The sequence below is a fragment of the Cnephaeus nilssonii genome (genome assembly GCF_951640355.1).
Source record: "Cnephaeus nilssonii genome assembly, chromosome: 15".
In the NCBI taxonomy this organism is placed as follows: domain Eukaryota; kingdom Metazoa; phylum Chordata; class Mammalia; order Chiroptera; family Vespertilionidae; genus Cnephaeus; species Cnephaeus nilssonii.
Window position 1 is genome coordinate 37725198 of NC_137086.1, and position 71806 is coordinate 37797003.

The 71806-nt window shown below is 49.3% G+C and overlaps 1 long non-coding RNA gene across 1 annotated transcript; it reads right to left on the minus strand.

Moving 5' to 3' along the window:
• Positions 1-35340: 35340 nt before the first annotated feature.
• LOC307111508 lies at positions 35341-40297 on the minus strand. Its single transcript, XR_013814583.1, has 3 exons — positions 38628-40297; positions 38098-38215; positions 35341-37018 (listed from the first exon to the last, which is right to left on the minus strand). It is a non-coding gene; the product is annotated as an uncharacterized lncRNA (long non-coding RNA).
• Positions 40298-71806: the final 31509 nt, after the last annotated feature.

Genomic DNA, 71806 nt, shown 5'->3' on the forward strand with positions numbered 1-71806 from the left:
AGCCTGGCCCCGGGTCCGGGCGAGGCCGCGGGCCCCTGGATCAGGGTGAAGCAGTGCCCCTGGGTCCAGCCGAGACCAAACCAGAGGGAGTCGGACCTGCATTACCACCATTTGTCCACCATCCAGAGCTGAGGGGTCAGTGCCGACATGTACTCATAGGGAACCGGTGGACATTGATATTGGATCTCAAAAGAACTGTTGGTCCAGAAAGAAACTCACTACAGACTGATTCATTTGCCTGTCAGCATAACTATTATTGCTCGTCGCACATTCAATTCTTATAACTATATCTATAGTGACACATGATTTCGCTCATCTAGGGGAAATGATGAACAACATAGACTGATGAACAAGAACAGAACCAGAAACAAGGAGGCATCGATTGGACTATCGGGCCTCAGAGGGAGGATAGGGGAGGGTGGGGGGAGGGGGGAGAGATCAACCAAAGGTCTTGTGTGCATGCATATGAGCCTAACCAATGCTTAAGTTCAACAGAGGGTTGGGGCATCCAAGGGGAGGGGTGTGGGATGGGAATGGGGGGATGAGGACAAATATGTGACACCTTAATCAATAAAGAAATTTAAAAAAAATAAAATAAAATAAAAAAAAAATAAAAAATGTAAAAAAAAAAAAATAAAATAAAATAAAATAAAAAAAAAAAAAAAAAAAAACAAGGGAGGTTTTCTGAGATCTGCTCTTACTAAAGTAGATCAGTAATGAAAACAGCCAAATCTGAGTATCAAAAGACCTTCCAGTCTACATGATGTATGATCTCTATCGTTCTGAGAAGCAAAAGCATAAAGTAATTTAAAACAATAAGGGAGTGTGTGTGTGTGTGTGTGTGTGTGTGTAAAGGTGACAGTGGATAACTGAGAATTTGTTAATGAATGAATGAGATTCGGATGGGGGATGGAGTGGTGGGGGACATGTGTATGAAAGGCTATGAGCAATGATGTAAAGCAGGCGTCCTCAAACTATGGCCCGCGGGCCACATGCAGGTGTTTTTGCCGTTTTGTTTTTTTACTTCAAAATAAGATATGTGCAGTGTGCATAGGAATTTCTTCATAGTTTTTTTTTTAAACTATAGTCCGGCCCTCCAACGGTCTGAGGGACAGTGAACTGGCCCCCTGTTTAAAAACTTTGAGGACCCCTGATGTAAAGGTTTTAGCCCAGCCGGTGTGGCTCGATTTATGAACCAGGAGTTCATGGTTCAATTCCCGGTTGGGGCATGCGCTCAGGTTGTGGGTTCGATCTCCAGTGTGGGGTGTGTAAGAGGCAGCCGATCAATGACTCTCTCTCATTATTGATGTTTCTCTCTCTCTCTCTCCCTCTCCCTTCCTCTCTGAAATCAATTAAAAAAAATTTTTTTTTTGAAGACAGAAAAGGTTTTACTACCAACCTTTGTAATTATGAAGGTTTCTACACTTGAACTGAGCTCAGAATTGGAAGGTAGAAGGAAACTAGTGAGAAGGAAACCAAAGCCTTGATGGACAAAGTACTGACTTAAGGCCATAGGCTGGATAGTACAGGAACCCGAGTCAGCACCCACATCTTCAGAGCGCCCTTCGAAGTGCCTGTCGATACATCTGGATGTCTAGCATTAACAACTCGCGCTTTAGAATTAGAGCAATGTGCGTTAAAATTCTGGGTTCCTCTCTTACCAAGTGGATAATCTCAGGAATAGCATTTAACATCTCTGAACAGCATTTAACCTCATCTGTAAAATAGAGATAATAATAACAGGACTTTCCTTTTAGGGTTGTTATATCAACTACGCAGATTAATGCATTTAGAGTGCTTAGTAAACATCCGACCCTAGTAAAATTTTATGATGTTTTTGCTGCTACTTAAAAGAATACCAAAGTTGTATAAAAACAATGCAGCAGCCTTAACAGAACAACACCCCACACAGCTTGAGGATTACTTCCTCTGTGAACAGAAAGCATTATATATTCATGCTTTTGAAGAACTTCGAGTGTATTGATTTTTTTAGCTGAAGGCTCTTGATAAACAGCAAATGCAGAGAGGAGCTTTCTCTGAACTCCCCTTTCCTGTCTAAAGACAGATCCCCCAAAAAGAACTCAATTGCTATAAATTTCCTCTCTTCTTCTCCCCAGGATTTTCATCAACATGGGAAGATAGACTGGTCACAGGAGAGGAGACTAGAAGTCCACTCCACACCCAGACAAACTTTGTCACACACTATCATATCTCCCACCTATTCTACAAACCCATTTATCTTTCCGGAAAATTATTTACTCTCCCCTAAGTGATCTATATCCCCCCTGCCCTTCTCCTACCAAGATAGCATATAAGCTTTCAAATCCCATTACTTTTTTTGGGTATTCACTTTTTTTATGCCTCTGCCCATGTAATATTAAAAATAAATTTGTATACCTCTTCTCCTGTTAATCTGCCTGTAGTCAGTTTATCTCATAGACCCAGCTATTGAACCCAGGCGAGTAGAGGGACAGATTCTCCTCTCCTACATTTTATTTGGGACATTAATTCCTTACCTCATATGCCTGTCCTCTGCCAGATGATAAATTTCTTTCCTGATTGATTGATCGATTGATTTTTAGAGAGAGAGAGAAACATTGATTTGTTGTTCCACTTATTTATGCATTCATTGGTTAACTCTTGTATGCGCCCTGACCAGGGATCAAACCCACAGCCTTGGCTTATCAGGACAATGCTCTAAGCAGCTGAGCTACCCGGCCAAGGCCAGATGGTCAATTCCTTGTCACCTTATCTCTTTCTGAATCCCTCAGAGCAAGAAGTCTGATTTACACAAAATAGGTGCTCCCTTGAAACTTGTTGGGGAGCAGAGCCTGGCATGGGAAGATGAATGTAAAGAATTTGTGAGCGTCTCACACCCCATTCTTGGCTAGGGTTGACCTGCCTTCTTCAGGACTCTAGCTCCTGCTTCGATGAAGAGAAGTGTGGACTCCTAGAAGAAAGATTCATTTGATGTGAACCCCAAAAAGGAATTTACTTGCTGAAATGGACCTTCCATGGTCAACCAAGGTCCCAAATTTTATGACCAGCAAGAGTCTAGCAGCATTTGCTGACAGGGCTCCTCATGTACCCTGCACACCTGAAGAACCTCAGACTGAACTCTTAGCTTCCCAGGCTATGCTCCTGCCATCTGAGTCAACCATTATAAGGGAGTTCCTGGTTTTGTCTTTCAACAATGGACTGAGACCTGTCCCTTCCAATCGGAACTGCACAACTATATCCTCATTTGCATCTATACTGACCAATCAGAATGCATGCCACCAAATAATCAGAACTGCACGATTCGGACCAATCAGAGCTATATGAATTTGGAAATCTCATTTGCATAAAATTGGGAATCTGAGCAGGAACTTTCTCCATAAAAGATGGCCTCTCCTTTGCCTCAGGGAGCAAAGTTTTGGTTTCTACTGGAAGCTGCATTTTCCTAGTTTGCAAACTGTTTTACCTGAAAAAGTCTCTCCTTTTCTGCACCTCTTTGGGAATTTGAGTTACAGAAGGCAGCCGCTCCTGAATGGCTAAATGGCCCTTCTAAGAAAAGATCTTTACATTGATAAGCTCCAGAGAAGGTGGTGAACCCAGAAATGCCTGACCAGCTCTGGGCACCAGCTGGCAGACCTGATATACTGGGCTCTTGCTGTCTATCGTCTTCATGCTCAGTACAAGAGCTGCTTTATGAAACCCAGAAGGCTGGGAAGTCTTGGTAAGTCTAGCTTCTTCTTCCCAACTTGCAATTCCCAATTGTGTACTTCCTGCCTCTAGATTTTGTTACCGGAAAGGGACCTGGCCCTTGGTGGGTCTGCCCAGGGCCAGCCAGGAGTGTGTGGGTTCTTGACTTCATGCAGGAAAAATTTCACAGCATGAGTCCAAGTGACAATGAGGAAATGTTTATTAAAGCTGGGGCTGTAAAACAAGAAAGGGCCTAGTATAGAAGAAGCAACTGGGGAGCCTACGCTGGGCTGCCCTAGCTCTCTGGGAAGTCAGAGAAAAGGGGGCTTTGGGAATAGGTTCTGGGGACCAGCCTGGGACGAGCTGCTGCTGCCCGTTGCTCCCCAGGTTGCAAGTCTTGTGGGATCCATTAGAATTTAGTAAGATTTAGGAGATTCATGCTGGAGGGGAGGAGGGGGGGAGGGGGGGTAGTGAGGGAAGAAGAGGGAAAAGGGAATGGCAGGGGCTGCTCCCCAGAGGGAGAGCAGGAGCTGAGTCCTTTGTCTTGAGGTTTTCTCTCTTTTCATCGAAGGCACAGGCAGGAATCTTAGGGGAAATCTCCAGGGCAGTTCTTAGCCGAATATCCATCAGTTCTCTTGTTATGCTGTCTTATGTCAGTCTAATTTAGAGCCACAGGCAATGAACCTAAGATGGCTATAGGGAAGGCAGGAGTTTTTCCTCTCCTGTCTCACCTGTTAGGAAGGCTGGAAAAGTTCAAAAGAGAGGTGCGGGCTGTACCTGCTCCTGATTGGATAGGTCTCGATTTTGCCACATTTATATAAGAGAAAGAAGCCTTCGGAGGGACTGGAAGCTTCCTTGTCTTGATCTTGGTGGTAGTTACCCAGGTACAAAAATTCAGCAGGCTGTATACTTAAGATGTGTGTGTGTGTTTTCTATATCTAAGTTACACCTCAATTAAAAAATACCAGTGGCCAAGCTTACCCCTCTCCAAAGAAAGTCTGGTTTTAAGTAGTATGGGATAAGGCTCTGGCATCAATGCATCTAAAGCTCCCCAATTAGTTCTAATATATAGGCAGCATTGAGAAACACCAGCAGGGGCCTCAGCACATTCTTGTAGGGGCTGGTCAGTCCCCAGCCTTTGGAAGCAGGATTAGCCTCTGGGAACTAGGTGCACTCTAGGGGTTATAGGACAGTTTGTGGGGTAGGGGAGAGAAGCATTACAATTTGTCAACTCCCATCTGTCTCCCTATATCCTTCTAAGACACCCCCCACCCCTTTCCCCACACAAGTCATCTTAGGTTCATTGCCTGTGGCTCTTAAATTAGCCTGACACAAGGGACTCATCAGCTCTGCCTAGACATCTGAACCCCAGTGGCAAGGGCCCCCCACAGTAACAGCCAAAAGTCTAAGGCTTCAGTCCCCAATGCCCCAGCAATAGCACCATCCCAGGGAAAGCCAGGGAGCCAGAAGCGTGTGACTGGCATCTAGACTCACGGCCTGCAAGGCAGGGGGAGGGGGTGCACAATGAGGCAGGTGGTAGGAGTGTGGTAGGCAATTAGACAGACAGGAGCAGAGCAAGGACGATGGGCCGGGTACAGAAGGTCATGGGGGTGGAAAGCCCCAGGTCCTAGCAATGGACTATCAATTGCAGGGTGGGACCTCGCCCCAGGGTGACCTTTCCTCCTCTAACATAGCTAGTCACAAGGTTTGGACGCCCAGACCTTTCCTCCCTTGAGATAACATCTAGGCCTCAGTTGTATTTCAGCTCCAGGCCCAGATAAGCAACAAACCAGACCAGTGACCCCATGGCTGCCCTCAGGACCAGCTGCATTGAAAGATGAGCCCCTGCCCTGGCATTGACCCAACAATCAGTGGAGACCGAGACCCTGAAAAACACCTGGAAAACTGCTGAATGTTCTATAGAGATCTTCCCCAGGGACCTCCCCTAAAATCTCCGCCCTTAAAACCCTAAGGAAGGAGGACCTAGTTCCCTCTCCCTCCCAGGAGCCCACACCACCTCTTTCCCTTTCTCTTTCCCTTCCCCCTCCCCCCACCACCTACACTCCCGCCCCCAAACATGTTACCATTAGCTTCCTCACTCCCAAGCCCCAAGGGCCTTCCTTTACCTCTATAACTTGTTCCTACCTAAGCCCATTTCTTCTAGGAATTACTTCTTCCACCTCTGTGATTTTATAAGTAAATGTTGGAGTCTTGACTCTGAATTCTTTCCTAGCCAGAACTCAAGTACTGAGGTGGCTGAACCCAGGTCCAGTCTGACCCCATGGGCCTAACACCCGGTCTGCTCCTGCTGCCTACAACAGGAGGACACAGACGTTTCTGAGGACCCTGGAGAAGGATGAGCCAGATGATCTTGGCTGGGGAGTCAGAGTCAATGCGGTGTAAAAGGCGTTGTGACTGTGGCCTGGGGAGCCATTAGGATGAGTGTTTATGGCTGTCTTTTTCATTGAGCCTGGCTGGAAGGTTTCAGAAATGGAAGATTCGTTGGCACCAGAAGCCTCACACCAACCAATGTCTCTAAATCAAGCGGCGAAGCAGACAGACTCTGCGTTACTGGACATTAACTTCATGCCTCAACTTGAAAATTCAGGCTTCTTAGAATGAGCTCTGCAATTAGACATTTAAAAATATCTAATGATTGCCAATGAAGAAAGAAAAAAAAAAAGACGTGATATCTCCTCAAGTAGCTGCTAAATGGCAGAAAGAGAGAGTATAGCGTTCATCTGCAGGGCAGCCCACGGCAGGACCCCCATGCCCTCTCTTGAAGGTCAGAGCCACCCTAAACCACTTCCAGCTTTACGGAATAGCTCCCCAAGGTCTCCTAAGCAGTGGGGGTACATCTGAGACATCACCAATACCACGCTCAAAAGATCTCATCTTCACCTCAGACCCCATATATACAAGCCAGACCCTCCTGCCAGTCCCCCTTAGCCCTTATCCTCTTCACATTACCATCTCAGTTCAGCCCTGCCAGTGCCCCTCAACCCCTTGGCATAGTTTCACTTCTCTCATTCTAACTGGGGTTTTTTTTTTCTCTGTTCTTCATTGTCTTCCCTTTTCTTCTCTATTTCAGTCTCCAGTTAAAGTCACTTTGCGCCACCTTCGTGATTTTTGCATATCTTAATACTTAACTTTTTTACTTGGATATTTTTTATTTCTTGACTTCCTTTTAAACACCTAAATAAAGTTGCTTCTAAGAGAAACTCTATATCAATAGAAAAACAGTATTCCCTGCTGTAAAATAGAAACTTATAAAATAGTAAAATACATACAATGAAAACAGAGGTATGGTATTAAGTTCTAACTGGATGCTGTTGGTGACTGAGAGCTGTGAGCCAGAGACCTACCCAGCTGTGGTTGTAGTAGGAGAGGAGGTAGGGGATGCTAAGAGAGGTGCTGAAGACAGACTAGCACCAAACTGAGGCTTTGTCCTTCACATAATCAGAAGTGGCAAGGGAATTGCCTCATCTCCTTGTGTGTGTGTGTGTGCGTGTGCGTGCGTGTGTGTGTGTTTTATTTAGTTTTGTGTTCTTAGATCATTCTGTGTGGCCCAGGAAATCATGGTGTGAAGATTACTCTGGTTTGATCTCTGTACCCTGCCCTTTGTTCTCGCTCCCTCGTTTCTTCAGTTTCCCTGTTTGTCCTCTCATTTCCTCCCATTTCTTCTCTTTCCTCTCGCTTTTTAGTGGAGTAAGCAAATTCTTCTGCTATCTTCAATGTACTAACTGCCCATGAGAAAAAAAGAAAAAGAATTCAAACTTACAAAAGGTGACCTGGTTAGGCGCCTGGCCAGCTCTTTCCCTGCCCCACGTTAAGCCTTACTTCCAGGGACTGGCCTTCTGCCTCCTCTCCAAGCTGGCCTCCTGCTCTTAGAAGCTGGTAGGACTCCTTCCCTGACGTGGTTTTTGGATATAGTGTCAAAAGAGGAACACCAGCCCTGGCCAATTTGCTCAGTGGTCAGAGCGTTGGCCTGTGGCCTGAAGGGTTGCAGGTTTGATTCCAGTCAAGGGCAGGTACCTTGGTTGCAGGCTCCATCCGTGCCCCGCCCCCTCCACCTCAGTCAGGGAGACAACCAATTGATATGTCTCTGTCACATGTCACATCAATGTTTCTCTCTCTGTGTCTCTCCCCCACCCCAATCCACTCCCTCTCTAAAAAAAAAAAAAAAAAAGGAAAAAATATCCTCAGAGGAAGGTTAAAAGAGAGAGAGAGAGAGAGAGAGAGAGAGAGAGAGAGAGAGAGAGAGAGAGAAACACAGTAAGTGGGGATGCAGGGTCCAAGTCAGACACCTTGAGCCAGCTGTCTGCCATCCTGGACACATGGTCCCTCCAGGCAAACCCAGGGGAAAGTAGCTCTGCTTGGATTCACGTGAACACAGAAACCGACTCATCCTGCAGCAGGTCACCACACCACATGGTGGGATGGCTGGCTGGGCCTAGTGGACAAGGTATGATGTTATTAGGTAAAATCACAAGTTCCATAAAAATGTAAAAAATGAACATGTGTGAAAAAATTTATTTTGCTCAAAAGATACGACAGAACCAGGCAGATAGATGTTATAACTGATTCAAAGGAAAAGTCAGAATAGCACAAGTTTACATGGAGTGAAAGGATATTAAGGTGACTTGCAAATGAAGACACAAGTGTGTGTGTTTCTTCCAGCCAACAGGGTGGGGGTAAAAAAGAAGTCAAATCTTGCCCTGGCCAGTGTGGCTCAGTTGGTTGGAGTGTCATCCCATGTACTGGAAGGTTGGAAGGTTGCAAGTTTGATTCCCAGTCAGGGTGCTTATGGGACGTAACTGATTGATGTATCTCTATCAGATCAATTTCTTTTCTCTCTCCCCCCACCTTTTCATCCCTCTCTAAAACAAAAATCAATAAAAAATAAAATAAAAAGACTCCTTAACTTAATGATAATAATACGGAAGTCAAATCTATATCAGATAAGACAGAATTTATATATCTATTAATTACCTACAATTTATGAAGTTGCAAAAAGACAATGGATAGGGCTTGACTCTCATAGCTCTGCAAAGTATGCTAGAGACAACACTGTGGGGGAGGAAAATTTTTCCTCTACCCTTCTAGGTTGTTTTGGCTGGTCTAATAATTAGATTGACATAAAATAGATTAACAGGAGAAAAACAAATTTAATTACTTACATATGGAGCTCCACAAGAATATGAGACCCACAGGAAGTCAGGCAATGGAGGCTTATATGCCATCTGGAGCTAAGGAGAAGTGGGTAGGGGTCTGGGACTTTAAAGGGGATGAAGACAATTTACAGGGGGCTGGGAAGAGCAAATGTTTAGTAAACAAATATTTGCCATATTATGCAGAGACTTTGGGATACAGAGAGGACTTTGATCTCTAGGTTCTGAGGCCTGTCTCTCTCCCCCCCACCCCCCACCCCCGCCCCAAGTCTACCACAACTAACCAATACCCTTTATAGTTATCTCTGGTGAGAGCTATCTTTCTGGTCCTGGTCCTTTCTCTAAATACTTTTGGGGTAAAAGTTTTTCTTGAATCTGCTGGGTCTTGATTGCCTTCAGCTCAAAAGAATCCACGTGCCGAAAATGGAATTTTGGGGGGATGCTTATTCTGAACCCCTTCGATACATATAGATGATTCCGTTTTCCACTGAAACACAACATTGGTTCTACATAAAGTTCTTAACCCAAGGGTGACCCCATTCATTTGACTAATGCTCCCTAACACCAGCTCCTCTGAGTGCACACCACACACTCCGCCTCCCCACCAACCCTGCACCTGGCAGGGGAGGCTGGGAGCGGATGCTGCCTTGACATGAGGTATAAGGAGAGTTGGGGACTTGGGTTCCAGGTGTGACTCATCATTAACTAACAGCAGGAATGGCACGCCTCCAACAAGTCACCTAAACCTCTTCTAGTTGTTAAAATAAGGGCCGACCGGGTGCTCTCTGAGGTTTCTCTAGCTCCAACATTCTAAAATGCCAGGGAACTAAGAAGCTGATGCTCATAAATCTTAAACTAGCTCGAGGATTTATGACAAGTAAGTGGCAACCCACAAGATGACTGATTCATGCCTTACCGTATCAGCCCTGGGGTAAATGTCAAGTAAGGTAACATCTTTAGGGTTCTTCCTCTGTTTGTTTGGTATTCTCCCCCACTCCCTCCCTCCACCCCTTTCTCAGCTTAGGGCCATGGTGAACGCTGTCGTTTTCACTGAGATCTTTTTCACGTGCTTTTCCAGGAAGTGAGTGGCCAAAGAGAGTTGCTCTTCGGGCCAGTCTCTCTTCCCACTCCAGATTCGGTGTTTTCCTCCCGCTGTGGACTCTACACGTGGAGTGTGGAGTTGCCATCCTATGGCAATACCTTTTGCTCGCTACTGACCCCTCCTGGGGGTGGGGGGCGGGGAGGAGGACAGCTAGTGGAGCTGGGAGGCAGCCCGAGATAAACTAGACCTGGACACAACTACTGGGTTATTAAACCCAGGACCTCTTGGAGTATGGACCCTGCCTGAACCTCAGAACACAGATTCAGAGGCTCAAACCTTGGCAGTTTCCTTTCCTCCCAGGAGCCCCAAACCCTTTCACACGGGACTTCTCTTTTGCCTGAATCTCCTTAACATTTTGTCCTGGAAAAACAGAGGGGGCCATGGAGGACATCCAAAAAAAGGCTGAAATGGCTGTGGGGCCAGTTCAGGACACACACCCAGGCGAGCCACGCACCATGCCAGGAATGGCCAGGGCACGTGCCACTTCAGGGGTGCGCCCAGCAGGGCCCAACGGGGTTGCTCTTTAGGTCCCTACCGCCACGGCCCGAGTTGGGCAGGAAAAGGGCTGAGTCACCATGGGGGCGGGGCTGCCCGGGGCAGAATGCCCAAGGAGCAATTAACATAACAACTCTGGGTGGGGGTGGGGTGCTGGGCTGGCCCTGGGGCGCACCCCTGGAAAAAAAAAAAGTTCTGATCCCTAGTCTTTTAGCCTGGGCGTCTCCTGGCCCCGGGAGCAGGAGGAGGAGGAGCCAAACCGGCGAGCTGGGGGAAAGAATCTAGTTTCCAGTCGCATCAGTCCTAAATTCTCCCCGACACTGCCAGAGAAGATGCTAATGAAAGGCCAATTGTGTGGCCCGAGTGTTTTCTTCGGACATCTGCCCAGGGAGCTGGTTAGGAAGCCCAGAAGCAAAGTCACCAGCCCCATTCTAAGGCAATACCTTTTGCTCGCTACTGACCCCTCCTGGCGGGGGGGGAGTGGGGAGGGGGGCCAGCTAGTGGAGCTGGGAGGCAGCCCGAGATAAACTAGACCTGGACACAACTACTGGGTTATTAAACCCAGCACCTCTTGGAGTATGGATCCTGCCTGAACCTCAGAACACAGATTCAGAGGCTCAAACCTTGGCAGTTTTCTTTCCTCCCAGGAGCCCCAAACCCTTTCACACGGGACTTCTTTTTTGCCTGAATCTCCTTAACATTTTGTCCTGGAAAAACAGAGGGGGCCATGGAGGACCTTTAGAAGAACTAAATTAATATAGTCAGGTTTTATCACTGTCACCCTAGCAGCAGAGCAAGGCGTGATTTGGGAGCAAGGCTAGGGTCAGCCAGGCCTTTAACAGTTATTTACTGATGTCCTGCTAGGTGCTGGCTCCAGTAGGCAGCTGCTGCAATAACCCCATTGGAAGATCTGGAGGGGCTGCAGGAGAACAGGGCAGTGGGTGGAGAGAAGAGGCTGGGCCTTCTGAGGGATTGCATGGGCCAGCAGGGACTCCACCATCTACCCGTCTACACCTCTGCTCTGCGCCAAGGGGCGGTTTTTGCTGACAAAGTAAATGCTGTCATCCTTCCAGCAAAATGGGATTCTAAGCAGAAGGACAAGGGTGGGAGAGGAAAGGAAAATGAATTTTGGGTTGAGTACGGTTAAGAGATGGCTTAATTGTAGGGCTGAGAAGAAGGACTTGGGCATCAGTCTGTTCAAAACTCTACCTGGCCACTGCCAGGCTGTGACCTTACACAAGATGCGTTTTCTCCCAGCCTCAGTTTCTTTACTTGTAAAGAGGGCATAGACCTGCTCGTGGTTTTTTGTTTTGTTTTAATAATTAAATAACAAATTGCTAAGTGCCTAGCCATTCAGAAAATAAAAGCTTAAAAATAAAAAATAAAAAAGCCCTGCTGGTGTGACTCCGTGGTTGAGCATTGACCTATGAACCAGGAGGTCATGGTTCGATTCCCCATCAGGGCACATACGTAGGTTGCAGGCTTGATCTCCAGTGGGGGACATACAGGAGGCAGCTGATCAATGGTTCTCCCTCATCATTGATGTTTCTATCTCTCTCTCCCTCTCCCTTCCTCTCTGAAATCAATAAGAACATTTTTTTTAAAAGATGAGTAATAGGCTACATTGATTGTTACTATGAGCCAGACATTGTTCTAAGCACTCTACATAATTTCATTTGAACTTCTCAGTAATACCATAAGGTAAGTGCATTATGATGTCAGCTTTACGATGAAGGAAACAAAGCACAACGAGCTTAAGACACCTGCCTAAGGTCACACAGCTAATAAGTGGTAGAGCCAGAACTCAACAAAACCATGGACTTTGATAATCACACTGATGCCTTCGCAGCGCATACAAGACAAACCATAGAAGAAAGGTACTGGCCTGAGCTATATGTTGAGTTGTCAGGATTTGATGATAGTTGAAACCACGGTTATAGATGGAATCATCCAAAAGAAGCGTATACAAAGAGAGAGGGCAACATCAACATTTATAGTCCAGACAGGGGGAGGGAAGCCCTAAACAAACACTGAGCAGAAACAGCCAGAGAGGTGGGCGGGGGTGAGGCCAAGGGAGGAGGGCAGCTTTCCGGGAGAGGTGGTCGACAGCCGCACACTGAGCAGCAGCTGTGGTTTGGGACGAGTCCAGTAATGGGTCCTTGGAGAGCTTCGCAAGAGCAGTGGTGGGGCAGAGGCCAGGTTGAAGGGAGGATTAGGGACAGACAGAAGATGAGACTTGTATTGTCATGTAAGGAGGGAGAGAGGGTGATAGTTAGAGGTGGGTGCAGAAGAAAAGAAAGGTGGCCCCAGGATTTCTGATGAATGCATTGGGGTGGAGAAAGGCTTCCTCCAGTGGCAGGAAAGGAGGTGCATTCTGAGTGAGAATGCAGGAGGTTGGGGGCTTATGGCCTTTCTTTTCTCTGTGCAATCGGACGTCAGCTGCAAAAGGAGTGTGCAGTGAGAGTTAGGTTGGCGAGCAACGGGGAAAATCTGAAATCAGCACTGCGGTGAAGGGGGTGAACGGTGCCAGGCCAGCCCGGTTGGGTATAGGGCTGCCAAGCAGGGGTAAGCTCCCATGGAGATTGGAGGCCCTGCACTGGGAACGGTCACCTATCACACTGTTTCCCCAGCAGCCTCACCAGGACAGTTCCAGTTTTAGCACGTGAAGTCCAGAATCCCAGGAAGCCACTCTGCTGTAGGCAGTTAGACAGGCATGAGCAGAGCAAGGAGGATGGTTCAGGTACAGAAGGTCATCAAGATGGAAAGCCCCAGATGCCTAGCAACGGACAATCAACTACAGGGTGAGACCTAGCCCCCAGGGGGACTTTTCCTCCCCTAGCCTATCGCTGGTCCTGAGGTTTGGACTCCCAGACCTTCCCTCCCTAGAGATCTAGGCCTCAGTTGTATTTCAGCTCCAGGCCTAGATAAGCAACAAAACCAGCCACAGCTGGCGTCAGAACCAGCTGCATTGAATAATGACCCTGATGCCAGCAATCAGTGGAGACCGAAACCCTGAAAGAACACACCAGGAAAGCTGCTGAATATTCTGCGATCTTTCCCTGGGACCTCCCCTAAAATCTCCACCCTTAAAAGCCTTAGGATGGCCAAAACCGGTTTGACTCAGTGGATAGAGCATTGGCCTGCAGACTGAAAGGTCCCAGGTTCGATTCCGGTCAAGGGCATGTACACTGGTTGCGGGCACATCCCCAGTAGGGGGTGTGCAGGAGGCAGCTGGTCGATGTTTCTCTCTCATCGATGTTTCTAGCTCTCTATCCCTCTCCCTTCCTCTCTGTAAAAAATCAATAAAATATATTTTTAAAAAAAAAGCCTTAGGATGGAGGACCCAGTGCGCTCTACCCTCCAGGGAGCCTGACCTTGCCTTTCCTTTCCGTTCCCCCTCCATTTCCCTCTCCCTTCCCCCTCCCCTGGCACCTTACCATTAGCTTCCTCACTCCCAAGCTCCAAGGACCCTCCCTTTAGCTCTAGAACTTGTTTGCTAAACCCATTTCTTCTAGGAATTACTTCTTCTACCTCTGTGATTTACCAAGTAAGTGTTCCCTTACAGTATGGGGCTTGCTCTGAATTATTTCTGTGAATGTCCCCCACGTCCTGCGTGGTTCAGGGTTCGGGCTCTGGAAGAGGGGCCGCACGAAAATGAAAGAGACAAGACAAGAAATAATTTGGAAATATTGGGGGACCAGGCGGGAGCCCAGCTCAAGAGGAAGGACTCCGACTGGGCTCCGGCCTCGCCATTCTTTTATTCAGTTTGGGATACACCTATAGCCCTCAGGCAGGCAATTTCCAGTAACAGGCTGACTATCTTATCTGTAAAGATTTACATGACTGTCTGGTAGGGAAGTTGCTTCAGCTACCATTGTCTGGACTAAACAATGGGTGCATAGCTCTGACCTTTGCCAGAGCTCAAGGGTCACCAGCCTTCCGGGTTCCTTGTCCACACCTCTCTGCTAGAGAAGACAATGGGCGGCTTCCCGCATCTTTCCTATCCAGAACCCAAGTACCCAGGTTGTTGAACCCAGGTTTGGTCTGACTCCACCGGTCAGACACCTGGTGCCATTTCTGCCGCCTACAACTCAATCCCAGGCAAACCTGGACCACAGTTTGTTCCCCTAGCTCAGGGATGGGAACAGCAAAGGTAGAGTTGAATTGACCCGTGGCTGGGGACTTAGTGGGTAAATATGCTGGCGATAGTGGGAGAGATGGCAAGAGGAGGATGAAGGTAAACTACTGTAAGGATTCTGGGATGACATGAAAGACAGTAATGAAAGGGAAGAGTAGATAGAAGTGGAGAAACAGGACAGATCATGGGACTAGAGTTCCTGATGTGAGCAGAGAGTCAGTTTAAAGGGGGAAAAGATTTTCAAGAGCTGGAGGAAGCAGTGAGGATGCTTTGGGCTGCAAGTAACAAAATCTTCACTCAAAACAGCTTAAGCAAAGTGGAAATGTATTATGTCACTTACTAGGTAGGGCAGGTTTCCGTGTGGCTGATTCAGTGGCTCAACAATACAATCAGAGAATGAAATTCTCTCATACTCAGACTAGAGGCAAAGTAGCCACCTGCAGACATGACAATGTCCAGAGGAAGAAAAAAGACCATCTCTTCTTAGGCGTTTATCTTAGAAGCAAGGATTTCTTTTTTCCAGAGGTCCCCTAATAGACTTCCCTTCCCCTCTTATTGGTCAGGACTGGGTCCCATGCTCATTCTAGAACTAATTGTTGGCAAAACAGGCCAATCAGACTCCCTCTGGAGCATGGGATGGGCCAGCTTCCCTTGAGGATCATGGCTGCATGGGGGACGAAGTAGGACTTGAATAAAATTGAAGTTCTGTTGGGAAGAAAGAAGTGGTTGCTTTTTATTCTTTTTATTCTTGAACACAAAACCAACAGCGTCCATCACAGAGGCTGCCATGGGCAAGTGGGATGTGAACACTATTATGAAAACTAACTTTAGTTTTTTTGTCTGCTCAAATTCTCACTGGCTCTCTTACACCTATGAGACACATTACATATGCAAACCAATAGTGCAGTGAAGTTTTTATCATTTCTTTATAAAAATCCTCTGCTCTGGCCAAGCATATCAACCCCCTGATCCAAGAACACACCCTGTATTTTCCCACTTTCTCGCCTTCCCCAGCCTTTGGAAGATAACACCCTGATCATTGCCACCTTCTAACAACTAGCCAGACCCTACCCATCCACCAGAACCTGGCCCAAACCCAATCGCTTAGTCTTTAACCACATAATATTAGTGGCCCGAAGAACCTTCAAGACCATCCAGTCCAGGATCATCTGTCTCCAGGGATCTCTCTGCGCAGACACAGCTGGAGAATGGGTCCAGTTTTACACTTCTCAGGGGTCCTCTTAGCCCCCAGCACAATTACTGGTACACACAACAGATGTTCACTAAGGACTTATCCACTGACAGATTAATCAATAAATGATCACAGACTGAAGAGTGGGTGGACCCTGCTCTGCTTTTGACCGTGCAGACCAGCTCTCAGGAGAGAGAGCCGAGGAGGTTGGGAGGCGGACTGGGATCCAAGGAGGCACTCCTGGGCAACCCCGGGATGCTGGAGTGGGAAACAAGACTTACAACAAAGCTGAAAGGGATGGAAATGATAAGCCCTCAAAGGAACACATCAAATGAAAAGTTATAACTCTGGCTCACCTTCTTTTTCTTTTTAATTTAATAAATCTTTATTGTTCAGATTATTACAATAGTTTCTCCTTTCTCCCCCTATAGCTAGCTCCCCTCCACCCGGTTCCCACCCCACCCTCTGCCCTCTGGCTCACCTTCTGAGATATACTTTGGTATCATCTTTGCCACCCTGTCACTGGCCTTTTTTTTTTTTTTTTTTTTTTTTAGAAAGAGAGAGAAATGTCGATATGGGAGAGAAACATCGATCGATTGCCTCCCGCATGCACGAGACCAGGGATCGACCCCTCAACCTGGTTATGTGTCCTGACCAGGAATCGAACCCGTCGCCTTTTGGGGTATGGGACAATGCTGCAACCAAGTGAGTCACACCAGCAGGGCAACTGGCCATTTTTACCGCAGCCCTTAAGCTCAGGATCTTTGGTGGGAAGGAAATGAACAGGGGTCCTTGAGAGGACCCACGGAGACCTCCTGGTGAAAGCTGCCTTTCCCTGCCCTGGGAGGGGTAGTGGAGCTGGGCAAGGGGGGTCCTTTTTATTCTTATTCTTGATGGCAGCTGCATCTTTGATTTTCAAAGAGCCTAAAAGTTCTCAAGGATTCTAGATCCATTCTGAGGTTCATGGATGGGTCTGTTTCCAGCGATGAGTGGTCCTGGCTAGTCTTGTTGATTTTGAGAGTTAACCACTGAGCAAACATTCACTGAGGGTCTGCTTATGAAGCCAGACAACCAATGGGTCTGGGCCGCCTGCCAGCACTTGTGTCAATCAAGCAGAGACAGGGTTGAGTCTGTATGGGCGTTTATTCCAATAATGCCGGTAGTATAGGAGAGCAGCAGGTGATCCACGAAAATCTGCTCTACACCCCCCTCCCCAATAAGCCAACTGCTTGTACGGGGTAGAAGGACACAGATTACATGGAGAAGTAGGCAAAAGGAATAAAAAGGGATATTACAGGCATGGGGAAATAGGCAAAAGGAATAAGAATGGGTATAATGGTTACAGATTATAGGCTGGGGGTTGCAAAGGGTGGGTGCCTCCAGGACTCAATTGTTTCAGCAACAAAGTGTTTAATCTTCTCATGATAAATAGGCAGTTCACAAATAAGGAGGATGGACCGCATTTACCAGTTAACTCCCAGGTCCCTTACAACTCGCAGCCAGGTTAGAATGTGCTTTCTTTAATCAGTACAAAACAATCACGGTTAACAGAGCATGATTAATATTTCTTATAACTATAGCTAGTCTCCACTATTCTATTTCTCCCTCCCACCCCTAACATTTATTGGGGGACACTAGAACAAGCCTAAGAGAAAATCCCCTCTGAGGAGTTTACAGTGAAGTCCAGGTCTCAAAGTTAGTGAACACCCGCAAGGATTAGCAAATGTCAGGACGGTAGTGCCCTGGCCCCTGTGGCTCAGTTGGTTGGGCATTGTCCTGTGCACCAAAGGGTTGCCAGCTTGGTTCCTGGTCAGGGCACTTGCTTGGGTTGCAGGCTCAATCCCAGAGGGGCTGTGCAGGAGGCTGCCGATCAATGTTTTGCTCTCACATTGATGTTTCTCTCTCGTTCCTCTCTCTCTAAAAATCAATAAAACAAAAAAAAATGATAGGACATTAGTGATCTGTGTGGCTCAGACTGCCCCAGTTTTCTCACACAGCATTCTCTGTCTCCAAATTCTCTCTCTCTAATATATATATATATATATATATATATATATATATATATATATACACACACACACACACACACACACACACTGAGTGGCCAGATTATTATGATCTCTGAACGCATAATAATCTGGCCACTCAGTGTATATATATATATATTTTAGAGGCCCAGTGCATGAATTCTTGCATGGGTGGGGTCCGGCCAACCTGGCCAGGGGGAGGGGACATGGGAGGTTGGCCGGCCTGCCTGCTGGTCAAACTCCTGGTCAAGGGGACAATTTGCATATTAGCCTTTTATTATATAGGATATACAATGAGTGGCCAGATTATTATGCGTTCAGAGATCATAATAATCTGGCCACTCAGTGTGTGTGTGTGTGTGTGTGTGTGTGTGTGTGTGTGTGTATACACACACACATATATTTATATATTTAAAAATATTTTTATTGATTTCAGAGAGGAAGGGAGTGGGAGAAGGCGATATAAACATCAATGATGAGAATCACTGATGGGCTGCCTCCTGCACACCCCCTCACTGGGGATCCAGCCTGCATGTGCCCTTGACCGAAATCGAACCTGGGACCCTTCAGTCAACAGGCCGATGCTCTATCTACTAAGCCAAACCAGCTAGGGCTATATATTTTTTTATTATTGACTAGAGGCCCAGTGCACAAAATTCATGCATGGGTAGGGTCCCTAGGCCTGGCCAGCAATCAGGGATGATCAGGTTCCCCGCCTCCTTGTCTCCTCCTTCCATCGCTCCCTCAGCGCCCTGCCCCTGCCGCCGCTGCTGGTCGCCTGCCATGTTACATGCCACCCCCTCGTGGTCGGCGCACGTCATGGTGAGTGATAGAATTCCCAGTCTCCCCATCAAACTTCCAAGGGGACACTTTGCATATTAGCCTTTTATATATATAGATTTCAGAGAGGGAGAGATATAAACATCAATGATGAGAGAATTATCCATCAGCTGCCTCTTGCATGCCCCCTACTGGGGATTGAGGGCATGTGCCCTGAATGGGAGTCAAACCACGACCTCCAGGTTCATAGGTCAACGTTCAACCACTGAGCCACACCAGCTGGACTCCAAATTCTCTTCAAAGACTTCACTGCCTCAGTCACTGGGCCATTAGATGGGAGAGGAAGAGATGCGTGTCCTGATTACAAGGTGGTAAGGAGAGAAACCAGAAGCAGCAAGGCCAAGTTCCAGCCTTAGGGGCACCCAGCCTTGAGCAGAGGAAATGAATCTGAAGAGGAAAACACACTCAGAGCATCAGACAGGGATAGACCAAGAGACGGAGCTTAACCTTTTGCACTCGGATGTCGAGATTAAAATTACTCTTTGAATGTATCAATAATTTGAAATATTAAAAAATCCAAATAAATAAGTTTGTATGAAAAGAAACTCCAGTTTTTTATTCTACTGCCACGCTTTGTAAAATCTGGGGTATTTAAAAAAATTAAATCCCGAGTAGAATAAAGGAATCAAGAAAAAAGCAAGCGAGTGCAAAGGGTTAAGTCCCGAGTTGACCAGGCCTCCCCTAGGCCTTCGACTGTAGCTTGGAACTGTCCTCAGATAGGTTTTGATGGGGGACACGTACCCCAAAAGATGGCACCTTGGCATAGTGACTATTTTAAGCTGAAGGTGTTTGAGAAAACACAGAGCCAGAAAGTCCCTCTGACTTTCCCCCTCTCCCACCCACCTTCCTCCTCTGAAACAGTCATTAACACTCCGGTGAGAGGTGCCCTCCCTATACCCAGGGGAAAGGGCCATTGTTATCTAGGAAGATAAAGGGATTCCAAGAAGAATCCTAACGAACAGGCCTGGCTAAGTTTCGTCCTGTTACTACAGTTACCTCTCCCCATCCTCTGCTATTCCTCCAGGACTGGCCACTCTTCATCACACGGAGCGTAAAATACTCAGGTCCTCATTTTCTTGGGAAAACGCTCCCGCATCACGTAAAACTTTAAATACATGTCTGTGCTTTTCTCCTGCTCCTCTATCTTGGTCTGTTTAATTTTCAGACCTAGTCGGGGACGCTAAGAAGGCCGAGGAAAACGTTTTCCTCCCCTACAGTTACATGGACCAACACATTGCCCCCCTTTCTTCTCGCTAATGCAGACCAGGTCCCCGGGCGGGCAGGCAGAGGAGCCCCAGGAATGAACACCAGTGCTTGTTCGGTGAGGGCTGAAGTGATTCAGGAGAGGGAGAGATATAAACATCAATGGAGGGAGGGAGGGAGGCCTGAAGGAAGGAGAGGAGAGAGAGCAGCCTGGTTGAGGAGCACAGGAAAGAAGGCTCTAGAGAGACAGGAGCAGGGACCGTGGTCAGACAGGCAGAGGGGGCGCCTGGCAGGGTGAATGTGGAGGTTGGGGGCCAGTTGGGCAGGGGGCATGAGCGAACCCTCTCTCCAGGGGCCTGGGGAGGGAGCTTGGCTTCTGCAGATGGAGGTGGGGCCCTGCCAGGCCCGCCTGACCTCGCTCGGCAGGGGGCCGGCAGCTGTCTGCCCGCTGGCCTGAGGCACACTTCCTCTCCACACAGTAATCCCTTTCCACTACAGAGCAGAGCTGGGCTGCACACTCGGATTACACCATGACTAACCAGCGATGCCATCCTATGGCTGGCTTGGTTTCATGTTCGTGTTTTTTTTCCGCATCCTTTCCAACCATTCTAGTCTTTCTAGTTCCTTCTGACAAGCAGCTTTCCTTGTTTCCCATTTAAAAATGTCTAAAAACTTACTCATCATTGAGGCCCTTGCCCTGGGGAGGAGAAGTGGCAGCTACAGGACCCTGAATCTCTACTTTTCAGAATTCTTACTGGACACGCCAGCCAGTAGCTTCTGAATTTCAAACCAGACGAAGGCAGGGTTCTGGAGGTTCTCACGGCAACCCTGATTCACATCTCAGAAGGAGCCTTCTGGATCACCAGCTGGGAGCTGGGTGGTTCCCACTGGGCAATGTCAGTATCAAAGGCCGGTTTGCAGCCACCTCAGGGCTGGAGACAGCCCTCCTCCCCTCCCGGCCCCACCCAACCTCTGACTCTGCCTGACCTTGCTCCTTCCTGCTGCCTGGAGGTGGGGCCCCGCGGCCCTCCCCCTCTCAGCCTTCTGTGACTCAGTGGAAGCCGGTGGCCACTTCCCCCCACCCCGCCCACACTCACATTCCAATGGCCAGCTCAGTCGCCTCTTGGCACTCCACCCACACCCACCAGGCCTCGGCCTGGAGTAAATAGTCATCTCTTTATGGTAGGGTTTACGATCCGGGGCTGGTCCCGTATTGGAAGGGGTCACGTGTGTCTTAGCCTCCGAGTGCATGCCTTTCTTTCTACAGCTAAGAGCTGATCTCTGCGAATCTTCCTTTTGACCCCTGGCTGACCTGGCACATTTTGTTTAAGGGAACTAGAGACTTTATTCTTTAGTGTCATAGCTAGTACAGTACTGGCTCAATGTATGTCTGAAGAAAAGAGTTAAAAAGGAAAAAAGAGACATTAAAGTAATTTAAAGGGACCCCAGGCACCCCCGGCACCTAACAGACCCTACCACCTCCACAAGGCCTCACTGGGGGGTCACATTAAAGGTAAAATCGCTGATGCCTGGACTGGAGCCCCAGCCCTGCCACTCCGAGGTCTCAAGGGCATTCATGTCCACCTGAGCTTCCGTTCCTCACCTCTGTGCCGGGGATGATAGTTCCATATTTCATCAATTCCAGGATGTACAGTTTTTCACCTTTTCACATCTGAAACCAGGATACGTCCTCCAATCAAAACAGAAGCAGGGCACTGTATTCCTGTTGGTTGCTGTGCCCTTTCCTGCAGGAGGAGCCGTATCCTGCCTGCTGAGCTCAGAGGTGGCTGGTGTCTTGCTCTGGCCCGTGGAGTAGGTAGGGAAGCGACATGTTATCCCTTCCAGGCTGAAGCTTTAAAAGGCAGGCAGGTTCCCCTCAACAGCCAGTCAAGTTCCCCAAAGAGGCTCGTTCCAGAGACCGGCTTCACCCATCCCGCAGAGAAGTTGATGCGGAGCTAACCTGTAGCTAGTGGGCGGTTAAGGCGTTGTAGCCTCTGAACTTCGGGGTTCTATGTTTTGACAGCTCAGGCTAGCCTATCCTGAGTGGTACTGCATCTTCCAGTTAGTTGACAGATTTTTTTTCTTTCTTTCTGAGCGGTACATAACAGTGCCACTCACAACGGGTGGTATTGTTGAGTCAATGAAACCCAGTAGTACCTCTCACCAACTGAAGGAGTTAATCCATGCAAATCACTGAGCGCAGTGCCTGTCTGCAGTGAACGTCCGATTCTGTTAGCCATGGTTATATGGCCAGCACTCATAGCCAGCGCTCATTATGAGTCTGGAATAATGACCTGATGGAAGCTGGCAGCCCCCTCGAATCCCTTGTGAAATAAGAAAGGGTATAAATAAGTTCAAGTAAATAAAAACGTGGCTTTGGCACTTGCTGTTGGAGACTCCTGGAAGGTGGTCTTTCAGATGGCCTTCCCGTAAGCCAGCCTTTCAAAAAGACACGTGTTTTTGGTAGGTAACTAAGGGCACTGATTTTTTTTCCTTAGTAAATAACAGTTTGTCATCTGGAATATGAGAAGGTGGGAGAAACTACTAAATCGTAAGATGACAAGGTCTGGTGCAACATAATAAAGAAACTCCATACTCTTTTATTTATTGAATTTTTAAAAAATATATTTTTATTGATTTCAGAGAGGAAGGGAGAGGGAGAGGTAGAAACATCCATGATGAGAATCATTGATGGGCTGCCTCCTGCACGCCCCCTACTGGGGATCAAGCCCGCAACCGGGGCATGAGCCCTGATCAGGAATCAAACCATGACCTGGTTCATAGGTCGATGTTCAACCATTGAGTCACGCCATCCGGGCCATACTCTTTTAGACAGAGCAAAATATAAGAATCTTGCATTTTTATGAAATTAGGTTGGGTCACAGAGCCAGTCCGGAGAGAGCAACTTCCAGCTCATTCTTTACCTTCTGTGTTATACCCCTGTGCTATGGAACAGCTCTCCCCACGAACTGGAGAGCCAGTCCCTGCAGACGCGGAGGCAGCGAGAGGGCTCTGCATGCTGGATTGGGCCTCGATACAATAGTGAGGCAGCCGGGGCTGTCTCTGACTTTTCATGGCCAGCGTCCGCCCCTTCAACATCTGCTCCCTGGAAGCTCAGGTTACCAGCCTGCCTCCTCCTTCACTGCCTCCCCCCAGAACAAAAGGCATCCATCCTGAAGCGTGAGTGACCTATGCATTACTTTCTCAGAAGCATTTCTATTTTAAAAGGGAACTTAGGAACTGATACAGGAAGTCACAGGACAGTATGTAAGGTTGTGTTGGGAATCTGTTAAGCGAAAGAAACGGAAACTCACTTAAGGAAACTGGAATTTACACAAAGCTCGCTACTGATAGTACCGTGTGGCCTCCAGAGAACGGAAAAGTTTTCAGGTAACTGCTTTCTCCCACTCTTTCTTACTCTCTGGGTTCCATGCGCTCTTGTCTTCCTGTGTCCATCTCGGGCTCAACTTGCACATGGCCCCATCATGGCTGCCCAGAAATGATGACTTTTGTTTCAAGCCCCAACACCAACTAACTAGAGTTTCTCTGACCTAATTGTTAATTCCTGAGAGGGAAGATTTGGCTTCCTGCAGCCCATAGATAATTCCATTGGGGTCAGTTGACCATATCAGGTTCAATCAGTTGTGACGCTGCCACTATTGGGCCAGTCAGTCTCTTAAAAAGACAGCATGGTTGGGTGTCATACAGAATTTGGTTCAGCTACCTGGGGCAGAATACACAAAATAACAGCAGCTTAACAGAGAGAAATGTCTTTCTTTCTCATGTGAGAGCAGTCCATGACTGGTATAGGGACCTCTTGGTGACTGTCTTGGTATGTGACTTCGGTCCTCAGAGTTACTTCATGATCCAAAGTGGCTGCTGAAGCGCCAGTCACCGCATCGCATTGGGTTGCAGGCTGAAAGGAGGAAAGGAAGGAAGATGAAAGCTCCCTCTCACTTCCTGCTCAGTCAGCTCCTTTCAGCAGCCTTATCAGGGATTCCACAAAACATTTCCACTTATGTCATTGCCGGAACCTAGTCACCTAGTCACACCTTGCTTCAAGAACGACTGGGAAATGGGGCTTTGTTTTTTTATTTTATTTGTTTTGTTTTTTTGAAGACACTGCCTTCCAGAGTTATGCCACAAAAATAAAATAAAATGAAATTGGAAGGAAATATAGGCCATCTCTAGTATGTTTTTAAGTTTTCTTTTTTCTGTAAGAAAAGTGTGTCCTTTGGAAATTAACCAAAAAAAAAAAATTAGTCAAAGAACCATTTTGGAGAGAGAGACAGAGAGAGAGAGAGAGAGAGAGAGAGAGAGAGAGAAACTCTGGAAAACAAAGGTCAGTGCTTACCCCAGAAGAATAATTCCTGGAGGTGGAATTTCGGGCATTCGAGAGACGGTGGTGCTTTAGAAGTGGGGGGTAGAGACCTTGCCAGAGACTCGAGTCATGCCACACGCACATGTGGAAGGCCTGTCCAGTTTGTACGAGAGTTTTGTAGTGGTGGAGGCCATTCCCTCCTGTACATGAAACCAAAGTTGGGGTACACGCCGGTCCGCCCTTTTCCGTCTCACGCCGTCCTTCACGGTGGTGGAGTGCGAAACTGACAGTCCACGCGGTGCCTTTCTCTCCTTTTGCTTTTGGTCACTGCGGTCACCACCATACAGCTAAGAACTCGTTCCAAAATGCGAAGCAAGACTGTGCTCCACTGTTTCAATCCTTCTTTGGCTGCTTGAACAAGGCAGAAAAGTTCTCTCCCCGTGGGACCCCCGTCCCTTATTTTCAGGTCTGCCTTCTGCCTCCTCCCTTCCCCCACATCCAGCCTGCAAGAAGCTTCTGCCCCCTGAGATGCCCTGCCCTCACCTTGCCTACCTAGCAAACTCCTACTTCCCTTCAATGCCGTGCTCAAAGCCACCTCTTCTGTGAAGCTTTCCTTGATTGCCCGCGGGCATGGGCCCTGATAGATCCTCCCTTCCCCCAACTGATGGACGGAGTATGACGTAAACTGCACCAGTGGCCTGGACATTCCTGAGCACCTAACCAGGCACCTTATATGGACTGTACATTGAACCACCAATCAGCACCTGCCAAATACCCTAAGCCCCCGATTCCTAAGTCCCTAAGTGCCTAATCATGTGCCTTATATGAAACCACCAATCAGCACGTGCCGAGTACCCTGAGCCCCGTCCCTTCCCATTCCTCCCCTCTGCATGTGTTGCTACTCTCCCCTTGCGAGACACCCTGGCAGGGGTCCTTCTCCTCTAATAAAGCCTGTAGTCCTGGTTTTCGGCCCTCTGTCTCATCTTTCAGGCCCTTTTTTCCCCTTGTGTGTTCTTATGACCTTTCATGTACCAATCTCTGCCTTCTCCAGCAGGTCTGTCCTCTCCCCCATAGCATGAACCCTTTCAGAACAGGTTCTGGGCTCTATTCTCGTCTGTGCCTCAGTGCCAAGCACGGAGCCTGGTATGAGCCAGGTGCCTAGTATGGGGCATTGCAAGGCAGTGGAACATAATGGTTCTGAGCAGAGATTCTCGTGCTACCCCACCTGAATTCAAAGCCAGGCTCTGCTACTTACTGTGGCTACACATCTCCATGCCTCAGTTTCTCTACCTGTAAAAAGGGGATAAAGCTACTTCCTGCCCCTCAACCTTTTGTTGAAGTTTAAATGTAGGAACATAGGCCAAGAGTCTGTCACTCACTGTGTGTGAGTTATTACGATCACCGTCATTATTTCTGACGAAGGTACTAGTGTGGCAGAAGGGGCACAGTGGGCCTGCTCCCTAGCAGCCCAGTGATTTTGGTTAGACAAGACCAGGGGTCCTCAAACTTTTTAAACAGGGGGCCAGTTCACTGTCCCTCAGACCGTTGGAGGGCCGGACTATAGTTTAAAAAAAAAACTATGAACAAATTCCTATGCACACGGCACATATCTTATTTTGAAGTAAAAAAACAAAACGGCAAAAACACCCGCATGTGGCCCGCGGGCCGTAGTTTGAGGACGCCTGGACAAGACTGTCTCTCCGACAGACACAGGCTGAGGGCACTTAGAAATATTTTGTGGAAATGACACACTGGCATGTGGACTTCCTGGAGAAATTCGGGGAAGTTACAGAACACCAACTCTTTGCTTGACGGATCTTGCCTATTTCCCCGGCCCTTGTTCATTTGCAGGGAGCACATTTGGTAACGCAGAGTGTTGGGAAAGGCGTGGCTGGAAAGGGTTAATCCCACAGCTTTAGAAGGAATTGGGCTCTGGGGAAAGAGGGGTTTCTAGGGATGGTGTCCAATGAGGCCTCCCTGCCTCCATCTGGGCATCAGGAGGCATCGCCATGGTGATGCGGAGTGTGGGTCCACTTTGCATTTATATGGGGCTTTTTCCTGCTGCTGTTCTGGTGCATTTCGGTGGAACTGCATTATGGAGAAATGAGGCACAGGGAAAGCCAAATGCTTCGTTCAGCCAGGGTGGCAGGGGAAGTTATTGAAAAGGTGGAAACCAGTTCCCTGATTCATTCAATAACGAAAATCTGTGGAGCCCGCTCTGTGGAGCCAGGCCCAATTCCAGGTATGCGGGACTCAGCAGAGAGCAAGGCCGCGGGCCCCTGACCTAATGGGGACAGCAGGCCATAACCAGGGAACAAACAGATTCCGAATCTAAGATGCCCAGCCCCTCCCCCATCCCCACCCGACCCCCTGAAAAAAATCTCTGAAATCAGAGTGGATACATCTTACAATTAGAGGTGTGTCTTGAGATCATTTCTTTCATAATGATTCATAAAACAATGCTGCACTTAACCATTGATGGCATCTGAGATTTGATAAAATATAATAATATGATTCAGGTATTGGCATCCTCACCCTCCTTGGTACTGATTTATTTTCCCTCCAAGCACATTACAGTGGCAACCCAAAGGACAATCATTTCTTCGATCTATTCCTGAGACTTTTAAAGAAATATTTAGTAAGGAATTTGTTTGGCTGTTAATAAGAGAAAAATCCAACAGCGATGATGTGAACTTGCCTAGCCCTAGGGCTGGTGCAGCTGCTCAAATAAGGCATCGGGCACGCAGGCTTCTTCTATCATTCTGCTCCACTTCTCTCAGCTCATGCCTCTAATCCTCCTGGTCCCAAAGTGGCTGCGGCACTTCCTGGCCTCACATCTGGGTTCCAGGCAGCAAGGAGGAGGAAGGGCAAAGGGGTCATCAGCCTGTTTTTTTTTTTAAAGTCACGAAAACAAGCTTTTCCAGAAGCCTCATTTGGCTGACTCTGCCTACAATCACAGGTCAGCGTGGTGTCACGTGCTCACCCTAAGCTGGAAGGTGGCTATAGAAAAGGGAGCTGTGGATGAAGATGAGAAACAGCAGTGTCTGCTGTGCTGAAGCAACAGGCCAACGTAGCCCTGATGAGTGCATTGCATATATGTATGGAATGTTATTGGGGATGGGGAGCAAAAGAAAGAGGGGCTACCGTTCCCGCTTCTGAAGGGAAATCGCTAAACAGATTTGCCTCACCTGAAAATGGGACATGAGCCATTCAGCGCACACTGACACAAAGCCTGGGTGTCTTCACACGCGTCTCCAAATATCCAGCAAGCTCAAGGAACAGGATGATCTGAGGGACACCGGCTACTTACTGACTCCCAGGTAGGAGGGCAATAAACATTCCAGATCAGGTAGTGAACCCCGACTCTCGGAGCAGAGATTCCATTCTACCCAGAGAGACTGAAAAGACTCCGCCGAAAGACGAGTAGCTCTCAAGGGAACAAGACTGCTAGATGGAGAGCAGGAAGGAGAAAATCTCCCTAACCACATGCTAGGGTACTGGGGACAGGACTCTAGTCTGGGGCAAGACCCAGTCAGGTTCCCCCATCAAGGGGCGGGGCAAGTGGGGTTTGGTCAGGTGTGGGGGATGGATGTTTGGGGACAACAATTAACAAAGGTGTCACCTTTGACTACTTTCTTTACCAGTCTGATGGTCTTATTTTTCCATCCATCTTTTCATCCTAGACTTATCAACTGACACGTCAATATAATTCCTTTAGGAAGTGATTAAAAATCCAAATACACTCGCAGATTCTATTGGTACCTACAGTGGTAGATTGCAAGCATGGCCACAGTCCCTCACCACTCTCTATGCTTACTGCTTTGAAGATGACTTTGCGTCCCCTCCCACTCCTCTCCACTCCTTGAATTCGGGCTGCCCTAGTGACTTGCTTTGCCCGGTAGAATGCAGTGGGTGTTATTTGTGCAGCTCTGAGCCTGGGCCTCAAGAGAATGTGCCTACTTCTCTCTCAGAACTCACGGGCACAGGCCGGGCCAGCCTGCCAGAGACGGAGGGACCACGTGGAGCTGAGGAGCTGCCCCCGCGGAGGCCATCCTAGACCAGCCAGCCCCCACCCAATCGTGACTGTCCTCAGAGCATGAGTGAGCCAGCCCAAGTATACCGAACTCCAGAATCATGAGCTCAATAACTGTTAATTTAAACCACTAAGTTTTAGAGGGAGCTACCTGGTACACTTACTACAGGGCAAGGCAAAAGAGGGTTTACAGTTGTGGATACAGGAAACACTTTATTCTTGTATTATTATTTGTTAACTGTTGCTGTTGTATTATTTTCCATACAAACAACTGTAAACCTACTTTTGCCCTACCCTAGATGTGCCAGACACTGGCTACATACTTTATATTTATTAATTATTTTTTTTGTTAATCATTACCTGAGGATACTAGTATTTTTCCATTGATTTTTAGATATCGGAAGGGAGGGAAAGAGACCGAGAGAGAAACATCGATGTGAGAGAGACACATTGATTGGTTGCCTCCTGCAAGCACTCTGACTAGGGCCAGGGATCGAGCCTGCAACCTAGGTACGTGCCTTTGACCAGAATAGAACCTGGGACCCTGCAGTCCGCAGGCCAATGCTCTATCCACTGAGCCAAACCTGCCAGGGCTGGTGGCGTACTTTATGTAAATGTCCTATTTCTTTTTACTATGTTAATATTTATCAGTGTGTAGAATGTGTGTTAGGGGAGAAATAGCCCCAGCCCACCCTGTTTGCTCCTGTCTGTTCTTCCATTCTGATTGAATCTTTGTGTCGTCTTTTGCTCCAAGTAGCTTTCAGGTTCTGACAAAAGGACCAGAATATCCTGCGGGAACACTCTATCATCCTCAGTCTCCTGCCACTTAACGGTGTGTGGGGTTAGTGAGGTGGTACTCCCGCTGGAATCCATCCAGCTCCTCATTCCGCAAGCTGCTCTTTCAGGAGCTTCCTTGCTCTTTTTAAGCACATGTAGGTTCCTGAGGTCAGAGACCCAGAGAGGATCTTTTAGTGCATTTATCAGACAGCCCTAGGGCACCAAGGGAGGAATGTGAGATACTGGAATCTTTCTTTTAAAAAAAAATATATTTTTATTGATTTTAGCAAGGAAAGGAGAGGGAGGTAGAAAATCAATGATGAGAGAGAATCATTGACTAGCTGCCTCCTGCACGCCCCGCACTGGGGATCGATCCCGCAACCCAGGCATGTGCCCTGACAGGGAATTGAGCTTCGACCTCCTGGTTCATAGGTCGACACTCAACCACTGAACCACGCGGGCTGGGCATACTGGATTCTTTTTTTTTTTTTAATATATTTATTGATTTTTAACAGAGAGGAAGAGAGAGGGACAGAGAGTCAGAAACATCAATGAGAGAGAAACATCGATCAGCTGCCTCCTGCACACCTCCTACTGGGGATGTGTCTGCAACCAAGGTGCATGCCCTTGACCGGAATCGAACCTGGGACCTTTCAGTCCGCAGGCCGACGCTCTATCCACTGAGCCAAACCGGTTAGGGCTGGATTCTTTCTATGCAGAAAGAGTGGGAGAAGATTGAAGGTAGTTGTGTGAAGCTCTTGGCAGAATGACAGTCCCCAAAGCAGTGACCATGAGAAGTGCCAACCTCGGGCAGCCTCAGGCCAAGGAGGAAGGCGTGGCCTCAGGCTGGTGGTGCTCCTGTCTGGATAGCTGCAGCCCCTGTGGAAAGCCCCCTTCTGGATCTGTGGGATACGAGGCCTACTTTGCCGCAGCCCCTTGGGGTAACAGACACTTACTTAAAGCCAAGGCGTCTGCCAAAAGATAATAGCTTTAAATGCAAAATTACAAATCATTATGGGTAATGTGATGCAAATTGCAATAGAAGCATTGGCAGTATTTTACTTTGATTTCATTTTTTTGCTTTTCCTCCCTGGCGAGCCTTGTCTAAAGTCGCTGCTGGGGACACCTTCTTCACACACCACTCGCCCTCCAGCTATGGCACTGACCTTGTGCACTCAAGGAGGACAGGAGTGAGGGCTACGGAGACCGGGCAGGCCTCCTCCCATCCACACAGGCAGCGAAAAAACCAAGGTTTAACTTTTTCCACATTGGCTTCTTCCTTTACCCTCTGGGCAGTGCCTGGACATGTTCCCTTTCCATTGGGAACTGGACGTCAATGTTAATGGTTAATCCAAAAGGCCTCCTCCTTCAGCAAATGCTAAGTGAAGGCTTTAAAGTAACCAGTTGGCTGGACTTGTTTTCTTCACTGCCTGTGGGCCTCTGTGGGCCGGGGCTGGAGGAGGGAACACTGGTGAGCACCTTGGTCCTTCAGCGGTTCAAACTCGAGTTCTGTGTTCTTTCTTCCCAAGGGAGGTCGGACAATGGACAAGTGGTCACTTTTGCTTCCCCTTACAGCCCCGGGGAGGCAGGTGTTGCTGAGCTTAAGGTCTGTCTCTAAGCAGCAAAACCGAAAAGAAAAGAAAGGAATAAGCAGCAAAAAAATACAGAAGTGTTTAAAAAACTTTTTTTAAGTGTTTTATATCAAATTTCTTTCAAGGAAGAAGGCTCAATCTGGCCGACCCTTCCATCACTGAGAGAAGTGCTACAAAGGTATTCCCGCTATGGCCGCTGCCTCGAAGGGGCGGCTGCGGAAGGGATTTGTGACACAGGCTTCCGGAGTCTTTAGGGTGAGAACCATCTCCTTGTGGGGCTGTGTGGGGCTCGCTTTTTCTTCCTCTTTTTCAGCTCCCCTGTGGCCACCTGTTTCCGAGGAGCTCGGTGCTTGTAATGACCAGGCAACCTAGAGGCTGAAAATAGAGCTGATTTCCCAGATCTCGGGCACTGAGAGGAGAGAGGGGCGGGGACTTCTTGGACGTAAGCTCACATCAGCGGATGAAACGGGGCTGTTGTGGGCCCCAAAGCTCCATCCAGCACGCGGTGACAGGGAAGGAAGCCAGGCTCACTGGGAAATACTGCAGAGATTTTCACTGCCTTTTCATGGGAAGGGCTGAGCGACCACACGCTGGAAAGATGGGCCAAACTCAAATGAACCTGAGGCTGGGATTTCTTTCTTTTCATATGCTATTAGGAAGAGAGGAAGGGAGAGAGAAAGAGAGAAACACTGATGTGAGAAACATCAACCGGCTGCCTTCCTGCATACACCCTGCTGGGGATCAAGCTACAACCCGGGCATGTGCCTGGAACCCAGAATTGTACCGGCAACCTCTTAGTGCATAGGATGATGCTCAACCAGCCGAGCCACACCTGCCAAGGTGGGACTGCTTTGTCTAATGAAAGTGCTCAGTACATGCCTAACGGTGGGAACTGCATTAGGTCGATAGCCCCATGACTCTCATTTTGATGTTTGTCACCTGAGAACTCGAGGTCATCTGTGAACCAGGTCTGCTCGCCCAGGCATCTGTGGAGACCACTGGCTTTTGAAGCACACTTCAGATCGGGTACGAAACTTAATTTCAAAAGAAGCTTTCTAAGTTGTCCAGATGGTCCTTAGTGCATCACGTTATACACGACTAGGAGCAAGGTATCCTCCATGATTAATATTGTTCACAGCACACCTGGGTCAGAACATAACCTTCTCCAGCTTTTTCGATTAGGGCGCTGACCCAGGAGAATAATAATAGCAAACAGTATGTATTATTTCTCTGTTGCTGTATAATAAATTACCCAAATTTAGCCGCCTCAAACAACAATAAACATTTGTTATCTCGCACAGTTTCTGTGGGTCAGTAATTCAGTCTAGAGCAGTGGTCGGCAAACTCATTAGTCAACAGAGCCAAATATCAACAGTACAACGATTGAAATTTCTTTTGAGAGCCAAATTTTTTAAACTTAAACTTCTTCTAACGCTACTTCTTCAAAATAGACTCGCCCAGGCCGTGGTATTTTGTGGAAGAGCCACACTCAAGGGGCCAAAGAGCCGCATGTGGCTCGCGAGCCGCAGTTTGCCGACCACGGGTCTAGAGGATCCACTTCCAAGATGACTCCCTTGCTTGGTGGACAACCTGGTGCTGGCTGTTGGTAGGAAGTCTCGGCTCCTGGTAAACTCTGTGAATGTATTTACTTTGATCAAATCTTTAGAATAGGTATTAAACTAAGTAAAGGAATATTCATCACTAGGAGGGATCGAAACCCAAATTTCCCTCCCATTGTAATTTTGTCTGCTCTTTTGCATACTGCCACCCGTCTCCTCTGGCTCCATGTCATCTCACCACTGAGCTTCATGGTCCTCGGGGGCAGGAGCCTCAGGTTATTAATATTTCAGTGCCCTGCCACCCCTACGTCCCCATGGGTCTCTCTCAGTGGTCAGGGTTTGATCCCCCCAGAATGAACTGATAACATCAGGGGTGCAGGAGGGTAGTCGGTGGGAAGGAAAGAACAGGAGCAGGGGCCCCAAAGATTTCTTTTCTAGGCAGGGCCAGGGTTCCACTCCACCTGGAGACCCGGGCAGGGTGAGCATGTTCCAGGGTGGCTGGCCACTCTCAAACGTGGTCCTGAGGGCTGACCCGCGACTCATCACAGTGGAGAAATCCATCCCCGTCAGGGCTGTGGGAGGCGCAGAGTGAAATGAACCCCTCTTGTTTAAGAAGAAAAATGTGTTTTCTCCCCCCCCAGACTACTCCCTGTTGGTTCATCTCCACAGGCGCTGGCAGGAAGGGGAGGAAAAAGAGAAAGAGGAAGGAGGGAGCATTTCCTCTGGCAGACTGGCTCGCCAAAGCAGCTGCGCTCAGACTCCTCTTCTCTGTGGGTCCCCCAGACAACACGGCCCTGCTACTCGTCCAGAAAATACTTTTGCATGAGGCACTCCCACTCGAGCATGTACTTCCTCCCTGCTGCTGCCCGTACTTCCGCCGCTGCTTGCCCACTCTCTCCGGGCAGAATGCTTCCTCCTGCTCACTGCTTTGGCCATGCTGGTTTGTCTTTCAAGGCTGAGTAGGTCAGACTCCTCTGGTTGCTCAGGAGGGAAACCCACTTCACATTAGCTCAAACTAGAAAAGGAGTGTGTGGACATAGAATTACCACAGGACCCAGCAATTCCACTCCTAGGTATATGCCCAAAAGAATTGGAAACAGGTATTCAAACAAATACCTATACATGAATGTTCATAGCACCATAATTCATAATAGCCAAAATGTAAAAACAACTCATATGTTCGTCAGAATGGTAAATATATTTATATAGAAGAATATGACTCAGCACTAAAAAAGGAATGAAGTCCTTAAACATTCTGCAGCATGGATAAACCTTGAAAACATCATGCTAAGTGGAAGAAACCAGACACAATAGACCACATGTTGTATGATTCCATGTATATGAAACTTCCAGAACAGGTAAAGCCATTGAGGCAGAAAGCAGATGGTGGTTGCCAGGGGTTGAGAGGAAGTAGGGAATGGGAAGTGATTGTTTGATGGGTACAGGGCTTCCTTTTGGGGTGATGAAATGTCTTGGAACTGGATAGAGGCAATGGTTGCACAACATTGTGAATGTACTCAATGCCACTGAACCCCACACTTTAAAGATGGTTAATTTTATGGTATATGAAATTTACCTCAATAAAAAAAAAAAGAAACAATTCAATGCTTAAGAAATAAAACTTAATGACAATTGATGGGGGCGGGGGAGACAAAAGGATTGTATGGGCTCATTAAATGAGAAGTCTCGGATACACCCTGCTGGCTTTGAACCTGGCTAGAACCTAGGACTCAGCGACACTGTCAAGGCTTTGTCTCCATCCCTCAGCTCAGCCTTCATCCCGGCAGCCCTCTCACGGCGGGAGAAGAGGGCCACTGCCAGTTCTGCTGTCACATTGCACTTAGCGGGCAAGAGAGGAGACGCCTTCCTGTTCGGTCACGTCTCCGTCCTTAGACCAGTCACCCTGACCAGGGTCTGGAGACCTCTCACTGACATGGCTCCAGTCATATGGTCATCCCTGCAGCCAACCCAGGATGGAGGTGAAGGCAAAGGTGTGAAGTCAGCACCATCCTAAGCTCATGGGCTGAATGGGTTACTATGGAATAGGGTGACTGTGGAATAGCGATTCGCTGAGGAAAGGGTGCTGGAATATACGCTAAGGACAAATTCAGCAAGAGTGCAAAGACATGGACATACAGGGAGAGCCTCTGGGTGAATGTTGGCGGCGGTGAGCATGGAGTAACATAAAGATCCTCACCAGGGGAGGAGTCAAATAAATCACGGCGCGGACAAATGGAGAACGGCCATGCAGCTGTTTAAAAGGATAACAAATATCTGCATTTATTGACTTGACCATGAAATTTGATTTTTTTTTAAAAAGGAAATATAGTGTGACCCCATCTTTAAAAACCATAACCCTGGTAAATGAGAGGGGAGACCATGGACTCCATCTCTCTGTAGCCTGGTCAAAATGAGTACAAAATAAATTCCATTATTTAATCACATCTCTGGAAAACATTAGAAGGGCTCCAGGTCATAACCACATCAGCCCATCCCGGACGCCCATTTCTCCAAGCCAGTTCAGTGTCCTGTAGCGGCTCCAGGGCCTCAAATGGGCTCCAATCTGAACTCCAGTCCCTAAGACTTTCCCTACTGTGGACATCCTCATTGTCCCACTTCTTTCCTTCAATATGTAGCTCAACTTAGCTCTTCTCAGCAAGTAGTAATTCTTCCTCTCTCTAGAAGAGAAAAGGGGGAACTGTATAGGCAAATTTAGGATTTTCTTCAGTGGGCATGGGGAGAAAGAAGGCTAAGACTGCTCTTTTTAAAAATGTTTTTATTAATTTGAGAGAGAGGTAAGGAGGGAGAGAGAGAGAGAGAGAGAGAGAGAGAGAGAGAAACATCAATGATGAGAGAGAATCATTGATTGGCTGCCTTCTGCATGCCTCCTACAGGGGATCCAGCCTGCAACCTGGGCATGTACCCTCACTGGGAAATTGAACCCTGCCCTCCAGGTTCATAGGTCAGTGCTTGAGCCCACACTGGCTGGGCTAAGACTACACTCTTCTGTTAATGATTTTAACTCTTATCTGCTTACATAGAAAATAGTGCAGGAAAAATCATATCAGGGCTATCACTGGTTGTGGGATTATAAGTGATTTTTTGCTCCCTCTTTTATATCTTTTGTCTGAATTTCTTTTTATAGAGCACGTTCTACTTTTATATTCAGAAAGAAGTTAAAAAAAAAAGAATACTTCATACTGTGACATATTTCTTTTTATTTCTTTTCCCCCCAAGAAAGGTAACCCCCTTCCCACATGACAAGAAATATGAATAAAAGACAATTCCTTAGTAGGTTTATAAGTTTTACCCACAACAGGGTGCTGTGTAGATTCATTCAAAATAAAGCAGGCTGAGCCCTCCGTGTAAGAACTGAGCTTGTTGTTACAGTCTGGGGCAGGGGGGCTGGGGGTACTGCCTTCCCTGAGGCGTTGCCCTGGCAAACTCCCCTTCTTCAAATGGAGGCTGACCATGCAGCCTGGCCTCTAGGTATTGGCGACTGGACTGCCTACTGCCGCGCTGGAGTTCCCTGAGCCCCTTATCAGGTCTGAGTGACCTTGGCCTTGCAAGGCCCAGGGGCAACTCCCGCCTCTGCAGACTTGCCGGATGAGAGCCCTGGGGTCTGAGCAGGGTAAAAATGACTCTCTGCCTGCGTTCCTCTTCCTGCTGGGTCCCTCCTCGCCTCCTCCACCACCTCCCCTGGGTCCTCCCTGGCCAGCTCTGTTTCTGTGTTTGGGCCAGGCAGGCAGAGAAACATTTTGGCTCAGCTCCTTGTTTGTCACGGGTCCAACATTACCAGGGGTCTCGCCTGGTTTCCAGTATTTCCCGGTGCCTTTCCTTGCTCCGTAGTCAAGTTTCCAGCCAGGATTTCTTGGCTCGGGGAGAGAATGAATGCCTGTCTGAGCCTTCTAGGCCTGTGTTTCATTTGCAGCAGCCTGGCTCTGCCTGGGTGACGGTCCCGGCCCTCCTGGTCAGCCCATCCCCTTCTGCTCGGCCCAGGAGGCCCTTTGCATCTCGTTCCTGGCGCTTCAGAGCAAGGAGGCTCCTGGTTTCCATCCCAGCCCTGCGCCCTGGGTTTACTGCAGCCCCCGCACAGGCTCAGAAGTGGCACTGCCTTCCAAGAGCGAGCAATTCCTGCCCGCCTGTCTGCAAAGGCAAGAATGCCAACCCCGAAGAGCCCGGCCCTTAACTGTTTCTAAGTCGAACTGGGACCTGTTCCGCACCTGGTCCTCCCCTGCTAGACCGTTCCAGCTGTTCTGCTCTTTCACACCGGCTTGGCAAGGCTGCCAAGGTCTGGAAGCAAACGAATTCAGGAAGCCTGCAGAACATCAGGCCTGGGCTGGTGGGTGCCTCCCCCTCTCCCTGCTTCGGGACCCTCTCCGCCAACTCCCGGTCACTTCCTGCTTTCCAATTCATCTGGGGCGGAGGCCCCGAGGGGGCTGCCTGGCCCTGGGTGCACGCCCCAGGGAAGAGGGAGCAAGCAGTTGACCGGGGTGACGCTGTATCCCTGGCAAGGCGCTCCAGGGCTGCCAGCCCATGCAGAGAAAGGGTCTGGGAGCCAAGGCTGCAGGCTCCAGGTGCCAACCCGGGGAGCTAGCTGCTCAGGACATGGATTTAGAAGCAAAGAACTCCGTGGACCCCCAAATGTCCTCGTCACCATAGGCAACCCACATCTTTCCATCCTAGGGGTGTGAGGAAGCTGTAAATGTTAAAGATAATGTTTCCTTGACAAAGACTTCCTCTTCTTTGAGGCTGTACGGTATTTCCTGAACTCTGGATTGCTTTTTTTTTTTTTTTTAGCTGCTGTGATCAAAGGCACGGATTGACTCACGAGTCCTCGGAGCCCACGGTGGGTCACTGTCAGGCGTGTGCAGCGGCAGTCACCTGCGGGAGGAGAGAGGCGCTGTGGGTGAGGCTTTCCTCTTAACACCCTGACACTCTAGAAAGTTGTGGAGATGAAATAGGTGGTTGGGAAGGTGCCCTGCCCGCTCCATCCTGCCAGCCCAGCACCTATTTCCAGCCCCTTCCCCCGGGGTGGCTGACCCCAGCAGCTGCCTTCAGCCCGGGGCCAGGAGCTGCGGGAACGGGGTGTTAAGGAAAGCTATGTCAGGCTCTTCCTGGGCGCCCAGGGGATTCCCTGCAGGGCCAGGAGCGCTGCAGCTCTCATCTGCTGCAGGGCAGGTGGTGACAGGGCAGTGACCGGGTTGGCCGCTCTCTGGCGAATGCAGGGCTTTCACACCCTTCACCTGGCTGGGTTCCCACAGCACCCCACTTGGAGGGGGGCGGGGGGGGGCACTAGGTACTACTAGCCTCAACTGCAGACAAGGAAACTGAGGCTCAGAGATACCCTGACTGCCCCAAACCCCTCAGCTGGTAAAAGGCCCAAGCAGGGGCCTAGAACCCGAGTGTCCTGACTTTGGGGCTTGGGGGTGGGGGGTGGCTTGGCCCTCAGAGTGCAAAGTCTGCGCTGGCCGCCCGGTGCCCGGGCCTAGCATTTCCCCTCCCCGGGGGTGAGGCCGAGCGCGGGTGTGTGTGGGCTGGGCCGGGGCCTCCAGCTCCGCACCGAGAGGGCGAGGGGGGCGAGGGGGGCGAGGGGGCGGGGAGTGCGGCTGGAAACGGGAGCGGGAGGCCCCGGCTGCGTTGCGGGCAGCAGGCCTTTGCCTCCGGGGGCCCCCGCGCTGGCCCGGCCCTGGCGGCGCCTCGGAACCCCGCGGCTCCCGGCGGAGGCTCTGCCCACGGCCATTGGCCGCTGGGAGCCGGGGGAGGGGAGGGGCAGGCCGGGGAGCGCCCGGGCGTCGGGTTACTCGCGCGGAGCGGCTGCGGCCGCGGGGGAGGGGCGGGCTCGCGGCAGCTGGCCCGGCTGGGGGAGGGGAGGGGTGAAGCGGGGCCTCGGGCAGAAGGGCCCCCCGCCCCCGCCCCCCGCTCCGACGGCCCCAGTCTTGGCCTCGAAGAGAAACCATTACCGCGTTTGCATCCAACTCAATCAGACAAACGTCGGCGAAAGCGCCCGTGGCGGGGCAGGTGCTGCGTTGGACTTCAGCTGGAGCGAGTGGCACAGCTGGGTTCTGCCTGAACTTGCGTCTAATGGAGGAAATAAGAAATGCACGCGGGAGAAGGACGCTGAAGACACCGGGAAGCAAATAAGGCCTGGCTGATCCTCCTGAACGACCGACGTCCTAGAGGTTCCTAGAAAGGAAGTCTCTCCCTGCCCCCAGGCCCCCTCCCCCCACCCCTGTAATCTGAGAGCTGCACAAAGGGGCCAGGTGTGGCCGCCCTGAAACTCCCACCAGGGCCTCCATGGCCGGGGAGAGCTCTCCTATCCTAGCTCACCTCGGCTGCACCCCCTAGCCAACCCCCAACCCCAGCCCTCCTCGCCCGCCCAAACTTCACTCCGCGCCTCCACTCTCAGTCTCCTGCAAGACTAGCACCCTCTCCAACCCCGGCTCTTTTCTCCCCGCGGCCATGCACCTCACGTCCTCGAAATGTCACTCACCATTGCACCTTGAATTCTGTTCCTTCTGCCCCCTAAGACCCCGGCGCCTTTGGAATGTGTGTCATCAGTTTACCACTTCTAGTTGGTGCCTCCTTGTCGTCCTCCTTGTCATTTTCTCTATCCCTTGATGATTTCAGAACTGGGCTCTTTCTCTCCCACGGTCATCGTTCTTGTGATTTCAGTATCAGTGCTGATGGCCCACCCAGCACGTGGTCCCCGTGCTTTAGCCCTAGCAATATACTTCTCCTGCCGCACCTTAGCTTCCTGGTTGCACCCTAGACCGAAGAACCATCAATGGCCACAATGATCGCGAAAATCTGTTTCAAAGACCCCACCACCTGCCAGCCCTCCAGCTCACTCCAGTCCTTCCCCTCCACCAGTTCTCCCACCTGAGACCTCCAGTCGGTCACTCTTCCCTTCACTACTTATCTCCCCTGAGGTTTCACTTCTCAGACGGCTAAGATGTCATGGTCCAGCGTGCGAAATATCTCTTGCAAATAACTCTCAGCTGCCTTACACTGGTCTCTCTCCCTCGAATTCACCTGGTGAAAGCCCAACTGTGGTTAAATCAAATCGTTTACTTCACACCTGCAACCCAGCTCCTCTGAACTGACTGGCTTCAAATGTATGGCCAGGCATTTCAAATGGACATTTGAACTACGGGGACGATCCTACTACAGTTTCTTAGAAAATTCCTTTTCCCTCTCCACAATGCAACACTTTCACACTTTCTCCTCTCTGCATATTTTTCAACACCCCTTCCTCTTTCATTCTCAGTCTCACCTCAGACTGTCCTTCATCGAGAACATAGGTACAACCCAACCAACGGCCTGCTCTTCCCACCGCCAAGGCCACCGGAACGCCGGCAGCGCTGCATTCCCTGCCCATCTGTGGCCAACCCCTGCATCCGGGCCCTGGGCCCCTTCCCCTTCCATCAGCGCAAGCATTCCCTTTCTCTCATGCATCACCAATTTCTTCCTCTCTACTAGATCCCCCCCACTGAAGTAAAACAGGACGTCATTCCCTAAATCTGAAAACATGTTAGCCTTAACCTCACATCTGTCAGGCTACTGCACCAGCTTCCTGCCCCTCTTCAGAGCAAATGATGCTGAGAGAGTTGTCCATATACGGACACTCCTCTTCCTCGCCTGCCATGCTTACCGCCACCCACTCCAACTGGGTATTTATCCTTACCATTCCGCTGTCGCTCTTAGCAAGAATGCGGTGACCTACATGTCCACCAGATTAGTGGCCAGTTCAGGTCCTCATCTCACTCGGCCTTCCAGAGGCATTGAACATGTTTGATCACGGTGTGGTAGAGTGAATTATTTGTTCTAATGCTTGTCATTCCTCCCTGGGTCCATATTCCCTTCTGTCTGACGTGGCAGTCCCTCCCATTAAAGGTGGAATATTCTTTCCTGCCCCTTGACTTCGGGCTTGGCTAGGTGACCCATTTTGGCCAATGGAATGTAGGCGGAAGTGACATGATGCCAGTGCTAAGCCTATGCCTGAGGAGGCATTTCATGTTTCTACCTGCCTACTCATGCCAATGGTATCACCATAGGAAAAACCTGCCCTAACTGGCCTGCTGGTGGAAGGATGATGAGGGCCATGTACATAGAGCAGACTCAGACCCAACGGCAGCTGGAGCTGCCCAGCCAAGGTCAGCCACCTGCAGATGACCTCTAGCCGACCCATAGATGCATGAGAAAAATAAATATGTACTGTGATATGCCACAGAGATTTTTGTGGTTGTTTGTTACCCAGTAAGAGCAAACCAATAAATCCTCCTTCTTGAAATACTCTCTTAGCTCAGTTTCCTTAGAATCAAAACGTTTTTGTTTTCCTCCAACTTCATAGGTTGTTCTTCTCGTTGTCTTTTGTGATGGCCTTTCCTCTGCTTGAGCTCTAAATTTTGGAGTGGTGTCCGTCTCGGCCCTCTCTCTCTCCTATCTTCGTTCTTTCTGTCTGTGAAATTATCTGGGCCACATCTTTGAATACTATCTACTAGTACATGCTGGTTCTCAAATTTAAGTCTGAAGGTGAGACGCCCCTGAACTCCAGACTCAAACCTGTTTACACATATCCACCTGATGTGTGATAGAACGACTGACCACCCTGGCGGGGGGGCTCGGTTGGTTGGAGCATCGTCCCATACACCGAAAAGGTTGCAGGTTTGATTCCCAGTCAGGGCACATACTTAGATGGCAGGTTCGATCCCTAGTCTGGGCACATACAGGAGGCAGCTGATTGATGTTTCTCACATCAATATTTCTCTCTCTCTCTCTCTCTCTCTCTCTCTCTCTCTCTCTCTCTTTCTCTCTCTCTCTCTCAAAATCAAAAAATACATATCCTTGGGTGAGGATTTTAAAAAAAGAAGAACTACTGATCTACCCCTTCCCAACATGGGCATCCCAGCCAGCTAACCTAAAAATGGAGTAGGTATCCTCAGCCCCTCTCTTCTGCCATAGGTCAGATGAGCAATAAGTCCTCTCTACGACACCTCCAAAATTGGTCCCGAAACCAGTAACACAGCTCAGCCTCTCCATAGCCCCACCCTGGTTTTTATCTCCTCTTGCCAGGACTTCTGCAACCACATCTTAACTGTTCTCCTCAGCTCCTAGTCCATGCTCTGCAAAACAGCCGGAGTGATCTTTCTAGAGGGTAAATGAAATCTCTTCACTCCCAGCTTAAACCCTCCAAAGCCTTCCCATTGCAACCAAAATAAAACCCATACTCCTGACCTGGGCAGATGCGGACTTGATGATCTAGCCCCTGCTTAGGTCCCAGAGACCCTCACATCTCCTTGTTCACATGGCTCCAGCGACAATGGCCTTCATCGTGTCTCTCGAACATAAGCACATTGCTGCCTCAGGGCTTTTGTACTTGCTATTCCTTCTGCGTGGAGCACTCATCCCCAGATCTGCACAAGGCAGCCTCCTTCCCATCCATAAGGTCTCAAATGCTACCTCCTCAAAGAGGCCTTGACTGTCTAAATAAAGCACCACCAGCTTCCCAGCCCCCCCCCCCCCCCCCCCCCGGCTCCAACACTCCTACTCTATCACATTAGTTTAGTTTCTTTGAAGCACTTATCAACACGTAAAGTTGTTTGGCTTTGTGTCTCCTCTGTTCCCTCCCATGACAGCATGATATCCTGAGGGGCAGGTGTTTGTCTTGGTCTCTGATGTGTTCCCAGGGTCCAGAACATGCTTGGCGCATAGTGGGCTCTCAGCAAATGCCCGTTAGCTGATTGACTGATGCCAGGACTGAATGGAGGAGGTGATTGGCTAGATCGCGAAGAAGAGGAGGGTGTCTCAGGAAGGCAACTGCAGGGCCAGAGAGAGAGAGAGAGAGAGAGAGAGAGAGAGAGAGGAAGAGAGAGAGGCTGGAGCATTCAAGGTCCACCGAAGGGACCGCGAGGGGCCAGGCTGGCCACAGGGGAGAGCGTGTGGGAGTGGGCGAAGGACATCTGCATGGTGGGAGGGTGGAGCACTGTTGCTCCAAGGCCTGAATGAGTGGGTGCTGAGGACAACTGTGATGCAAGGACATGATATTTTCAAAGCGAAGATTTGAAGATGATTGGTAAGGTCACAGGCTTTGTATTTCTGAGTGTCCTTAACTAAGTGTTGTCTGGTGGGGGCAGAGAGAGACAACTAGAAGAATCTGGGAGCCCAGGGGAGCCAGAGTTCGGTCCTTGGATTCCAGACGCAAGGAAAACCCATTACCCAACCTTTCGGGGGCGAATGTTGAGTTTCCACTTTTGGAAGGTCTCCCTGGGTAATTCAGGGTTTGCTGAGCGCAGAGCAGGCACTCACACATGTGTTAACGAGCTGGTGCCCCGTCTTGGGCTCCTTCACACCCTCCCCCAAAGCACACAGATACACACACACACACACACACACACAGAGAGACACACACACACACACACACACACACACACACACACACACACACTGAACACAGCCTCACCAGACTCCCACCCCACCGATACACCCTGGGCCCAGCTCCTTGCCTTCCCAGCCCCCTCCACCCCACTCCATTGTCAGAGCTGAACAAAGGCCCAAGGCATCCTGGGTTAAAGGATTTTAACTCTGCCAATCCCAGGAGGCCCCAACCAGCAGCAGCTTCCTGCAGGAGAAAAGTGACTGAGACACCTCCCCAGGGGACAGGGGATTTTTTTTCTGGTCTGAAAAACAGAACCTAGCTGCCAATCAGACTCTCCTCCCAGAGCCTCGCCCAGCCCCCCACCCCGAGGGTTAGGAGCTTTCTCTTCCCGAGACCTCCCAGCAGTCAAACGGGTCTTTAGGTTTTTTCTCCCCGCCCCCCCTGACTTCTGTTTGGGGCGGGCCGTCTTGTTAGCGTCCTCGCCAGCGGAGGAACCGTCGTCGCCTTTCTCTCCTCCTCGTCCTCCTGCCCTCTGCCTGCCCCCTGCCCCTTGCGCCCCAATGCTGCCCCCAGAGCTCCCGATCTGTCCCCCCCGCCCTCCACGCCCCGTCCCGTGGCCCTCAGAACCCCGCCCGCGTCCCTGCTCCTGAGGCGCCCCACACCCCCAGAGCCACAGCGGCAAGTTGGGGCGCCCCCGCCGGTCCCGCGCCCCGGCCACCAGCCCCTGAACCTGGCTGGCCGGGCTCGACCCCGTCTCCCGGAGAGGAAAGCCCGCGGGCGAGTAGGTTCTCAGCGGGAGGGTCCAGGCGCCAGGCTCGCGTGCTGGTTGCGGGGCGCCCGGCCCGGACCTGGGACCAGCGTCCGAGAGTCCGGGCTGGTTGGAACCAAACTGCAGCTGGTGTCAGCCCCCTTTCGCCCACCCTGGAACTAAAGGTCAGCGTGCCTTTTTTTTTTTCTCTCTTAAGTTTTGCACGTAGAAGAGATACCGGGTAAATGAGAAGCATGTTTGGGAAAGGAGTGAGCAGTAAACGCTGGCATTCAAACCACACAAAAATGCCCAGGCCCGGCCACCCGCCCGGGCGGCGGGGCGCACCCAGCGACAGTGCAGCGCCCTCTGGCGGCCGCGCGGGGCTCCCCTGTTCCCCGCCCCCACGCCCCGGAGCAGGGGGACAGAGCCGCCCCCCCAAATCTGAGAAGCACTGGGACAACTTTGGAAGAAGGGAATTAAAAGTGCCCGGCGCCGTGGGCCCCTGGATCCGGGTGAGCCTGGTCCCGGGTCCGGGTGAGGCCGTGGGCCCCTGGATCCGGGTGAGCCTGGTCCCGGGTCCGGGTGAGGCCGTGGGCCCCTGGATCCGGGTGAGCCTGGCCCCGGGTCCGGTTGAGGCCGTGGGCCCCTGGATCCGGGTGAAGCCGTGCCCCTGGGTCCGGCCGAGACCAAACCAGAGGGAGTCGGACCTGCATTACCACCATTTGTCCACCATCCAGAGCTGAGGGGTCAGTGCCGACATGTACTCATAGGGAACTGGTGGACATTGATATTGGGTCTCAAAAGAACTGTTGGTCCAGAAAGAAACTCACTACAGACTGATTCATTTGCCTGTCAGCATAACTATTATTGCTCGTCGCACATTCAATTCTTATAAGTATATCTCTAGTGACACATGATTTCGCTCATCTAGGGGAAATGATGAACAACATAGACTGATGAATAAGAACAGAACCAGAAACAAGGAGGCATCGATCGGACTATCGGGCCTCAGAGGGAGGATAAGGGAGGGTGGGGGGAGGGGGGAGAGATCAACCAAAGGTCTTGTGTGCATGCATATGAGCCTAACCAATGCTTAAGTTCAACAGAGGGTTGGGGCATCCAAGGGGAGGGGTGTGGGATGGGAATGGGGGGATGAGGACAAATATGTGACACCTTAATCAATAAAGAAATTTAAAAAAAAAATAAAAAAAATAAAAAAAAAGTGCCCGGCGCCGAGGTCCTGAGAAAGGCTTTTTGTGTTTCCTTGGCTGGCCCGCGGCCGACAGCCCAGGGAAGGAGCCGACCTGAAGGGAAAACCCGTGTTCCACTTTCAGTGGCTGCTTGAAATTCTCCCCACACAGCGTCATCCCTTTACCTGCAGGCTGCGGCTCCTCTTAAACCTCAGGTGCCTCAAGGAAGGGTCACCCTTTAAAACAAGGGCAGCTGGCAGGAAAATGTCACGATTATACCAATTATATGTACATGTTATGTGGTGATGACATTTAATATGCATCATCTCATCTCCGGCCCCCACCCCATTGTTAGTTGCCAGGCATCCTTCTGTACTCTCCACAGCAGTGTTACTCCAGGCTGCCCACCCGCAGTGGCCATCCCCCCCATTTCAGTTGGCCCCAGCTTTTCTTGTCCCTTGTACATCCTCAACATGTCTTTCCATTGCCTTCTCGTTGTCACAGCTGCTACTTGAGTGCAGGCTCACACAGCTTGGTGTCTGGATCACTGCTACTCCAGTGGGATAGCTGGGGCCTTCCCTGGCACACGGGACCCCAGGGAGAGCGGCTGGGCTCTCGCAGTCCCCCCTCTGCCCAATGTGCAGCTCAGAAGCTGTGTGTGCCCAGAAGCAACCACCTCGTGCTGGTGGGGGACTCTCTCCCCAACGCTAGCCGACTGCTCTCACTTTCCGCCTCTTTGTCTATCCGGAGTTTCTCTCAGAAAAGTATTGCCACTCCTCCATCTTGTGGAAGCCAGAAGAAGTGGGGGGGGTCTGGGTTTCTGAGGAACCCAGACAGGTTCTTCCCCAGCCCCCACCCATTTTCCTCCGAACCCCTCTTGGGGTTTCTGCTTTTCCATACTGTCTGGTGGGAATTCCTCCAACTTCATACCTTCCCTCTCTTTGAGGCACTCCCTGCTGTATTTATTGCTGCACAAGAAGCCACCCAGTGGCTTAAAACAACAAACATGTGTTTATTTGTTCATGTCTCTGTGGGCCAGCTGGACAGTGTCTAGCCTGGCTCTGCTGGGCTCGCTGTGTCTGCGGTGAGCTGGCAGGTCCCTGGATGGTTTAGGATGGCCTCGCTCAACATCTGGTGGTTAGCAGGCTGTCAGCTGGGGTGAAAGGGGGCTGGGCATGTGCCTCTCATCCGGCAGGCGAGCGTACCCCAGCTTCCTCCTGGGGAAGCAGGGCTTCAAGGATGGGGAGAACAGAAGCTACAAGGTTTCATGAAGCCTAGGCTTGGAACGGGCACACCCTCACTTCCGCCACATTCTCTTCGTCAAAGCAAGTCCCAGGCCAGGCTGAACTCAAGTGGCGAGGAGCAGGACTTCAGGCCCTGATGGAAGGGACTGTAAACGACATGGCCACTTTGGCAATCCTCCACACTTGCCCTCTTCTCTCTTGGGGTGCACTACCAATACAGTAAACATACTTCCCCCACCGGTGTGGCTCAGTGGTTGAGCATCGACATATGAACCAGGAGGTCATGGTTCAATTGCCGGGTCAGGGCACATGCCAGGCGGAGTTGCAGCCTCGATCCTGAGTGGGAGGCGTGCAGGAGGCAGCCGATCAATGATTCTCTCATCATTGATGTTTCTATCTCCCTCTCCTGCTTACCTCCTCTCTGAAATATCTATATCTATATCTATATCTATATCTATATCTATATCTATATCTATATCTATATCTATATTTTTAAAGTAAACACACTTTGAGCTATCTCACCCCTTACACGCACCTTGGACAGGTGGCCTAACACAGTGCTAAAGCACTCAAGCCCAGCAGTCAATGTACCTGGTTCAAATTTTGGCTCCACATTTATTAGACGTGTGACCTAAGACAGTTACTTACCTCTCTGGGCCTTGGTTTCCTAATCTGTAAAAATGGGAATTGTTGTAAAGATTAAATAAGTGAATCCATAGTAAGGACATAACGGTGTCTGGCACATCATAAGTACCCAATAAATGCCAGCCATGCGCATGAGGTGACTGCTGGCTGCTCACCACAATGGCTGAGACCACCAGCACCATCTTCTACAGCTTCCCCACAGCCCCCTCCACCACCGCTCACAGCACGGCCCCCAGCTGCCAGCTCTGCTCTGCTGGGGCCACCTGGCGTCTACGGGGCTCCACTGGGAGGCCAGTGAAGGGCCTTGTCAGTGTGTATGTGGTGTGTGTTTTTTTTAATATATCTTTTATTGATTTCAGAGCAGAAGGGAGAGGGAAAGAGATAGAAACATCAATGATGAGAGAGAATCACTGATTGGCCGCCTCCTGCATGTCCCCTACTAGGGATCAAGCCCGAAACCCAGGCATGTGCCCTTGACCGGAATCAAACCTGGGACCCTTCAGTCCGCAGGCCAACACTCTATCCACTGAGCCAAACCGGCTAGGGCTCTTGTCAGTTTCTACCAGCTTCACTGAAGCCCATCTCTTTAGAGCTGAGACAGGTGAGCTGTCACAAAAGGGTCTGTGCAGACCTGAGGTTGCATCTAGCTCTCCTTCCTGTGGGACTTAGACAAGCTAATTCACCTCTCTGTTTCCTTGTCTGTGAAATGAGAGAGAAGCAGGGACTCCCACCACAGAGCACAGAGAGCACAATACGAAGAGCCGAAGAGCTGACGCTGACGCTCACTGAGCACAGGGCCCTGCTGTCCCTGAAGTTGCCCCTCTCACAGGTGCTGAGAAATTGCCATGGGTGAATACATTTCCCCCAAAATACCCTTAGTCACTCACCGAGCCCTTCATCCCTCAGTCGATCAAGATGGGCCATGATCCTGGGGAGCAAGCTGAGCTCTCTCTCTAGTTGTTGGTTAAATGTCTGGTCTCTCCACTCCACTCTCCTTCCTGAGGCCTGTACCTAAGTTTCATTAAATATATATATATATATATATATATATATATATATATATATATATATATATTTATTTCAGAGAGGAAGGGAGAAGGAGAGAGAGATGGAAATATCAATGATGAGAAAGAATCATTGATCGGCTGCCTCCTACCTGCCCCACACTGGGGATCGAGCCTGCAACCCAGGCATGTGCCCCTGACCAGGAATTGGGCCGTGACCTCCTCGTTCATTGGTCGACGCTCAACCACTGAGTCACGCTGGTGAGGCCCACTTGCATTACTAAGTGTGTGTTGCTGTGTGCCTAGACACACTGAAGAAAAAGAAAAAAAAAAGGCTCTCATCACGACCTGATGCTTTAAGGAGCTCATGAGATGAGTTAACATTCGCAAACATGTGCGCCAGGCAGAGGAAATGCGAAAGCCAGAGGCAGAATCAGAGGACGAGGCTGGCTGTCTGCAGAGCAGAGTCCAGGGGCCCTGACTGACCCTAAGGAGCCAGGGTTCCAGGAGTCCTGCAGAGAGCATCCGAGCCAGTCTGACAGGGGGCCATTCACACCAGCAGCCTGGGGAGGGGCAGGTGGGAGGGAGGAGCTGCGCCTTCTGCACTAGATAGTGGGACTAACATGGCCCCTACAAATCGGAGGAGAAGGCAGCAGCCGGGCTCCTGGTATGAAGAGAGCTGAGTTCATAAATCTGGGGTTGTGTTGTTGCTGTTGCTGTTGTGTGTTTTGCCTGCTGCACCTTCAGCGTGGCTCTCCTGAGAGATGGATGTGGAACCATCCGCATCACACTGACCCACGCCCAGATCAGAAGAATGGCAGGAACGCACAGAGAAGGCGAGTGAGTGCTTGTGGGCATGCGGGTGCAGGCCGTGCTCAGGCAGCAGCCGGGCTGGAGTTTGAGAAAATGGGAAACTTCTTGGAATGCATAGCTCTGGGACTGGGGAGGAAGATGGTTATCTTCATCAAATGAGATTTGTAAACCCTGGAATTTAAATCCAGACCCGTGGGAAGGGGGTGCTCATTCCAAGGATAAGGGAAGGAAGGCGCAAGTGGTGCCGATTCTGAGTTGGGTCCGAGAGTTTCTCGGTGGCACACGGACTGGAACACCAGCTGCAGTAACCCCGCGCGAAGGGTGGCCCTGGGCCCGTTCCAGTAGGATGAGCTGGGTGGCTTGTTCAGAACTTAGTCCAGGGCCCATCCCAGATCTACCTGATCTCAGGCACTGGGCTCGCTGGAGTTTGGAGCTGGGGAATTCAAGATGCCAAACGTGCCTTCAGTGGATTCCAAGATGCCTAAGGACTGAGGGCTTTTAGGGCTGGTAGAGGGGACTAAGGACCCCAGTGGCTCCCAAACCTGGGGTTTGATAATGGGCCCAGAACGTCAGAAGCTGGCCTCTGCCCTTCGTCGCTGAGACTGGCCCAGATTCAATCTTCCTGTGATTGTGATAATCACGTAGGCTAGGTGTTCGTGGAGGGAATTAACTAGGAAGAACCTTTCTTCATCTATTACTTCTAAGGAGCCAGGGCTCCAGGAATTCCAGAAGTCTGGAAGTCGGCACACTTTGCCTCTCCACTCAGTTTGGGGCATTCTGCACCTACCCCCAGAGCCGGTCTCGGGGCATGGAGATGCCGGGGGCCTTGGTGGTCCCATCACGGCTTTAATGAGATATAACTGACATATAACATTGTGTGAGTTTAAGGTGTACATGTTGATTTGATACACTTATCTATTGCAAAATGATTACCACCATAGAGTTGGCTAACATCTCCATTGCGTCTCGTAATTATCATTTCTTCTTTTGTGGTGAGAACACTTAAGACCTACTCTCTTAGCAACTTTCAAGTACATACTACAGTATTATTAACTATAATCACCATGCTGTACATTCTATCCCCAGAACTTACTCATCTTATAACTGAGAGTTTGTTCTCTTTGACCAACATCTCCCAGTTTTCCCCACTCCCCAGCCCCTGGTAACCACCATTCTAGTCTCGGTTTCCACATGTTCGGCTTTTTCAGATGGCACATGTACAAGTGATACCTTACAGTGTTTGTCTTTCTCCATCTGACTTATTTCACTTAGCACAATTCCCTCAAGATCACATCTGTGTTATCCGTTCATGTGTTGAAGGACACAGGTGGTTTCCATATCTTGGCCCTTGTGAGTAATGCTGCAATGACCACGGGATTGCCGATATTTCTTCTAAATCCTGTTTTTACTTCCTTTGCATATATACCCCGAAGTGACATCGCTGGGTCATATGCTAGTCCTACTTTTAATTTTTTGAGGAACCTCCATCGTGGCCACACCAACTCACATCTACCTAACAGGAAGGTTCCCTTTTCTCCACATCCCTGCCAACATTTGTTATCGCGTATCTTTTTGATGATCGCTATTCTAACAGGTGTGAAGTGAATGGGGCCATTGTTTTGAAATATTTGGGGATTGGTAAGAACCCACAAAATGGGTTCAAAGTCAGCAGAGTATCTGAATCAGAAAAGCAAGTCCCTCCCCAAGGAGAATCCACTTTCTCATATGCTTTTGGCCTCGAGAGAAGGGGCTACTGCCATCCTGCCAGCTGCAGGTCAGAACAACAGGCAGTGCAAGTCAGCTGTGATCGAGGTCTAAGCCACGGAAGGAGCGGCCACACAGCGCGAGTGTCTGCACTGGCTGAGGCCCTGCTTTCTGGTACCGCTGGCCACGGAGGCCACCTCTTTGCCAATGGGTGAAGTCTAGGCAACCTGGCCCTTAGCCCTCACCGAAGGTAACCTTCCTTTTACAAAAAGCCTCTCAATTCTTACCCCCAAATAACACAGTATGCAATTTATACTCTACTTAATATCAAAATGGGCAGGGGGTCCTCAAGGTCAAAACTACTTTCAGAGTAAGATGTTTTTTGCCTTTTTCACTCTCATTGTCTCGTGAGTGTGCAAAGCTACATGCCTTGGGAAAACTCAGTCTGATATCAGATAGCGGACCGAGCCCCGAAGCAGATATGAGGCTCCATCTGTCTTCGATTAAGCTAGACATTTTTAACGTTTGCAGGAATGTGAAATGGTGCCACGCTTCTCACTAACAATTTTTGTTTTGGAAAATATAGTTTTAAAAAAGAGTAATGGTAATGTAGTGGGTTTGTTATTGTAATTTTATATAAGTAAATAAATGCATTTTTAATTTATTTTTACATTTCCATTTTCGTTTCTAACATGGTAAATATTGGGAGGTAGAACCCATGTAAGTAAAACGTTTCTTGAGGTCCTCCATGATGTTCAAGCGTATAAAGGAGTCCTGAGATCAAGGAGGTTGAGGCCCTAACTGGTTTGGCTCAGTGGATAGAGCATCAGCCAGCAGACCTGGGTTCGATTCCTGTCAATGCCATGTACCTTGGTTGTGGGCTCCATCCTCAGTAGGGGGTGTGCAGGAGGCAGCTGATTGATGTTTTTAACTCTCTATCCCTCTTCCTTCCTCTCTGTAAAAGTCAATAAAGTATTTTTTTTTAAAAAAAAAAGAAGATTGAGAACTGCTGCCTTATTTCTTCAACAAATCTTAGATTGTCCCCTTGGCTCCACCCCAACGTTTTCAAGTGTACAAATTCCCCTCCCAGCCAATGGTTGGGCTCCACCTTGGTGAGGTCTGACGTCTCTCCTTTCCAGAACAGCTGCCTCCAAGCTCCCCACACCCCTGCACATCCCCTGTCCCGGTCCTCCCGGCCTGCCTTCCAGAGTGAGAATGCATTCCTTAGACTGGGCTTGGCAAACCTAGGATAGAGGCAAGGGACTCAAGTGAGTGCATTCGGGGAAGTAAAGGACGAAAACACACGGTCTTCAGGGAACTTCTGATTGTGTGTGAGATAACGGACAGGTAAGCAGTTGCCTATGAATACCTGTCATTGCTGTTGGCCAGCTAATACTCTGGGTAGGGGGTATGGGGGGGTAGGGGGTGGGGGCGGAGAGAAGGTTTTGAGCCAGCCCTCCCTCCGCCCCGGGACTCCTGAGATCCCGGGCCCCGCGCGCCGCCTGGTGGCCGTATCTCCTCAGCGCAGCCTTTGCCTTCTGGAGCTGCGGGACGCACACTAGGGTAGGACCTCAAATATGGGGATCCCAGCGCTGGTACCCCATCACTGTGAAGATCTCAGGGGCCTCTGTCTGTCCCTATGCGCAAGTTTACCCCTTGACGACTCATTCCAGCCGATTTCTTCCTCCGCACCTGCCCTTTATGGGTGCTTCACCAACCCCATTAGTAGGTGACAGAGAGTATGTCATGGTAGAAATATGTGGTGCGGATTGGACCCAAGTCCAAGGAGCGCGATGCCAAAGTTCCGCTTCTTGCTGATATGCCCGATAGCAAGTAGTCTGACGGCTAAAGCAGGCCTCGACATTGGCATTGATGGATGGACTTTCTACATTGGGGTCAAGTTTCCTTTCCGAGGGGATAGTGAGTCCGGACTCCGAATCGCATTGGCTTAGGCTGTATTCCCTGCTCTTCCTGAGTGCGTGGTTGTAATTTCTGCATTCTAGCGTGGGGATCAACACCCCAAGATCTCTACCAGCCCCAGGACTTTCTCCCACGGATGCAGGGGTGCACCTGTTGCTGTAGAAAGGACCCCAGGGGTCTACTATAACATCCCAGAACTCCTCACAGTGAGCATGCAGGTGAGGGCCTCCAGTCTGGTTTCCTCAGTACAAATCAGAGTAAGCCCTAAATCCAGAACGAAACACCAAAGGGCCTCTCTTTTAATCAAACCCTAGGGATTCAGAATGAAAATATCCTCAAACTGAGAACAGTGTTGAGGGTTGGGAGGGAGCGTCAGGGACAGCAAGGTATCCTCAGGAGTCTGCCTGCCCAAGGGTTTCTCTTGCAGTTCTTTTTGGCTTGATTTTTTATTTTATTTTTTTTTAATATATTTTATTGATTTTTTACAGAGAGGAAGGGAGAGGGAGAGAGAGCCAGAAACATCGATGAGAGAGAAACACCAATCAGCTGCCTCCTGCACACCCCCGACTGGGGATGTGCCCGCAACCAAGGTACATGCCCTTGACCAGAATCGAACCTGGGACCCTTGAGTCTGCAGGCCGATGCTCTATCCACTGAGCCAAACCGGTCAGGGCTTATTATTTTTTTGTTCATCCTCACTCGAGGATATTTTTCCTGTGTGTGTGTGTGTGTGTGTTTAGGGAGATTAGAAGAGAGAGGAAAAGACAGAGAGAAACATTGATGTGAGATAAACACATCGATTGGTTGCCTCCTGCACGAACCGTACCAGGGCCGGGGCCAGGGAGGAGCCTGCAACCGAGGTACGTGCCCTTGACCAGAATCGAACCCAGAACCCCTTGGTGCACAGGCTGAGCCAAACCGGCCAGGGCTCTCCTCCAGTTCTGACCCAGAGTTCATTAGCAGGACCCTCTCTGCCCCGTAAGCAAACTCACCCATCTTAACCAAGTGGTTTCCATGGTAACTATCAAAGAGTGGGCCCCCCTTTCTTTCTCACAGATTATTCCTCCCCCCCTCCCTTCGCCAGTCACAATCAGACAGGACCTACAACTGGATCCTATATAAATACTTACATAGGTATCGTTTACCCCTTTCCACCCATGTTTTAAGAAAGTACAAACCGTTTCTTTAATTTACACATAAGTATCCTTTAAAAATAAACCGGTAATGTCAGGTCCATGGGGGCTTATTTTATTATTCTTTTTAATTTTGCTTCAAATTTTCCATGATCAAATTTTTAAATAAAAAAATTTTTAAAACTTTTTTTTAAAAATTTTTAAACAAAAAAGAATCATTCAAAACATTCATCTTTCAACGTTTCTGAAGAAAATCTGGTCTTTGAGAAGAATGCCAAGAGGTTACAACATAACTACCATTTTCTGCAAAAGGAAATCATAGATTATTTGGGGTATGTTGAAAATAGCATAGCCTGAGACTTTTAATTTTGAAGCACAAGAAAAATGTAAAATAAAGGAGACATATCTAACACTTTCAACAATCAAGAATTTAAATTTTTTTAAAAAGTGGGAAGCCTGGCAGTTTTCCAAAGTAATAGATTGACATCATTGGAATTTTTTTTAAAAAAAATATTTAATTGCTTTTTTACAAATGATAAAAATAATACTTTTACTGTGGGAAATTTTGAAAATATAAACAAGAAATAAAAAGTAAAAATGTAAAAAAAAATAAAATATAAACAAACCTTTAGAATACAATACAGTAACACATATTTTCTTGTCCTTCTTCCACAACCCCATTCCCACCCCTCTCCCCCCACCACACACACACCCATGCAGTCCCCTCGCCCTTTGCAACCTTTCAAACTTCCACAATGAGAAACCCAGCAAGTGTGAACACCTGTTGCTCTGCTTCTAAGAACCGGAGGGGGGCGAGGGGTTTGAGTAAACTGGTCCTTGGGCCAACTCTGGCCTGCGGCCTATTTTTATACGGTCAGGCAGCTAAGAATGGAGAACGGTTTTTACGGTTTTTGTTAAACGGCAATAAAAACAACCAAACACACGACGAAGATGCGACAGAGACTAAATGTCTCCTCTCTGGCCACACCTGATCTGGGAGCCACCTCTGCTGTGGGCTGGTGGAGCCCTGGTGAGCGGTGGCTTTTCTCCCATCCAGGCAGCAGTGACAAGGGGTACAGCCGGGAAGTTGCCATGCCGACAGGGAATTCAGTTCTTAAAATAGTCAACTGTGCTCAGGCATTTTGGGGGTGGGTGGATTTTGAGAGAGGGTGTTAGAGGGAGGGTGGGGACAGATGATAAACGAATGAGTCAGACCCAACTGGTGACAGCTGTTCCGTCATCCCTTTGCAATAGGAGGTGGGAAGGGGATAACTAAAAAAAAAAAAAAACGAGGTCCGAAGGAGGCATTTTCCATTCACAGAGTATGTATAGCCCTGTTTCCTCACACTCTTTTCCTGCCTGAGGAAGGAAATCCCCCTCTCCTCCCTCCCACACTCTGTGGCTCACAAAGGGCCCGTCTGACTCAGAGGAACTGGCTGTGCAGGGAGTGGGCGGAGCTTCCTCCATGGGAGGCCTCGTCATCGTCATCATCATCAGCGTCATCGGCATCACCTGACCCAATTGCAACTGCATGACTAAAAATATGTCTTTTACTCAGATAGACTGGCCAACCAATAATCATTCTTTGACAAGCTCTAGTCACCCCTTTGTGGTGCTCTTAATGCCTGGAAAGGTGAACTAAGCCCATTTTGTGGTAAAATATCCTAGATAATAAAAGCCTAATATGCAAATTGTCCCCTCCACCAGGAGTTCAACCAGGGGGCGGGGCTGGCCGGCCAACCACCTGTGGCCCCTCCCCCTGGCTGGCCCCGCCCCGGCCAGCGGCAGCAGCAGGCAGTCGGGGGGGAAGGGAGGCCCCAGCTGGCAGCCGCCAGCCACTAGGGACCCTACCCATGCATGAATTTTGTGCACTGGGCCTCTGGTATATAACATAAAAGTTACCATTTTAGGCATACATTTCATTGGCATTAAGTACACTCACATTGTTTTGCAGCTGTTACCACTATCCATCTTCAGAACTTCTTTATCATCTCCTATTCTGAAACTCTCCTCATACTCCCCATGGCAACCTCTATTCTGCTTTCTGTCTCTATGAATTTGGCTATTTTAGGAATCTTATATAAGTTAAATCACTAAGTATTTGTTCTTTTGTATCTGGCTTATTTCACTTAGCCTATCTTCAAGCATCATTCACGTTGGAGCACATGGCAGAATTTCATTCCTTTTGAAGGCTGAATAATATTCCATTGTGTGTATATACATATTTTCTTTATTCACCCTTCTATCGATGGCCATTTGGGTTGTTTTCACCTTTTAGCTATTGTGAATAATGCTGCTATGAACTTCAGTGTACAAGTAGCTCTCTGAGTCCCTGCTTTCAATTATTTTGGTGGCTAAGTCCATTTCCAGGAAGGAAACAATAAGCAGACTGAGATCCCACCCAGGTTGCAGAAGATGCTACAGCGGCATTTTCTTAGCTTTTCCACCCTACCCATTGAGAACCCATCTCCTACGAGGCCAGCACACCCGTGTCTCCTGTCCTCCTCCCTCCTCCGTGGCCCTCCCTCCGCTTTTACTGCCCATTCCCATGAGGCCAAGGCTCTAGGACCTCTGGTCTCAGATCCTTCATCAAGGACAATGAGGAGCTTTAAGGTTGACAGTTCTTTGGTGGTTTTTAGAGTTGAGCACTGTTAAAGCAAAACGTTCTGGCGTTAATACCAAGTGCATGACTTCAATGTGTTTTTGTACTAAAGGGCCCATTTCCCGCCAGGGACAGGGAAGGAAAGGCGTCAGTGGATGATATACCACTAGGAATTTTTTGGTTGGAAATGGGCAATGGCCTAGGCTGGCTCCCTCAGGCCGAAGGGGAGAAATTTTACTGCATGGCTGGGCAAGATGTTTTTGTTGTTTTGTTTTGTTTTTGTCGTCTGGAAGTGTTCACTTGATGCTGCTCAAAAGGAAACTGGGCTATGAACCGACACCTAGGAAGGAAGGCAGAGCTGAGAGAATAGCAGAATATGGTGGTGGAACCCTGATCACTCAATGCCTGAAGCTTACTCCAGTTACCTGCCAGGGAGCTAATACAGTGCCTTGTCTTTTAAGCCCATTTTTATTTTTTATTTTTTTTATTTTTATTGTTTAAAGTATTACAAATAGTAGCACATATGTCTCCTTTTATCCCCATTGACCTTCCCCCGGCCTCCCCTACCACCCAGCACATGCCCTCACCCCATCCCCCAGTGTCTTATGTCCATTGTTTATGCTTATATGCATGCATACAAGTCCTTCTGTTGATCTCTTACCTTAAGCCCATTTTTATGGGGCTTTCTGGCCCCTGGGGTCAAAAACATCCTAACAGACTCTGTCTGCATGTTGTCAGGATTTTAATTTTTCCCCCAAGAACAGTGGAAAGTCATTACAACGTATAAGCAGGGAGAGTCAAGGAGAGGGCGATATGATCGGATCTGCATTCAAACATCACCCTGGCTGCAGGGTGGACATGGGTCCGTAGTGAGCTGGGTGGGTGCAGTTAAGGGGCTACCGGGCTAATTCTAGTGGGAGATTATGGAGGAGGGAGGGGAGCAGATCTGGGAGATTTTAAGGAAGTTGGTAAGTTTGATGTCAGTTAGGAAGTTAGGAAAGTTGACAAGCTTTGATGGTTTTGGGGAGAGGAGGTGTCAAGGGTGACTCTAAGTTTGAGGCTTGCTCAGCTGGATGAACAGGGGTGCAACTCCCCAGGACAGGGCTGTTGTTGAGGAAAAAGACTGAACACTGACAGTGTCAGGTTCCGGGAGGGACTGGACTTTGGTGGGGGAAGCAACAGCCAACATTAGCTCAGCGCCAGTCATGAAGCAAGTGCGTTTCAAAGGGCTTTACATGTATAAACTCGTTAACACAACGACCCCAGTCCCATTTTACAACTGAGGAAACCGAGGCACCGAGAGACTAAGGAGTTTGCCCAAGGTTATCCAACCAGCTAGCAAACGAGATTGGAACACAAGGAGTTTGTTCCTAAGAAAAATATGTACCAAGAAGGTTCTCACGAGCAAACGGCAGGTAACGTAATACTTTTATCTGGACCTGGACCCCTAACTCCAAAGCAGAAAACTCTAGGAAGCTGGATTTCCATTCCTGGCACAGTCTTGCTTTCCTACCTTAGTTAATACCTAGATTGGTATTAGCCATGGGAGGGTTGCTCGCTTTCATAGCCCCAGTACCCCAAGTTGAGTTTCTGGTCTTACCGCTCTGATCAGCGAGTCCTGACCCAGGGGGTCCCAGGCCAGGTTTCCCCCAGCGCCTCTCACCCCCCTGCCCGCAGCGAGGAAGGGAGCCACACGGAAGGGAGGGTGCGAAGAGACTGCTCAGAGGGAAGGGCCTGCCTGTCCTGGTCACCTGGGAAGAGGGGAGGGGAGAGAGCCTCGTTGGTGAGCTCCATCTCCAGCCGGAAGTCTGTGTCCTGGAGTCCCCTCAGCTCCCATCTGCACAGACGGGGATCTAGTTCCTCATGACTGTTCCTCAGCCACGTCCTCCCTGTAACACAGAAGAGCTTTTTAGAGCACTTTCTAGTGCTCCCCCCTCAGCGAGAGGACTCCAGGGGCCAGTGCAGCACTAAGACTATGGAGGGAGGAGGGAGGGCAGGACCTCTCTCTCTCTCTCTCTCTCTCTCTCTCTCTCTCTCTCTCTGTGTGTGTGTGTGTGTGTGTGTGTGTGTGTCATCACCATCTTCCTCATCACCATCATCATAGCAGTTTCAGTTCACTAAGTGAATATACTGAGCGAGGTACTTCCTACTCACCCCACTGCTCTATATGGTAATCCAAATGTCAGAGGGGGCTTGCTTTTCCCGACATTCTGGCTCCCTGGAGTTTAAGAGGGGAAAAAAGAGGGGATTGAAATGAGAAAATATTCGTGTGAAGGAGGGAAAAGCAGCTGGAAGTACGACACTCGTTTGGAGGTGGAATGACTAAACGAGATAAAACCCTAAATAAATATCATGCATGGTGCTAATGGCGTTTTAAAAGCTGCCACTGGAGAACAGATAAAATGATGCTGTATTTCATTAGAGGCTTCCTTAATTCCATGGCATTTGCCAGCAAGCCCCGTGAAAGCATTCTGTAATTAAAGACCCGTGCTGGCGCCTGTAATTTAGAGCAGTACCCAGACATGGCAAGTGGCCGGAGGTGAGGACGTGGAAACAAACACCACTTTCCTGAGGTCCTTGCAGATCACGCAGAATGTGAGTTTTAAAAGCCGGCCTTGGTACGGCCCCTGCCAGAGGGGTCCTGTCCACATCAGTGTTTTCCATTTGGCAGGCGACCAGTTATTTTTTTTTAATGTATTGTATTTATTTACTAGAGGCCCAGTGCATGAAATTCATGCACGGCAGAGGGTGGGCGGGGGGGGGGGGGGCGGGGGGCGTCCTTCAGCCTGGCCTGCGCCCTCTCACAGTCCGGGAACCCTTGGGGGATGTCCAACTGATGGCTTAGGCCCGCTCCCTGCAGGCAGTTGGGCATCCTTAGCACTGCCACGGAGGTGGGAGAGGCTCCTGCCACCACCACTGCGCTCGCCAGCCATGAGCCCGGCTTCTGGCTGAGCAGTGCTCCCCCTGTGAGAGCGCACTGACCACCAGGGGGCAGCTTCTAAGTTGAGCATCTGCCCCCTGGTGGTCAGTGAGCATCATAGCAAGCGGTTGTTTAACCGTTCGGCCAATTTGCATATTAGCCTTTTATTAGATAGGATTTTTTGTTAACCCTCACCTGGGGGCATTCTTCCATTGATTTCTAGAGAGAGTGGAATGGAGGGGCAGAGACAAAGAGAGAGAAACACCAATTGGCTGCCTCCAGCACACTGCCCCAATCAGAGCTGAGGATTGTGCCTGCAACCCATGCCCTTGGCCAGAATCAAACCCGGGACCCCTCAGTCCGTGGGCTGACACTCTATCCACTGAGCCAAACCGGCTAGGGCCCAACCAGTTTTTTGTTTTGTTTTGTTTTTATCCCACAGCAGTGTGGATGGAGAAGCAAATCGGTTCTTTTCTTAAGTGATTTTTTATTGCGATACAATTCTCATAACAAAAAATTACCACTTTCGCCTGTATAATTCAGCGGTTGTTAGTATATTCGCAATGTTGCGCAACCACACCACTTTCTAATTCCAGAACATTTCATCAACCCCAAGAGAAGCCCTTACCTATTAGCAGTCAGGGCCCATTGCCCCTCACCAGCCCCTGGCAACCGCAGGGTTCCTTTCTGCCTCTCCAGGTACAGATGCCTGGTCTGGGCATCTTCTATACATGCAGTCACACCGTATGTGGTCTTCTGTGACTGTGTTCCTTTCTTTAAAATGTTTTCAAGATCCATCCCTGTTGCAGGATGTCTCAGTACTTCATTCCTTTGTATGGCTGGATAATAGTCTGTTGTCTGGATACCCCACATTTGTTTATCCAGCCACGAACACTGGGCTGCTTCCACTTTTTAACTGTTATGAACGGTGCTGCCATGAACATGCAGGTACGCGTTTTTGGGGGAACGTGTTTTCAGTTCTTTCCGGGACATGCCCGGGAGTGGAACTTCTGGGCCCCACGGCAACTCAGCGCTGGGCACTGCGAGGAGCTGCCAGGCTTTCCCACAGCAGTGGCACCGTGTTCCCATTCCCCGAAGCTGTGCGGGAGGTCACTGAGCGCCCGGGCCATTGCCCGCGACGGAGCGGCAAGGGACATGGATGTGCTCGTGTCTTCCAGGCCCTTGGTGTGAGGGGCGCTTCTGCACAGCTCACGCCACTCCAGGGGGAGCAAATCCACATCCCCATGGGGCCACGTGGTCACACGAACCCGTGCGGTGGACAAGCACAAGACAGCAGGGTGCCGGTGCCTGGCAGAGCGGCGCACCCACCCAGTTCCTCGGGAGGCAGCAGCCGTCCTGTTGCTTCTGAGAGTCCAAGCCCGCTGTCGCCACAGTGCCCACTTGCTGAAAAGAAGCAAGAAGTCTGGAATTTCATATGAAGGGTCCCCAACAAGGCACATCAGCGGGCCGGTTCCGTTCAAGGGCTGCCTCTGTGCGGCGGCTGGCTCTCTCCCTGGTGTGCTCTGTAGAAGGAGGGGCTGCCAGGAGCCCGGGCCGCGAGCTGCTTCTTTAGGAATCCATTAGCCAGGGCTTTGCGGGAGCTTTCTACAGAGAACTTAGCTTTACTAAATTCTCCTTTGGCCCAATGAATAAATATATATATTTTTTAATCCCGCCCTGGCCGGTTTGGCTCAATGGATAAAGCATTGGCCTGCAGACTCAAGGGTTCCAGGTTCGATTCCGGTCAGGGCACATGCCCGGGTTTCGGGCTCCGTCCCCAGTGGGGGGCGTGCAGGAGGCAGCCGATCAATGATTCCCTCTCATCACTGATGTTTCTAGCTCTCTCTTCCTTTCCCTTCCTCTCTGAAATCAATAAAAAATATATATATTTTAAAATCCCACCCTCAGTGCTCAGCCTGCTGAAATGTGCAACAACTAAAACGAACACCCTGAAAGGGCTTGCTCCCTGTTTCCGAAGAGCCCCCGTGGCCTCTGCACTCTGATGGCAGCGAGCTGGTCTTTCCCGCCGGGGGGTTGCCAAGAAGCCACAGGCAGACCAAGCCACCGCGTGAGAGGAACTGGCCAGCAAGTTGCATTAACTGCAATTCCATTACCTTGAAAATGAGTCTCTCATTGGGAGACTAAGACGGCTGCTGGGGCTGACTCCTCCTTCCGGGGCTGTCCCTGGCACCCTGCCCTGGCACGGCTGGGAACACTGGACCCAGGAGCTGGGCTGTAGGTGGAGCTGGAGAAGTTCTGGGAGACAACACACCACACAGCAGGCAGCCCAGGAGAGCCAGCTGCCTGAGCCTCCATGCCCCATGTCCTGTTCTGGGGACAGACCCAGGGGTGGCACTGTATGCAAGCATGAAGTAGGACTCCCTCTGGGGACAAATAAATCTAATCATTTGCCTCTTGCGAGGTGTCTTTAAACTTTCTAAGAATCCTAAAATCTTAGCCCAGAAAGTTCTCCTTACATCTCAAGCCAGCTCTTGGCACGGTTGTTTCAGTTGCTGCCACAAGGTGTCGCTGCTGAAAGCTGGTTTGGCACAGGCCAGCATGCAGTTGCCCTACCTACACTTGCTGGCCCAGGTCCTTGCCTGTTCACAGTAGTGCCACATGCTGACTCTAAGAAGGCAGTGCTTTTAATTAATACAGATATGCATTCCCAAAGCTTCGTACCGCCAGGGTGGTTTGCCTCTGAATTGCCTATATGCACTTGTATGTAGGTCACCATCCCAGATTCCCCATAATCTCCTACAAACTTCCCCTTTTGGCCCTGGGTGACTTTTTCTACCATCATATTTTGGTCGGTGACATCCTAACAATTTTTATAAGTTTGAGTCTCAGAGAGCTAGGGGTAAGGAGCTCTTAATTCTTTCCCTCTTTCAAGACTCTGAGACGGTTCTGGAAAGTCTCTCCTTCAGAACTCTGCACACCAGAGCATCTGAGTGAGGGGTTGCCTTGCTAAATCAAGCAAGAAGTCCTGTTAATCTTTTTAATTGTCAGAGATGAAGACCTTATACCTAGGGAAGGGGCCTGTTTGCAATATAGATATAGGTATTAATATAGATATCCATATATATGGAGATATATATATCAGAGCCCCGGTGCATGAAATTCATGCCTGGGTAGGGTCCCCTGGCTGGGGATCAGGGCCAATCGGGGCCTTCCTGCTGCCAGCAGCCAGGGCCTTCCTTCATTCTGTCATAACGAACAATCAGTCTCTCAGTAGAACTCCCGTGGGGACAATTTGCATATTAGGCTTTTATATATATAGATATATATTGAGAGAGAGATTTTTTTAAACTAAGAGCTGCAAATAGAAGCTTATCTTACAGTAAAAAGGATGATGCAACATGACTCTCTCATTTTAACCATACAGAGAAGCAGTTGGTAACTTCTCCTTAAAAAATTGATTCAGATTTTGCCTCGCTATACTCCCTGTTCCAGGTTGTTGAAGACAAGAAGAGACCATTGAGATTCAAGGAAGGTAAATAAATTGCCCAAGATCACACAGGAAGTGGGAGAAGAGCCAAGACGGGACCCAGATCTGTCTGGCCTACAGGCTGGGCACTTTCCACCACTCTACTTCCTTTTCCTAGCGGTTCTGTAGAAAGAAGGAAGATGATCAGAAACCGAGGTGGTCAGGAAAGGCTTAAGAGAGAAGTGGAATCTTGACCTGAGCACAGAAATAGGAGTTGGGATTCTCCCGGGGGATTGGAGTGGGTGTGGGTCTCCTGCATGGGTTATATTTAGGAGGCAGGGGCAGACCACACAGCTGGAGAGGGTTCCCAAGGAAGACTTAGTGTGGGGGCAGCTCTAAAAGTGCCAGAGGCTCCAACCAATCCCTATATTCATCCTATCCTGTTTCTCAATTAAAGCCTTCCCAGAGTAATGCTGACCCAGCCCAGTCTCCCTTTCAGCTACGTGTTTTCACGTGACTTCACTTTGGCCAGTGTGCTGGACAGCACAGCGTTGTAACACCTCTGTCATTGTGGAAGTCTTCTTGGGCAGCGCTGTTCTAGGGTCGTGCCTCTCTGTGGTCTGAGAACTGGCTGGGAGCCCTCGGTCCCTCCCCGGGTCTGCTGAATCAGAATCTGCAGGTTAGTGAAGCCCACGGGTGCTGCCCGCAGGTGAGAAACAGCTTTAAGGAGCATTCCCCACTGAGCAAGTGGCCGGAAGGACGGAGTGCAGCCTCGTTGTGTGGCCTCTGCAGACCCTAGGGACGCACTCTCTGGCTCTCTCATCCGCTGTGTGAACTTAGCTTACCGCACGGGAAAATCAAAACCTGAGGCTGTAACAAGATACAGCCACGATCGCGGAGCCGAACACATAGTAAATGCTCTTTAAATGGCAGTTTTGCGATGATGGGATTTGATGCGGTTTAAGGTCCCTGCCCACCCCCAAGCCCAGTGTTGACTGCGGGGCCGAGAGCCGCGCTTCCTCTTGCTGCCACAGGGTGGCGCTGTGGCGCCAGCGCCCTCTCCTCCCCGGAGGCGGCTCGCCGGCCGCCCTGCGTCTGTTTCACATTACTAAGCACGACCCGGCAGCCGGACACCAAGCCAAGCATTCATCTGACAGACAGTGGGAAAACAGGCCTCAGCTTTGTGCCCAGTTGGGATGAAATAGTAAGGTCCACACAAAGCGTTGAATAAGGTCTGTGTGAAAGTTGTAGAAGCAGGGGCCCCCCGGGGGAAAGCTGGGGTGCAGGAAGACAGTGATTTGTCAGTCCGCTTTGAATGACTGGGCTCCTCACCAGAGTCACACTGGGGCTCTCTCTCTCTTTTTTTTTTTTAATATATTTTTTGGGGAGAGGTCAATGGGGGGAAAAAAGGAGACTCATGTAATACTTTAAACAATAAAGAATTTTTAAAATATATATATATTTTTTATTGATTTCTGAGAGAGACACATCAACGATGAGAGAGAATCATTGATTGGCTGCCTGCTGCTGCCAACCTAGACATGTTCCCCTGACCGGGAATCTAACCATGACCCCCTGGTTCATAGGTTGACGCTCAACCACTAAGCCACACTGGTTGGGCCAAACTGTGGCTGTTTGCCAGTCAAGTGTGTGTGTGTGTGTGTGTGTGTGTGTGTGAGAGAGAGAGAGAGAGAGAGAGAGAGAGAGAGAGAGAGAGAGAGAGAGAGAAGAGAGAGTGAATGGAGAGAGAGAGAGAGAGATAATGCAATTAGATAAGCAGGGGTGGGATGGGACATAGATTAAATCTGTTAAAATACCTAGTGCTGGGCTCCACCTCTAGAGTTTCCAGTGGGGAGTGGGGAGTGGGGACTGGGGAGTGAGGACTGGGGAGGTGGAGGGGGGGCTGATAATGTGCTTTGCTAACAGTTTCCCCAGAGATGTGAGGCTCTGACCCAGGACTGCCCTCTGAGCGCCACCGCTTTGTTGCTGTTGTTGTTGTTAATCCTCACCCGAGGATATTTTTCCATTGATTTTTAGAGAGAGTGGAAGAGAGGGAAAGACAGAGAGAAATATCAATGTGAGAGAAACACATTGATTGGTTGCCTCCTGCTCATGCCCCAACTAGGGGCTGGAACCTACAACCGAGGCATGTGCCCTTGACCAAAATCGAACCCGGGACGCTTTGGTCCGCAGGCCAACAGTCTATCCTCTGAGCCAAACCAGCCAGGGTCACTGTTTTAAACTTCTGAAGAGTTCACCCAGAATCCCTCTCGAGGGGGTTCCCGGAGTGACGACTAACCCGGTTTTACTCACAGCCTCCCGCTCCGGCCAAGGCAACTGGGACCCCTCTCAATGCTTCCCAGTTCAGCAGCCACGAACAGCTGAAACCCGCCGTGACATCTCGGCAGCTGCACCTGTACTGATTTTGTTCCTGAAGTCTTTCAAGTGGCCACTCCCTCTGTGATCTCCCTGCATTGCCCAGGTACAGAACCTGGCAGCTTCCCAGGTACAGAACCTGGCGGCTTCCCTGACCGGCTACCGGAGAAGACTCGTGTCCTGGAAAGAAACCCAGACCCCTGGCCCCTAGAGTCAGCCTTGTGTTTATCTTGAAACCCCAAGGTCTCAGGGGTCAGCACCTTTCATCAGGTTACTTAACAGCCACACGGATAAAGGCTGAGTGGCGTGATCAAGGACTTGTGTGTCATCTCTCCCTTCCTTTCCACCATCAGTGAACAAATATTGATCAGGGCCCGCTATGTGCAGTGAGGAACAAAACACAGTGTTCTCAGGACATGTTACAGCCCAGCGCTGCTTGCTGGCTAGGTCAAGGGTGAAGAAAGGAGGACAACCTTAGCTGAGTCCGGCACCATTCTTGCCAACATTTAAACCAGGCCAAGTCTTCTGGCCTAGTGCACCGTTGACCTCCTCTGGTAGCTGAACTGTGGGCTCGTCCTGGTGGCTCGGTGAGGGCTGGGCAGGGCACCTGGGGCCAGCCTTGTGTTTATCTCAGAACCCCAAAGTCTCAGAGCTCAGAAGGAAACATACTGAGGCAAAGTAGGTGGCCCCGCTGGGAGCCTGCAGCTGGGTTCCCGCCCCTACTCACCACTGCAGCTGTGTGGCCTTCGGACAAGGCACTTAACCTCTCTATGATGTTTTCACTGTCATTTCATAATTTTGGTGGAAATAAGACCATAGTCACAGAATGTTTTGAAACGTAACTTTTGCAGTTTACTAAAAATTCTGCATGCAGAAGTGAGGGGAGGAGCCACCAACCCAAAGTGGTAACTACTTTTTCTCAGTTTGTTATTTTTTTTAAATCCTCATCTGATGATATGTCTTTAATGATTTTTAGAGAGAGAAGAGGTGTGAGAGAGAAACATCGATTGGTTGCCTCCCGTACATGCCCCCCCACCAGGGATCAAACCTGCAACCTAGATCTGTGCCCTGACTGGGAACTGAACTCGCAACCTTTTTGGTGTATGGGATGATGTTCCAACCAAATGAGCCACCTAGCCAGGGCACTTTTTCTCACTTAAAAAAAAAAAAAAAAAAATATATATATATATATATATATATATATATATATATATATATTGTTGATTTCAGAGAGGAAGGAAGAGGGAGAGAGAGCTAGAAACATCTATGATGAGAGAGAATCATAGATCGACTGCCTCCTGCAAGTCTCCCACTTGGGATCAAGCCCACAACCCAGGCATGTGCCCTTGACTGGAATCGAACCTGGGATCTTTCAGTACACAGGCCAATGCTCTATCCACTGAGCCAAACCAGCTAGGGCTTTTCTCACATTTTAAGATAGCATTTTATGGTTCTCATTTACATGAAAAGTCCTTCCAAGAGCCCCCACATACACACCTCACACCGACTCTCCTAGAGATGGTGTTAGGATTCACAGAGAAGGGAAATCTTGTACTTGGTAGGAAACAAACCCTTCTATGTCTGAAAAATAATCCAAGTAGATATTTTAAAAGCAGGTAGAGTAATAATAAACAAGGTGAAATATACTCTTGAAAAGAGATTCTATATAAAACAAGGAGAATCTCAATGAACAAGGTAAAGCAAGCATCTGAAAGAGGTCAGAGATGCATTATACATTTAATATTTAAAAGGGGCCAGGACCATTAGGGAATTGCAAATTAAAACAACAAAGAGATGCCATACACACATATTAGAATGGCTAAAATCCACAACACTGACAAGACCAAGTGCTAGCGAGGATGGGGAACAACAGAAACTCTCATTCATTGCTGGTGGGAATGCAAAATGGCACGGCCACTGTGGAGGTCAGTTCGGTGGTTTCCTACAAAACTAATAGCACTCTTACCATATCATCTAGCAATTACACTTCCTTGGTAACACATGAGTTGAAAACTGTGTCCACACAGACACTGCACGCAGATGTTTATAACAGCTTTATTCATAACTGCCAACACTTGGAAGCAACCCAGATGCCCTTCAGTAGATGAATGGATAAAGGGTGGTACGCCCAGACAATGGGATATCATTTAGCTCTAAAAAGAATTGAGCAATCAAGCCATGAAAGGACATGGAGGAATGTTAAATGCACATTACCAGGTGAAAGAAGCCAATCTGAAAACGAAACATACTAACTGCTTCCAACTACATAACCGTCTGGAAAAGGCAAAACTATGGAGGCAGTAAAAAGCTCAGTGGTTGCCAGGGGCCGGGGAGAGGGCGGGGTGAAGAGGTGGAGCACAGAGGGTTTTTAGGGCAGCGAGGCTGCTCTGTTGGATACTACAATAATGGCGGAATCATGTCATTATACGTTTGTCCAAACCCATAGAATGTAGAACACCGCCAGCGAGCCCTAGTGTACACTATGGACTTTGGATGATGATGATGTGTCAATGCAGGTTCATAGACTGGGACACATGTACTACTTGGTGGGGGATATGGATAGTGGGGGAGGTTGGGAGTGGGGGGAGACAAGAGCATAGAGGAACTCTGTACCTTCTGCTCAACTTTGCTGCAAACCAAAACTGCTGTAAAAATAAAATCTATTTAAAGAGAGGGGGATCACGGTATTTGTTCAGAGTTTTTAAAATTTTGAATATCTGGCATAAATAAGCCAGGCAATGAAAGAAAAATACCACATGATCTCACTCATTTATGGAAAATAAAGAACATTATAACCTGATGAACAAAAAGATAGATACAGAGGCAGTAAAGCACCGAACTGACTGTCAAATTACAGCGGGAAGGCTGGGGAGTGCTGGAGAGGGGGGGGAAAGAGATCAACTGAAGGAATTGTATGCATGCATATAAGCACAACCAATGGACACAAGACACTGGAGGGTGGGATGAGGACATGCGACAGGGGGTAGGGGAGGCTGGAGGAAGGTCAATGGGGAAAAAAAAAGGAGATATATGTACTACTATTTGTAATAGTTTAAACAAAAAATAAATAAATAAAAGTGAATGGAAAAATAAAATAAATAAAATAAAATTTTGAATATTTGGCATAAAGTTCTTTAAATTATGGGGGAGGGGCTTACTTATTTCTGTCATTATCATGTCTTGAACTACTCTTTTTAAAATACTATCTTAGCCCTAGTCGGTCTGGCTCAGTGGGTAGAGCGTCGGCCTGCGGACTGAAGGGTCGGTCAAGGGCACATGTCCGTGTTGCCCGCTGCAGGAAGCAGCTGACCAATGATTCTCTCTCACCATTCATGTTTCTATCTCTCTCTCCCCCTCCCTTCCTCTCTGAAATCAATAAAAATATATTTTTAAAAAAATAAAATACTATTTTAATGCCTGTATACAATGCTAGTGTATAAATGCATCATGATTTATTTATGTTCTGAATTTGGGATAGTTTATTTCCTGAGTGTGTGGGGGTTTGTTGCTGTTATAAATAATACTGAATCTGTAGCGAATGCCTACAGAGGGCTCACGCTCTGCCAGGCACTGCGGCAAGCACTTTGCAAGTGTTAACAAATACTTAATCTGGACAACAGCCCTAGGACGTTTTACGATGCCCGCGTGCATCGAAGGGGAAATCGAGGCCCAGAGAAGCTGGCCGGCAGAGCCAGGCTTTGAACCATACACTGTGGTTCCAGCACCCGTGCTCAAATCCGGCGTGCTAGGTGTACACGGTTGCTCCTTCTATTCTGAAGAGGAATTCCCGGGAGAAAAGGACGTGAGCATCCCTCTCGCGACCCTTACTGCACGTGTTCAAGCTGCTCTCCAGCCAGTGGCCCGGTTCGCCGCCGCCTGCTGTGGGCACCCCAGCTTGGCCCACACTGAATATGGTATTTGTTCCCATTTTCTAATCGGATAGGTTGAAACATGAGATTTCATTATGGTTTGAATTCTCATTTCTTTGATTTCTAGTGCACTGAAGCATTTTTCTTAGGTTTACTAGATTCTGTTGTTGTTTTCAGCAAATAATCTGATGTGTCATTTGTCTTTCTTTCCCCCATTAAGATTTTTAATGTTTTTCTTAGAGAGTCGAATAATTCCTTATACATTAAGACTATCAAGATTCTGTTATATTTATTGCAACTATTTTTCTCCGTTTATGGACAGTTTTGTTTTATTCAAGGCCTTGTTTCGTGTTCAGTCATTCTCCATTTTTGCATCGTAAAGTCTGTTTCCTCCGCCATGCTTTCTTTCTCTCATGACTCCTTAGAAAGCATTGGGCCAAAAGGGAGGGCTTTGCTCTGGAGTCAGGACTTGTAGAGCAGGTCCCATCCCTTCTTCCTTCTCTGAACCCGCAGGTTTCCAAAACACCACGCTGCACTGACACGGAACCGCCCCGCAGGTTTCCGCGGTGAGCGTGCCCTGGCTGGGGTGGTGGGCTGAGGCCCCCGGGTAAGCCAGGTGTTGGTGAGCTGGGACCCGCCTGTGCTCCAGAAGGGTTGGAACACAGCGACGCTGAAACAGAAAGGCATTTCCATCCGTTGAGGACCTGAGGCACAAAGGTCAGCGGCTGCCCACACTGCAAGAGGAGCTGTGGGAGGGGGCCTGTGGTCTTTGCGTTTCATCTGGTGATCTTTGCCGCCCACTCATGCTGGAAGGACTTCCCAAACCCAGGAAGGGAGTTCAGAGGCCGGGCAGCCAAACATTCAACAGACGTGGCTTAGAGTGGAAGGCAGCCAATCGGACTCAGGCTGTGCTCCCTGACCAGAGCAGGAAGGTGTTCAAGGGGCAACGGGGCTCCAGCCAGAGTCACAGGGCCCCAGGAGGCAGGAGGGGGCTCGCAGAAAAGGCTTTATCCCAGGGGTCCCTAATCAGGGACAACTTCGGCGATGTCTGAGGACATTTTGGGTGGTCACAACTCGGGGTGGGGGTGCTACTGGCATCTGGTGGGTAGAGGCCAGGGATGCTGCTAACCACCCTGCCATGCACAGGAGAGCCTCCCCGCCCCCCCCCCCCCCGCCCCTCACCCCTCACCCCTCACCCCACACCCCCAGTGAGGAATTATCTGAACCAAATGTCAACAGAGCAGAGGTTGTGAAACCTGCTCTATGCAGGGCCTCACAGGTCACGTCTGCGCACCGGGCATGTCTGCTCACAGAGGACAACAGCTGGGCCCTTGGCCAGCGTCAGGGCCAGACTCGGCCCCTGCAGCCAGGACAGGAGAAGGGAGCAGTGTTTGGGAAGGGCAAGGTGGGACCCCATCCTTAGCAGCGAGAGCTCCTGGGCAGGTGATGACGATGAGACAGGGGCAAGAGTGGGTGAGAATGTGCAAACTTGACTACATGCTGACACAAGTAGACGCCAGCGATGGGGCGGATGGCCTCAGAGGCTGGGGTCGGCCAGGGCCAGAGGTGGTGGCCTTGACTTCAGCTCTGGGGAGGAGAGAGATGAGATGTTAAGACTCACGGGGACTGCCAGATCCCAGTCAGACCTTGCAGCCAACCACAACTCAGTCCTTGAGTGTGGTCTCAGTTAGATTGGAATTTCCTTAACCATACCATGGGGGGGGGGGGGGGGGGGGGAGCAGGGAGCCACTTGAGGGCTCCAGGGGCAGGAGTTTGTGAAATCAGAAAACAAGACACATACCTATTTGTTTTCATCACACAAAAGGCAGAAATTAAAGCTCGGCCTAATCTTCTTGGTTGGCGGAATATTGTTTAAAAAATTATGGAGAGCCCGATAGAGAGGGAATACTCCAAGTTCTCCCTGGCTTCTGATAGGTGCCCAGATGGTGCTGATTTTCACGGCATACCTGACGTTTGTAAAATGCTTTTTCAAAAAACACATCAGGGCTCTTAGTATTTTTTAGCATCTCAGCGACCCTGGGAGGTGGGCGCTAGCATTCCCATTTCACAGGCAAGGAAACTGAGGCCTGGAAAGGCCAGGTGGCCCGCCCACAGCCACAGGGCTGGGTGGTGAACGCCGTGGGCCACAGGGCCTCCTCCTCTCCTTCTATAGGGAACATGAGGTCAGTTCCAGGGGCTTTGAGAAGAGTCAGGCCCTGGGACCTGGCACGTCCCCGTTGTTGTTTTACTCTGTGGTGACCACACTCTCCTCCCCCTGGCCGCCCTCTCGCCCTCTCTCCCGCTCCGGTTTGACAGCCTTTCCGCCTTGGGGAAAAGCAGTCTCTTAGTGGCCATCTACTTACAATTTGCCTCACGTGGCCAGGAGCTCGTTAGCAGCTGCTGCCCTTTGTGAAAGACTGAATTAAACCCAAGGAGGCGTTTGCCTTAGACAAAGACTCAAGTGTAGAGAGAAAGGCCCTGGAACCGGCTTCCATGTAAGGATTTGTAGACTATCCTACTCTTCATTTTACTCAACTGATGCTAATTGCTATTGGGAATATTTGTTTAATTTTTTTTTTTCTTTTTGAGATATATATCTCTCTGAGACGCCCTCTGATTGGACCACTTTATCCCATCACTGGCCAGAAGGATGTGCAGGGCCCGTGGCCGCACAGATGCACTGCACAACTCTGGGAGGCTGCATTCACAGAGACCAGCTCTGGGACCATAGAAGTCCCCTCACATTCCAGGTCTCAATGTATTCATGAAGGTCAGGTTCCTGAGGTCCCTTGGATCTATCATGCCATTGTTCTGTGACTCTCTCCATTGAAATAACATTGTATTGGCTTGGCTATGTTTCCGGGAAGAGCTCGTGCAAAGCCTCTTAAGCTCTTTTTGGTCTAGGGTCATCCTCTTCCAGGGAAACAAGTGGGTGTGAAGTCTTCTTTAAATAAAGAAGTAGAGAAGCCCCAGCAAATTAAGGTGCGAAACTAGCACATTGTGAAAATTCTCAGTTCCATGTGGCCACTGGTTGTATTCTATTTTGGGCAACAAGCTACAATGTGGCCACAATTTGCTGAGTGTTTATTATGTGCTTGGTGCTAAATGTTCTAGGTTTATTATCTGATCTGATTTCCCCTCACGGCCCCCAGGGAATAGATCATACCGTACTTGCTGCTTCTTCCCATTTTATCAATGAAGACAAAATGAAGTCTGGAAAGATTACGGAAGTTGCCCAAGGCCACACATTTATTGAATGGCAGGTCTGGATTCAAACCTGTTTGCTAGGGCCCAAATTTTTGCTCTGAATCAATATTCTGAGTCACCCATGAGTCACTGCTGGGGCTCGTCGGTTCCCAGCCGGAGCTCCCAACCCCAGGGAGGAATACTTTCCTGTGTGCAAGAACATGGGCGTTTTAGAGGAAGATTCAAGTTCATAACAGTTTTATAACAAAAATATAGAAAATAAAATTCAGTAAAATATTCTTGGCAAATGGGGATACTCAGATAAGAGGTGCTTCTCGATGAATCAGAATCTTGGGTGGGGAGTGATCTTCAGATTTTTATGGTTATCCAAAGAAGACATGAGGTTATTTTTGTTGTGTGTTTTTTTGTTTGTTTTTGTTAATCCTCACCTGGGGATATCCTCACCTGAGGATATTTTTTCCATTGCTTTTCAAAGAGAATGAAAGGGAGGGA